Genomic DNA, 72,089 nt, shown 5'->3' on the forward strand with positions numbered 1-72,089 from the left:
TGCTGTAGGAGGAGGTTAATGGAGCTTGTTGCTGTAGGAGGGGGTTAATGGAGCTTGTTGCTGTGGGGGGGTTAATGGAGCTTGTTGCTGTAGGGGGGGTAATGGAGCTTGTTGCTGTAGGAAAGGGGGTAATGGAGCTTGTTGCTGTAAGAGGGAGGTGTTAATGGAGCTTGTTGCTGTAGGAGGGGGGTTAATGGAGCTTGTTGCTGTAGGAGGGGGGTTAATGGAGCTTGTTGCTGTAGGAGGGGGGTAATGGAGCTTGTTGCTGTAGGAGGGGGGGTTTAATGGAGCTTGTTGCTGTAGGGGGGGTAATGGAGCTTGTTGCTGTAGGAGGGGGTTAATGGAGCTTGTTGCTGTAAGAGGGAAGGTTAATGGAGCTTGTTGCTGTAAGAGGGGGGTTAATGGAGCTTGTTGCTGTAGGAAGGGGGGTTAATGGAGCTTGTTTCTGTAGGAGGGGGGTAATGGAGCTTGTTGCTGTAGGAGGGGGGGATTAATGGAGCTTGTTGCTGTAGGAGGGGGGGTAATGGAGCTTGTTGCTGTAGGAGGGGGTTAATGGAGCTTGTTGCTGTAGGAGGGAAGGTTAATGGAGCTTGTTGCTGTAGGAAAGGGGGTAATGGAGCTTGTTGCTGTAAGAGGGAGGGGTTAATAGAGCTTTTTGCTGTAAGAGGGGGGTTAATGGAGCTTGTTGCTGTAGGAGGGGGGTAATGGAGCTTGTTGCTGTAGGAGGGGGGGATTAATGGAGCTTGTTGCTGTAGGAGGGGGGGTAATGGAGCTTGTTGCTGTAGGAGGGGGTTAATGGAGCTTGTTGCTGTAGGAGGGAGGGGGTTAATGGAGCTTGTTGCTGTAGGAGGGGGGGTTAATGGAGCTTGTTGCTGTAGGGGGGGTAATGAAGCTTGTTGCTGTAGGAAAGGGGGTAATGGAGCTTGTTGCTGTAGGAGGGAGGGGTTAATGGAGCTTGTTGCTGTAGGAGGGGGGTTAATGGAGCTTGTTGCTGTAGGAGGGGGGTTAATGGAGCTTGTTGCTGTAGGAGGGGGATAATGGAGCTTGTTGCTGTATGAGGGGGGGTTTAATGAAGCTTGTTGCTGTAGGAGGGGGGGTATTGGAGCTTGTTGCTGTAGGAGGGGGTTAATGGAGCTTGTTGCTGTAAGAGGGAAGGTTAGTGGAGCTTGTTGCTGTAGGACGGGGGGTAAATGGAGCTTGTTGCTGTAGGAGGGGGGTTAATGGAGCTTGTTGCTGTAGGAGGGGGGGTTAATGGAGCTTGTTGCTGTAGGGGGCGGTAATGGAGCTTGTTGCTGTAGGAAAAGGGGTAATGGAGCTTGTTGCTGTAGGAGGGAGGGGTTAATGGAGCTTGTTGCTGTAGGAGGGGGGTTTATGGAGCTTGTTGCTGTAGGAGGGGGGTTAATGGAGCTTGTGGCTGTAGGAGGGGGGTAATGGAGCTTGTTGCTGTAGGAGGGGGGGTGTTTAATGGAGCTTGTTGCTGTAGGAGGGGGGGTAATGGAGCTTGTTGCTGTAGGAGGGGGTTAATGGAGCTTGTTGCTGTAGGAGAGAAGGTTAATGGAGCTTGTTGCTGTAGGAGGGGGGGTTAATGGAGCTTGTTGCTGTAGGAGGGGGGTTAATGGAGCTTGTGGCTGTAGGAGGGGGGTAATGGAGCTTGTTGCTGTAGGAGGGGGGGTTAATAGAGCTTGTTGCTGTAGGAGGGGGGTTAATGGAGCTTGTGGCTGTAGGAGGGGGGTAATGGAGCTTGATGCTGTAGGAGGGGGTTAATGGAGCTTGTTGCTGTAGGAGAGAAGGTTAATGGAGCTTGTTGCTGTAGGAGGGGGGGTTAATGGAGCTTGTTGCTGTAGGAGGAGGTTAATGGAGCTTGTTGCTGTAGGAGGGGGTTAATGGAGCTTGTTGCTGTGGGGGGGTTAATGGAGCTTGTTGCTGTAGGGGGGGTAATGGAGCTTGTTGCTGTAGGAAAGGGGGTAATGGAGCTTGTTGCTGTAAGAGGGAGGTGTTAATGGAGCTTGTTGCTGTAGGAGGGGGGTTAATGGAGCTTGTTGCTGTAGGAGGGGGGTTAATGGAGCTTGTTGCTGTAGGAGGGGGGTAATGGAGCTTGTTGCTGTAGGAGGGGGGGTTTAATGGAGCTTGTTGCTGTAGGGGGGGTAATGGAGCTTGTTGCTGTAGGAGGGGGTTAATGGAGCTTGTTGCTGTAGGAGGGAAGGTTAATGGAGCTTGTTGCTGTAGGAGGGGGGGTTAATGGAGCTTGTTGCTGTAGGAGGGGGGGTTAATGGAGCTTGTTGCTGTAGGAGGGGGTTAATAGAGCTTGTTGCTGTAGGAGGGGGGGTTAATGGACCTTGTTGCTGTAGGGGGCGGTAATGGAGCTTGTTGCTGTAGGAAAGGGGGTAATGGAGCTTGTTGCTGTAGGAGGGAGGGGTTAATGGAGCTTGTTGCTTTAGGAGGGGGGTTAAAGGAGCTTGTTGCTGTAGGAAGGGGGGTTAATGGAGCTTGTTGCTGTAGGAGGGGGGTAATGGAGTTTGTTGCTGTAGGAGGGGGGGATTAATGGAGCTTGTTGCTGTAGGAGGGGGGGTAATGGAGCTTGTTGCTGTAGGAGGGGGTTAATGGAGCTTGTTGCTGTAGGAGGGAAGGTTAATGGAGCTTGTTGCTGTAAGAGGGGGTTAATGGAGCTTGTTGCTGTAGGAAGGGGGGTTAATGGAGCTTGTTTCTGTAGGAGGGGGTAATGGAGCTTGTTGCTGTAGGAGATGGGGATTAATGGAGCTTGTTGCTGTAGGAGGGGGGGTAATGGAGCTTGTTGCTGTAGGAGGGGGTTAATGGAGCTTGTTGCTGTAGGAGGGAAGGTTAATGGAGCTTGTTGCTGTAGGGGGGGTAATGGAGCTTGTTGCTGTAGGAAAGGGGGTAATAGAGCTTGTTGCTGTAAGAGGGAGGGGTTAATAGAGCTTGTTGCTGTAAGAGGGGGGTTAATGGAGCTTGTTGCTGTAGGAGGGGGGGTAATGGAGCGTGTTGCTGTAGGAGGGGGGGATTAATGGAGCTTGTTGCTGTAGGAGGGGGGGTAATGGAGCTTGTTGCTGTAGGAGGGGGTTAATGGAGCTTGTTGCTGTAGGAGGGAAGGTTAATGGAGCTTGTTGCTGTAGGGGGGGTAATGGAGCTTGTTGCTGTAGGAAAGGGGGTAATGGAGCTTGTTGCTGTAAGAGGGAGGGGTTAATAGAGCTTGTTGCTGTAGGAGGGGGGGTTAATGGAGCTTGTTGCTGTATGGGGTGGTAATGGAGCTTGTTGCTGTAGGAAAGGGGGTAATGGTGCTTGTTGCTGTAGGAGGGAGGGGTTAATGGAGCTTGTTGCTGTAGGAGGGGGGTTAATGGAGCTTGTTGCTGTAGGAAGGGGGTTAATGGAGCTTGTTGCTGTAGGAGGGGGGTAATGGAGCTTGTTGCTGTAGGAGGGGGGGATTAATGGAGCTTGTTGCTGTAGGAGGGGGGTAATGGAGCTTGTTGCTGTAGGAGGGGGTTAATGGAGCTTGTTGCTGTAGGAGGGAAGGTTAATGGAGCTTGTTGCTGTAAGAGGGGGGGTTAATGGAGCTTGTTGCTGTAGTAGGGGGGTTAATGGAGCTTGTTGCTGTAGGAGGGGGTTAATGAAGCTTGTTGCTGTAGGAGGGGGGGTTAATGGAGCTTGTTGCTGTAGGGGGGTTAATGGAGTTTGTTGCTGTGGGGGGGGGTTAATGGAGCTTGTTGCTGTAGGGGGGGTAATGGAGCTTGTTGCTGTAGGAAAGGGGGTAATGGAGCTTGTTGCTGTAGGAGGGAGGGGTTAATGGAGCTTGTTGCTGTAGGAGGGGGGTTAATGGAGCTTGTTGCTGTAGGAGGGGGGGTTAATGGAGCTTGTTGCTGTAGGAGGGGGGTAATGGAGCTTGTTGCTGTAGGAGGGGGGGTTCAATGGAGCTTGTTGCTGTAGGAGGGGGGGTAATGGAGCTTGTTGCTGTAGGAGGGGGTTAATGGAGCTTGTTGCTGTAGGAGGGAAGGTTAATGGAGCTTGTTTCTGTAGGAGGGGGGGTTAATGGAGCTTGTTGCTGTAGGAGGGGGGTTAATGGAGCTTGTTGCTGTAGGAGGGGGGTTAATGGAGCTTGTTGCTGTACGGGGGTTAATGGAGCTTGTTGCTGTAGGAGGGGGGGTTAATGGAGCTTGTTGCTGTAGGAGGGGGGTTAATGGAGCTTGTTGCTGTAGGAGGGGGGTTAATGGAGCTTGTTGCTGTAGGAGGGGGGTTAATGGAGCCTGTTGCTGTAGGAGGGGAGTTAATGGAGCCTGTTGCTGTTGGGTGGGTTAATGGAGCCTGTTGCTGTTGGGGGGTTAATGGAGCCTGTTGCTGTTGGGGGGATAATGGAGCCTGTTGGGGGGGTAATGGAGCCTGTTGTTGTAGGAAGGGAGGAGGGGGGTTAATGGAGCCTGTTGCTGTTTGGGGGGGAATTAATGGAGCCTGTTGCTTTAGGAGAGGGGGTTTAGGGGGCCTTTTACTCTAGGTGGGGGGTTTAGGGGACCTTTTGCTCTAGGTGGGGGGTTTAGGGGACCTTTTGCTCTAGGTGGGGGGTTTAAGGGGCCTATTGCTGTAGGAAAGGGGTTTAGGGGGCCTATTGCTGTAGGAGGGGGGGTTTAGGGGGCCTATTGCTGTAGGAGGGTGGGTTTAGGGGGCCTATTGCTGTAGGAGGGGGGTTTAGGGGGCCTATTGCTGTAGGAGGGGGGGTTTAGGGGGCCTATTGCTGTAGGAGGGGGGTTTAGGGGGCCTATTGCTTTAGGGGGGCCTAATGCAGTAGATGGGACGGGGGGGTTTAGGGGGGCTTACAGAGTAAGGGATAGTGCAAGGGACAAAGTCGATGGGGGAAAAGTGTAAGGCTATGTGCTCACGTTGCGTAATTCCATGCTTTTACGCTGCGTTCTGCACCGCACCGTAAAAGCATGCATCCTGCGTCCCCAGCACAATCTTTGTAGATTGTGCAAATTCCATCCTCACGTTGCGTTTTAGAGCGCAGCTATTTGCATGCTGCCAAAACGCTGTGTTCTCAAAAGCAACATGTCACTTGTTTTGTGCATTCTGGATGCTTGCTCCACTCTGTCTATGGGAGAGGCAGCATCCAGAGTGCACGAATTCTGCAGTCTACAAAATTTCAGAAGGCAGCTTTTCAGCAGCGTTTTGAAACACACATGCAGTGACTTTACGCTGCGGTGCAGAGCGCACTCACATACGCACGAAGCCTAAGGACTCGGTATGTTGGGGGTCTCAGTATGGAGAGGGGTAGATGTAGACCCTTGGCACTCAAGATCAATGTGAACAGTGTTTTTTATTGTGAAGAACTTGTAGGACCAGCACAAGCGCAGATGTTTCGGTGAAAAGACCTTCATCAGTGCGTGCAGAGGGTCCTCAGAAAGTATAGTAGTGTGGCGAGTGGCGTAGCCCAGTATGACGTGGTGTCCTCCGCTGTCTATGTGGCAGTGCTGATAACAGAGAGTAATAAAACAGGGTATCCAAGCCGCGCCAATGACTACCAGATCATGAAGATTGAAGATTAATATAGCTTAATATATGCACTGGTCAACGCGTTTCGGGAGAGTCTGCTCCCTTCCTCAGGACAGACTGGCAAAGAACATTAAATCCGAAAAAAAGGATTTGATGTTCTTTGCCAGTCTGTCCTGATTAAGGGAGCAGAGTCTCCCGAAACGCGTTGACCAGTGCATATAATAAAGCTACATTAATCTTCAATCTTCATGATCTGGTAGTCATTGGCGCGTCTTGGATACCCTGTTCTACTACTCTCTGTTATCTGCCGATTTGGGGACCGCTGCCGTGACTCGGAGTTACATACATGCTGTTATAGGAGTTGTGACTTTCACAACCACTATAGGTGAGTAAAACCACCCCTCTCTAACCCCCCCTTCATACCGGGGTAAGACCCTATTGCGCTTCTTTTTCCACAGTTTTTTTTCTTCTATGTGGCAGTGCTGGGCTCGTGCTACTCCTACAAGCTCTTCACAATAAAAACCACTATTCACATTGATCTTGAGCGCCAAGTTTCTGCATCTACTTGAGGCGGTTTTGGACCCTACTTGTGCACCCCCCAGAAGTGCCGTGTATCAACTCACTAAGTAAGGAGAGGGGGAAGCATTGGGAGCTCATTATGGAAAAGGGGTAGCATGTGGGTTCAATATGGAGGGGTCATTATGGGGGGTTCAATATGGACAAGGGTAGTGTGAGGGCTCAGTATGGAAAGGGGGCACCATGGGTGGGCTCAGTATGGAGTGGAGCAATGTAGGGGACTCAGTATGAAATGTGAGGTAGTGTGGGAGGGGGCTCAGCATTAGGTGTGAGGTAGTGTGGGGGTCTCTGTATGCTAAGTGGGGCAGCATGGTGGTCTCTGTATGATGAGTGGGGCAGCATGGTGGTCTCTGTATGATAAGTGGGACAGCATGGTGGTCTCTGTATGATGAGTGGAGCAGCATGGTGCTCTCTGTATGATGAGTGGGGCAGCATGGTGGTCTCTGTATGATGAGTGGGGCAGCATGGTGGTCTCTGTATGATGAGTGAGGTAGCATGGTGGCCTCTGTATGATGAGTGGGGCAGCATGGTGGTCTCTGTATGATGAGTGGGGCAGCATGGTGGTCTCTGTATGATGAGTGAGGTAGCATGGTGGTCTCTGTATGATGAGTGGGGTAGCATGGTGGTCTCTGTATGATGAGCGGGGCAGCATCGTGGTCTCTGTATGATGAGTGGGGCAGCATGGTGGTCTCATTATGGAAAAGGGGCAGGCAGTATTTGGAGTACATTAAGAAGGGGCAGCATGGGAGGCCCAGTATGGAGAGGGGCAGTGTGAGGGCTCCGTATGGAGTGGGGCAGCATGGGACATTGTGAGGAGGGGGCAGCATGTTGTGAGGACAGTGTGCATATTTCATAATTGAGGAAGGTGTGGTGGGTATAGTATATAAGGGAGGACAGTGTGGTGTTTTAGTTTATTAGGGGACAGTGTGGCGGTCATAGTATATAAGTGGGGACGGTGTGGTGGGAATATTTTATAGGAGAGGATAGTGTAGAGGATGTACATTAAGAGGCATTGTGTGGAGTAATATTCTTTTGTGGGGAGCGCAGTGAGGAGCAGTTATTTTTTTAGTCCCCAGCATAGGGTTTATTTATAGCACAGCATTTGTGGTTATTGTTGTTCGGGAACATTATCATGACATTGTTATTTTTCAGGGAACCATGGTGAGATGTGCTGCAGAAGACCGGAGAAGAGGGAAGTCTACAGAGACGAGCCGTGGATGTGAAGTCATTATGGAGTCGGATACATCAGAAAGCAGCTATTGGTGAGTGAATTATCACAGACCGTAAACTGCACTAACATTTACACAGGTTTAGGGGTAGAAATGACCAAAGTGCTTCTTTAAAGGGAACCTGTCACCAGATTTGGTCACTATAAGCTGCAGCCACCACCAGTGGGCTCTTATATACAGTATTCTAACCTGCTGTATATAGGAGCCCAGGCTGCTGTGTAGAACATAAATATCACTTTATACTAACCTAAAGGGCGGTGCGGTGCAGACTAGTTGAATGGGTGTCTCCGTTCTCTAGTACCGCCGCTTCCTCTTTCGGCCATCTTTGTCGTTCTTCTTCTGAAGCTTGGGTGCATGACATGTTCTACGTCATCCACACTAGCCGACATTGAGGTCCTGCACAGGTGCACTACAATGCACTCAGGGCAGATCAAAGTGCGACTGCGCAGGACCACAATGCCGGCAAGTGTGGATGACGTAAAACGCGTCATGCACCCAGGCTTCAGAAGAAGGAGGACAAAGATGACCAAAGGAGGAGGCGCTGATACCGGAGAACGGAGACACCCATCCGACCAGTCTGCACCGCACCGCCCACTCATAATTCAGGTGAGTATTATAAAGGGATTTATATGTACGTCTTATATGTCTTATATACAGCATGTTAGAATGCCAGAAAAACTGGTGACAGGTTCCCTTTAATATTTTCAAAAAAATCTACTTGTATTTAATATGCAAATGAGGGTGTTTTGGTGCACCATTGGTGTGGTCTTTGTGTTGGTGCACCATTGGTGTGGTCTTTGCTTTGGTGCACCGTTGGAGTGGTCTTTGCTTTGGTGCATCGTTGGGGTGGTCTTTGCTTTGGTGCACAGTCGGGGTGGTCTTTGCTTTGGTGCACCGACAGGTTGGTCTTTGCTTTGGTGCACCGTTGGGGTGGTCTTTGCTTTGATGCACCGTTGGGGTGGTCTTTGCTTTGGTGCAGCGATGGGGTGGTATTTGCTTTGGTGCATTGTCGGGGTGGTCTTTGCTTTGGTGCACCGTTACGCCCTCATATTTGTATTTTAAAGTCTTTCGTTTTTATTGACAGCGCTCCAATAGTAAAAGTGAGTGCTGTCTAATATCAGCTTGTTTGTATGATTTTTTTTTTTTTTACTGCTCTTACTAAGTGAGCGCTGTCAATCAACACAAGGGACTGGCTTCATATACAAATATAAGAGTGCCCCAAGGCATAGGTCACGCCAAGGGTGCACCAAAGTCCTCTCATTTGCATTTTAAAAAATAGATTTTGAAGCAAATATTAAAGAGGTTGTCCAGTCTAGAATGACAAGTCTGCAGTCACACTGTGTCATTCTGTGTCATTCTGTGTCACTCTGTGTCACTCTGTGTCACTTTGTGTCACTCTGTGACTGCAGATTTGGGAATCCTCCCAGTGCACTCACTGTGTGCTAAGAGGATTCTCCGGTGTCTGTGTCGGGAACGGCGGTCAAGTATGCGATATGCAGAATCCCAGCTAGAACCCGTCTAGGGGACGCCACCTCGCTCAATACAAGTGCATTAAGCGAGGCCGTACTCACTAGACGAGTTCTCACTAGGAGTCTGCATATCACATACTTGACCATCGTGAGTGCGCTGGAGGATTCAAAGGTCTGCAAACATAAAGGGACACATAGACGGACTGCAGACTTGTCATTCTAGACCGGACAACCCCTTCTAAACTAAATTGTTTGTGATTTTTGTAGAGGAATCGTCCCTTATATAAATGTTTATTTATGTAAACGGAAAAATCACTTCACCTGACAAACAAACATTTTGCTTGTGCATCGGATGATGTGACAGCCAGTTTAGATAGATCAAACGGTTTCTGATTATTGGCTGCATTGTAAATGCACCTTAAAGAGGAACTAAACTTTTTGTTTTTTTTTATATTTTATGCCCAATAATTCTGAGCAGATTGGTGGGAAATCTGGTCCAGAGACCCCCCAACCACAGCTGAAAAGCTCTTTTAGAAGAGCGCGCGGAGCGGATGCTGTAGAAAGTAATTGTCCGGTCTCCTGAGCTGTGCACTTCTAAGGGGTCTTTTGAACAATTTACGGGGGTCTCCAGATCCAGACCCACACCAATGTGCTCAGAATTAATAGACCTAAAACATAGAAGATATCTCTCAAAAAATAAGGTATTTTTTAAATGTTTAATATCCGCATGTACAAAGTCCCGTGGGCACATAGCCTAAAGGGTACTTTACACGCTGCGACATCGCTAGCGATAGCACCCGCCCCCGTCGCTCGTGCGACATCTGGTGCTCGCTGCCATAGCGAACAATATCGCTACGGCAGCGTCACATGCACATACTTTGACAGCGACGTCGCTGTGACCGCCGAACAATCTCTCCCTCAAGGGGGAGGGGTATTCAGCGTCATAGCGACGTCACTAAGCGGCCGTCCAATAGCAGACGAGGGGCGGAGATGAGCGGCCGGAACATGCCGCCCACCTCCTTCCTTCCTCATTGCCAGTGGACGCAGGTAAGGAGATGTTCCTCTTTAAATCTGAAGCTGTTATAAGAAGCTAAATAAAACTGAACATTTGCGCAGCAAGTGCTCATCTTCATTCTTATAGCGTTTAGCACTTTTTCAAGTGTGTTACAGAGTAGATCCACATTAACTAGATGTTGTGTGCCCAAAATCATAGTTTTACTTTGTCAGTAATGGGCTTGACCACTTAAAGTGCCTAGGGCAGCATGAAGGCCAAATACAGCCCTGCCTACACCCCACAACTCTCAAGTCAGATTTTCTCCCGACAGTCCACTCAGACCACTCGATTGTATTGGTGAGCCTAAAACGTCTCAAACCCTACTCTACATACTGGACATGGAGTTTTAATGAATTAATCCTCACATCAGCAGACACTAAAGAGTGACTCCAGATAGCCCTCACTGTTTCATAAGTAATGAGTCCCTGGACATTAAGGCACCTATTCTATGGGAGGCCCATAAGGCATTAATTACGGGCAAAATTATTTCTAAAAAATAGTGATGAGCGAGTACTAAAAAGCTCGGGTGCTCGAAGCTCGGGCCGAGCCTCCCAAGATACTCGTGTACTCGGCCCGAGCACCGAGCCCAATGTTATCCTATGGGAGACCCGAGTATTTTTGTGAAATGACCCCCCGGCAGCATGGAGAAACCCTAAAAATGTCACAAAAGTCTCAAAAGAGTGCTCAAATGACATGGCATCAGCATGGGGAAGACCCCTTGAAGCATTTATCACTCAAAAGTCACAGCTGTGAACAATTTTGTCCAAGTTTTACGCCATTTTTACGGACTCACCAGAAAACCTTCCAAAATGACACCAAAATGAATTTTCATGGTGGAAATGTTAAGGGCACATACACAATAGTGAGATAGAGCTGGTGTATGTTACCTTTTGAGATTAATACATGAAAGATTTTACGTGAAAACCTTGTGTGGCACTCCGATGTCCAAAACGCATGTTTTGTGCTTTTTACTAACGATGTCGGTCATTTTTTTTTTCATTCTATCTCCCGTCGGTCTGTCTCTCTCTGTCTTGTCTGTCCCCCTCTCACAGTCTGTCGGTCAGTTCCCCCCCCTCTCTCTTACTTACCGTTCCCCGATCTCCGGCGCGGCGCTGCACGGCTGTTCAAACTCCGGTGGCTTTTCCTCTTTTGAAAAAGCCGGCCGCTCATTAATCAATCTCGTATTCTCTGCTTTCCTGCTTTTCTGCGCCTATGATTGGTTGCAGTGAGACACGCTCCCACACTGAGTGACAGCTGTCTCACTGCACCCAATCACAGCAGCCGGTGTGTGTATACTGTGCAGTGAAATAAATAATTAAATAATTAAAAAAAACGGCGTGCGGTCCCCCCAATTTTAATACCAGCCAGATAAAGCCATACGGCTGAAGGCTGGTATTCTCAGGATGGGGAGCTCCACGTTATGGGGAGCCCCCCACCCTAACAATATCAGTCAGCAGCCGCCCAGAATTGCCGCATACATTATATGCGACAGTTCTGGGACTGTACCCGGCTCTTCCCGATTTACCCTAGTGCGTTGGCAAATCGGGGTAATAAGGAGTTAATGGCAGCCCATAGCTGCCACTAAATCCTAGATTAATCATGTCAGGTGTCTCCCCGAGATTCCTTCCATGATTAATCTGTAAATTACAGTTAAAAAACACACACACCCGAAAAATCCTTTATTAGAAATAAAAAACACTAACAAAGTCCCTCATTACCAATTTATTAACCCCGACAAACCCTCCATGTCCGGCGTACTCCACAGTCCTCCAGCGTCGCGTCCAGCTCTGCTGCATGGAAGTGACAGGAGCTGCAGAATACACCGCCGCTCCGGTCACCTCCACGCAGCTAATGAGATGAGTATAGCGATCAGCTGAGCTGTCACTGAGGTTACCTGGATCCAGCGGTGGATGCAGCGGTGGCCGCGGGTAACCTCAGTGACAGCTCAGCTGATCGCGCTACTCACCGCCGCTCCAGTCAGCTCCATGCACCAACTGAGGTGAGTATAGCGATCAGCTGCTGTCACTGAGGTTAATCGCGGCACCGCTGGATCCAGCGGTGGCCGGGAGTTACCTGACTGACAGCAGCTGATCGCGCTATTCCCTTCATTAGCTGCGTGGAGGTGACCGGAGCGGCGGTGTCTTCTGCAGCTCCTGTCACTTCCATGCAGCAGAGCTGGACGCGACGCCGGAGTCCGTGGAGTACGCCGGACATGGAGGGTTTGTCGGGGTTAATAAATTGGTAATGAGGGACTTTGTTAGTGTTTTTTATTTCTAATAAAGGATTTTTCGGGTGTGTGTGTTTTTTAACTGTAATTTACAGATTAATCATGGAAGGAATCTCGGGGAGACGCCTGACATGATTAATCTAGGATTTAGTGGCAGCTATGGGCTGCCATTAACTCCTTATTACCCCGATTTTCCAACGCACTAGGGTAAATCGGGAAGAGCCGGGTACAGTCCCAGAACTGTCGCATATAATGTATGCGGCAATTCTGGGCGGCTGTTGGCTGATATTGTTAGGGTGGGGGGCTCCCCATAACGTGGAGCTCCCCATCCTGAGAATACCAGCCTTCAGCCGTATGGCTTTATCTGGCTGGTTTTAAAAATGGGGGGAACCGCACGCCGTTTTTTTTAATTATTTAATAAATAATAATAAATAATTATTTAATAAATAATTAAAAAAAACGGCGTGCGGTTCCCCCCATTTTTAAAACCAGCCAGATAAAGCCATACGGCTGAAGGCTGGTATTCTCAGGATGGGGAGCTCCACGTTATGGGGAGCCCCCCACCCTAACAATATCAGTTAACAGCCGCCCAGAATTGCCGCATACATTATATGCGACAGTTCTGCGACTGTACCCGGCTCTTCCCGATTTGCCCTGGTGCGTTGGCAAATCGGGGTAATAAGGAGTTATTGGCAGCCCATAGCTGCCAATAAGTCCTAGATTAATCATGTCAGGCGTCTATGAGACACCCTCCATGATTAATCTGTAAGTTACAGTAAATAAACGCACACACCAGAAAAAATCCTTTATTAGAAATAAAAACACACACATATACCCTGGTTCACCACTTTAATCAGCCCGAAAAAGCCCTCCTTGTCCGGCGTAATCCAGGATGATCCAGCGTCGCATCCAGCGCTGCTGCATGGAGGTGACCGGAGCCGCAGCACACACAGCTGCTCCAGTTACCTCCACACAGCAAATGAACACAGCCGCGCGATCAGCTGCTGTCACTGAGGTTACCCGCGGCCACCGGTGGATGCAGCGGTGGCCGCGGGTAACCTCAGTGACAGCAGCTGATCGCGCGGCTGTGTTCATTTGCTGTGTGGAGGTGACCGGAGCGGCTGTGTGTGCTGCGGCTCCGGTCACCTCCATGCAGCAGCGCTGGATGCGACGCTGGATCATCCTGGATTACGCCGGACAAGGAGGGCTTTTTCGGGCTGATTAAAGTGGTGAACCAGGGTATATGTGTGTGTTTTTATTTCTAATAAAGGATTTTTTCTGGTGTGTGTGTTTATTTACTGTAACTTACAGATTAATCATGGAGGGTGTCTCATAGACGCCTGACATGATTAATCTAGGACTTATTGGCAGCTATGGGCTGCCAATAACTCCTTATTACCCCGATTTGCCAACGCACCAGGGCAAATCGGGAAGAGCCGGGTACAGTCCCAGAACTGTCGCATATAATGTATGCGGCAATTCTGGCCAGCTGCTGACTGATATTGTTAGGGTGGGGGGCTCCCCATAACGTGGGGCTCCCCATCCTGAGAATACCAGCCTTCAGCTGTATGGCTTTATCTGGCTGGTATTAAAATTGGGGGGACCGCACGCCGGTTTTTTTAATTATTTATTTATTTATTTTACTGCACAGTATAGACAAGCCCACCGGCTGCTGTGATTGGGTGCAGTGTGACACCTGTCACTCAGCGTGGGGGCGTGTCTCACTGCAACCAATCATAGGCGCCTGTGGGCGTGGAAAGCAGGGAATATGAGATGACTGTGTACAGAGCACAGCGCGCCGGCCGGTATAAAGGCTCGGTCACGCTGTGCGGGCCGGCCAATCACTGCAATTCCACAACTAACAGGGCTGTGGCATTGCAGTGGTCTGCCAGCCAATCCCTGCATGAGGGCTGGCTCTCAAAAGAGCGCCAACATGCAGGGATGACGACCACGAGTAAAGCACGAGTATTGCAAAATTACTCGGTACCCGCCGAGTAGCCCGAGTACAGTGATACTCGTGCGAGTACCGAGTAGTTACAAGCATGCTCGCTCATCACTACTAAAAAATATTCTCCAGATATAGCCATCTTGTAACTCCAGCATAAGAAATCTTAGTTGCAAACAGTGTTAGAGGCCTTAATTACCAATTACCAATTACCAAAAGATTTGCTTAATAAGCAATCTGCAAAGGCATACCTCTGCTGTAAAAACAAGATGTAAGTACAGTACATGTCGAGAAAGCATCAAAACTGATGATCTCCTTAATTATAAAACACAAGGCTCGTACATTGTCAATTCTTTAACAACTTCAAAAGGCCAACGCACCTTAGATTGCTCTTAGATTTCTGCTGAGTTCCTGAAATACTACTCTGATATTAACAATTGCGAATGTCTAATATAACTACAAATAAGGAGGAAAGGCAGTTAAAAATTCAATTTTTCTTAGCTAAACTCCACCGTCCCATATCATCAGTAGAACAAAAAACAGAACTATCCAAACCATTCACACTACAGGAGCTCCGATCCACTCTGTCAAAGAGCCCAAGGGAGAAAGCACCCGGCCCAGATGGGCTACAGATTACTCATTACTGTGGCTATTGATCGACGAACATAGGTCCCCTGTGTCACTCCAGGCATTGCTGTATGCCCCGCCTGACACAAACTTTAAAAGGGGAATCCCTAACCAGTTAATGTGAGCCGTCAATTGTTGGAAGGCACTGGTCAACACTTTTGCTCCACCTCTCTCCCCATTGACTTATGTAGAAGATATATTAAACTTACTCTTGGAAATACAATTCCCAGGAAACTCAAATCAACTCGCTAAACTACGTATACCAATTGACCGATTACTGATACATGGCTCTTTGATGTCCTGGCAAGAAATGTGCACATTACCTTTGCTAGCAAACCTCACCTTTCTATGCTATAATACAATTAAAGAATCCATACTTCGACGCATTATCCTGAACCAAACTCACAGACCTATAACAGCGCTCGAAGCATTGGGATCACAAATAAAGACCCCAAAAAAGTACTCTCCTTCCTTTATGACACAATAATCATCCACAAATAGCCCCAAAAAAACAAGCTTGTGTGAACAGCCGGAAGAAAGATCTGAATAGTATGCTCTCAGATCTCCAAATCAATCAATTTACAGTTTTTCTCATGGCCCATTACACTGCATTAGAGTCCAAGAAAACTCTTAAAAAATAGTTACACGATAGTATAAGATGCAAGTTCAAGAACACCAATGGTTTCCTTCCTCTTCGGACCAATGTTAGAGATGCAGCAACATCTTAGGCTCCTATCTTCATATATTGTGGGCATGCTCGAAATTCTAACTGTTCTGGAAAGAAATCTCTCAACTTATAATGGACATACTACACCAACGTGTAACAGTGACACCCAAAGAAGTTTTATGGAACTTTCCCATCTGGCCAAAAAACATACCTATATCTAAACTCGCCACATTTATAATAATGGAAGGTTAACTGTTATTCCCCTTCCTGTGACAGACTACTGATATTCCTACTAGAAAGCAACTATCAATTAAGGTGGACCAACTATACCACATTGAGGAGCTAGTGGCAGTCACTCTCAATAGCCTAACATCTGGAAGCCATGGGATGCATTCAGAGTTCTCCCAAATATATCTCAATCATCTCTAAAACTAATTGACTATTTTAAGTAGGACCACACTTAAGTCAGACGAATCAATACATGAATGTTGCTAAAGAAGATAAAGATGTAGCAAGAAGAGGCATCCGATCCACAATACCCACTACCCTTCCTACACCCTTCTTTTTGTCTTTCACCCCTCTATGTCCTTTATTATTGTTTCGATCCTATTACAAAAAGTGCCACATATGTTACTAACTGTCTAATAGCTATTCATCGCATCACTTTGGAACATTATTGGCCTTCTCATTGTTGTTAGAATGTTGTTTTGATAGACAGCCCTGTTCCTTTATGATTTGGAAAGCTATCTATATACCTACATCTACTGCTGTAACACTGTTTACTACTTTTGAGATAATGTAGCCTTGCTTTTATTAAGTCTGAAAATTAAATAAGACATTGAAAAGAAAGAGGATAAAGGTAAATGATAATTGCCAAACTATAGATATTGGTAATGTTGAATGGATCTAAAGAAAAGTGAAAATAGCTCCATATTGCAGAAAGCAATTTTTTTACTCCTAACTTCAATTCTTTATCAGACTGGATTAGTAGAATGGGTTATGTTTCTACAATGAGCTTTTGGTGAGTTTTTGATGTTGCCGATTTTATGCAGCATTTCTGCACCTACTATGTAAAATAGTTTACTTGTATTTTTTACATTTGTTTTTGTGCCCATTTTTTAAAATGTGTTTTTATTGATTTTTTGATGCAGCATCAAAATCTTAGGAAAAATCTATCATGTACAAACAGCTTAATAGTTCTCATGGTAAGGTTGCCTTGTCATGTCTATTATTTGAATCTTTTTTTCATTTCTCAAAAAAGCTGCTCTTCCCGCTTGTCTTTTGAATTGATTTCAAGGGAAAAAATGACTTGTGAACAACGTTATATGCATTTAGTACTGGAATAGCTCCAGCCAAAAGTCCATAAGCTTAACAATGTCCTCTATACGATATGGACCAAGAAACACAGAGCCCAGAGCCCCAGATGCACACCTCCACTTTATGATTTTTGTGGACACCCAAATGTAGTCATTCACGCACATGTCCAGACCTCAATGTTTATTACCACGTATGCATTTGTTGGAAACAGGTAACCTTTCAAAACTTCCAACAACAAAGGAATTTCCACTAGACTGCACAACCTTACACTCAGGGATAATGTCTATGCCGCTCCAACCACCTCTCCAGGAGGGATAACAAGGCCTAGTATAAACCTGACCAGTAGGAATGTTAACACTGCTTTCCTTCGATTGAACCTTAGAGACTTTGGTATAAAAAGTGGGGTGGGTGTTACAGAGGAAGTCTACACACCCAGGTAACCTTCTTCCACATGGCCTGAGGAGGGCAGTTTTTCAGATGGAATAACATGTTGGGGTACACATGGAAAAAACAACTTCATAACCTTACATTCTGGTAAAGGTATGGGGGAAAATCAAGAACTAGCATTATCCTGAAGAGAGAAAAGGGTATCCCCTCTGTCCCAGAAAACCTTAGCTGGAAAAGAGGGGAAAACTGAGGAAATGCACACATCTAGGTTGCCATCCTCCACACAACATGGATGCGGCTTTTTTCAAGATGTTGCATGTTTGGGGATAATTGGACAAACCCCAATATAATGACCCTTGTGACCACAGTAGAAACAGTTTCCTATCCAATGGGGAACCACAAGCAAAGTAGTATAAGGGGAGACCTCCCCAATAGCATGGGTTTGTCCACATGCACCAGTGGGACCTATTCCTGTGGTAGAACTACAGGGGAACAGGTCATGGTTGGTCTTTCCCTGAGTCATCTATCCACCCTAATGGCAGGGGCCACGGTGGCCTCCAGTGACTTTGGAGTAGCATATTGAACCAGAAAATCCTTCAGCCTATCAGACAGGCCCTGACAGAACTGACTCCTGAGAGCAGAATCATTCCATTGGGTGGTCCATCTCTGGAACTCAAAGTAATACTACTCAGCCGGCTGCGACACCTATTGGAGCCTACGGAGTTTATATTCTGCAAGTTAGATGTCATCATGATCAACATAGACCAGGGTCAAGGCCGCAAAAAACTCATCCAACGACTATAGCAATAGAGAATTGATTGGCATAGAGAAGGTCCAGGACTAGGGATCTCCTCACAATGGGGAGACTAAAGTCTCCACTCCCTGTTCCATACTCCCCAAGGAATAAGGGCGGAGCTTGAAGTAAAACTTGCAAGCTTCCCTGAAAATAAAGAACTTATATCTCCATCCAAAAAACCTGTCTGGGAGGGCAATCTTGGGTTCTGGCTTAGTCTGGGTGTGACCTGAGACCAGAAACTCTGCAATTTGTTGTAGCTGCTACACCATCTGAGAATGCAAATCTGCCAGGTGCAGTGGTAATTGGGGTAATTATACTTGAGGCTAATGTTAGCTGTGTAATGTCACTTGGCATCAAGCCCTGGTATTAGTTAAGAAGAGATATCTACCAGCCAGCCACAATACTAACTTAGTAAGTTAAAAAAAAAGTACAAAAAAAATTTTGCTTTAAAAAACACACTTCGACTCCTGCCGTGGTATACCAATTTATATAAAAAAAGAAGATCTGAGGTAGTCCAAACATGATCCACAAATGGAAAACTGAAAGATATTAAAAGAAAGACAAGATACTGTCGCTCACTCACCAATTTATTATTCAAACATAATTCTCGCAGCTCCGTCTTAGTCCTGTCACGTCCCCACCGGAGTCCCCTCCTGCGACTTCTGCTCCAATCGCCAGACGACCCCATGTTCCCACCATGGATACTGCTGGTGATGGGAGAGGAGTCGGTGCCTGTGGCTCTGCGGAGCACAGGCTCCGCTCATCCACTAGGCTGGGTTTCCCTGGAAACTGCAGTACCACTGGCTGACTGTAGGTGGCGTGTGTCTTTCAGCTAAAGTTGCCAACATTCAACTGCAGCAATGGGAAGACACCACACCCTTCTTATTCTCCCTTCTGTCACATGACCACTGCCAGAGATAGTTCTGTACTCCTGGCTCATGTGCTGTTTGTATTTTGATTCCTGTGCGCTGACCTTTGCTTGTTGTTTGACTACCCTCCTGCCTGTCATTTTTGTACCATGCTGCCAGTTCCGGATTTGACCTCTGCTTTGTCTCCTCACTACGCCCTTGCCTGCCGATTCTGTTCCTATTTAGCATCTCCTGGTTTTTGACCCAGCCTGATGACCACGGACTACAGCCTACCACAGGTAGTGATCTCTGGGGCTCTGTGTAATTCCAAATCCCTGTATAGGGGTTAAAGGGTTGCAGAGTTCTTGGGGTCCTGCTTTGTGAGCGGCCTTTCTCTAGACTCCCCTTACAGCCAGTCTGAGTCTGTGGCTCCAATTAGGCATTACAATGACAATTTTCATTTTTTTCTTCCACATTACCTTAATTCCTTTAATTGTTTTAATTAACACATTTCTTGAAAATGGTTTTAAGCACTTTCAGGAGTGCAGATTTTAAAATAGTGTCAATTTTTGGTATTTTCTACCACTCAAATACACTTCAACTGTGATGTGGTCCCTGAAGAAAATGGTTTTGTACATTTTTCTTGGAAAAATTAGAAATTACTTATAAACTATTTACCCTTCTAACTTCTAAAAGGATGGTGATATAAAGCAGACTTGTGACACATGTTAGTTATTAACTATTTTGTTTGATATAACTATCTGGTTTAAGGTTATAAACCTTAAAAGTTTGCTATTTCCAACAGAAACATTGAAAATGAATGAAACAATTCTATTACATAGACCAGGGGTGGGGAACCTTTTTTCTGTCGGGGGCCATTTGGAAATTTCTACCAACCTTCGGGGGCCGCACAAAATTATCAATGTTTAAATGACCCTGCTATATTGGGTGAAGCAATTAATTAACTGGGGGCATGGGGCTGGGGGCACAGACACCACAAGCGGTTCTGGGGGCACAGACACCACAAGCGGTTCTGGGGGCACAGACACCACAAGCGGTTCTGGGGGCACAGATACCACAAGCGGTTCTGGGGGCACAGACACCACAAGCGGGGCTGGGGGCACAGACACCACAAGCGAGGCTGGGGGCACAGACACCACAAGCGGGGCTGGGGGCACAGACACCACAAGCGGGGCTGGGAGCACAGACACCACAAGCGGGGCTGGGGGCACAGACACCACAAGCGGGGCTGGGGGCACAGACACCACTGGAGGATAGGCTGCACACAGGACTGGGGGATGGGCTGCACACAGGACTGGGGGATGGGCTGCACACAGGACTGGGGGATGGGCTGCACACAGGACTGGGGGATGGGCTGCACACAGGACTGGGGGATGGGCTGCACACAGGACTGGGGGATGGGCTGCACACAGGACTGGGGGATGGGCTGCACAGAAGACTGGGGGATGGGCTGCACACAGGACTGGGGGATGGGCTGCACACAGGACTGGGGGATGGGCTGCACACAGGACTGGGGGGGCTTCACACAGGACTGGGGGAGGAGGGCACACAGGATTGGGGGGGTGCACACAGGACTGGGTGATGGGCTGCACATAGGACTGGGGGAGCTGCACTTAGGATTATGTGGGGGTGCACACAGGACATTGGGGGGCTGCACACAGGAATGGGGGAGGAGTGCACACAGGACATTGGGGGGCACACTGCGCTGAGAGTTTCATGCAACTCTGGGGGAGAAGGTTTACAGAACTGGGGTGGGGAGGCACAAAGCATTGGGCAAGGCACATAGCAGCAGAGGGTCGGCGCTGGACTCACAGCAGCATTGCATTCACATCACCGGAGTGCAGGAGCCGGACACACAGCATCAGAAGGAAAAGGCAGGCACTGATCTCCGGAGGGCAGGGGGCGGACACACAACGCTGGAAGCTGTGAGGCTGCTGTGACCCGCCCACAATTGGCACTGGCCGACAGGAGAACACATTGCAGCACAAACAGCAATGGGTGTATTTAAAGGGCCGGCGGCAGCAAGACCGCAGTGACAGCACGAGCACTGCCTCCCCCGGGAATCTGCCCGGGGGCCACATAAAAGGTCATGGCGGGCCGCATGCGGCCCGCGGGTCGGAGGTTCCCCACCCCTGACATAGACAAATAACTTTTTTTCTGAATAACTGTTTAAAGCATAAACATCAGTTTAATGTTTATTTCATAAATCAATAGCACACATGAAAATAAGCATCTTTGTAATATTTAACAACTTTGTTATTGAATTATGTCTTCGTCAGACTCAACATATGCCTCTTGTACTTAAACACTATGTCTCCATTTTCACACGCATAATACCTGAGTGTACGAAGTAACTTGTCTTGTAGGATACTCAAATATAACTCAAAATTGAAAGCACTATCGATCCAGTTCATCAGGCTTCCTCCTCCAATGTTGACAGTTCCTTCAATTTCTCGATCTGTCAGCCACTTTTCCCTAGCTTCTTCCAAACCAATTGTACCCATCCAAGTCTTTTGTATGATTGCTCCAAATCATTTTTCATACTTTTTTGAAAACTTAAGTTGATGCTTCTTATGACAATATTGAAGCCGATGCTTCTTCTCCTTTTTTGCACCACCATTGCAGACTTGTGTACCATGCATTGATCGGTGCTTAGATGGATGTCTATGATCTCATTATTATGAAGCATATGAGCTTTAGAGACACAAGAATCAGTAGGTGCTCTCATCCATTAGATTGGCTGTCTTTAGAAAGACAGAACAGACCAAGTCTTATCCCACTGAACACTCGTAGTCCTTTTCCCTGGGCAGAATACTTCACAAACAACACAGTGTAGAGATACTACACTTCAATAAGACTTTATTGGGTCACGGACAGTCATCAGCATATAGTACATTCCGAGCAAGAATACAAAATGGTTAAAGTGACAGTCTCACCTTTCCTGCCTGCCATTGATCAGAATGTTTGTGATTTAAGAGCAGACCTCCACCTGCCCCTCATGCATGTTTTCATTATTAAAATTAAAATGCTAGGCCACAACCTGTGTGTTGCATGGACCATACCCCCAGCTCTTTTAACCCCTTCAGCCCCCGGGCACTTTCCGTTTTTGCGTTTTTGTTTTTTGATCCTTTTCTTCCGAGAGCCGTAACTTTTTTATTATTCCGTCAATCTTGCCATATGAGGGCTTGTTTTTTGCGGGACGAGTTGTACTTTTAAATGAAACCATACGTTTTACCATATATTGTACTGGAAAACAGCAAAAAAATTCCAAGTGTGGAAAAACTGCAAAAAAAGTGTGATCGCACAATAGTTTTTGGGATGTTTTATTCACCGTGTTCAGTATATGATAAAACTGATGTATCTATGTGATGCCTCAGGTCGGTGCGAGTTTGTAGACACCAAACATGTATAGGTTTACTTGTATCTAAGGGGTTAAAAAAAATTCACAAGTTTGTCCAATAAAAGTGGCGCACGTTTTGCGCCATTTTCCGAAACACGTAGCGTTCTTATTTTTTGGGATCTATGGCTCAGTGATGGCTTATTTTTTGTGTCTCAAGCTGACGTTTATAATGGTATCATTTTTGCGCAGATGCTACATTTTGATCGCCTGTTATTGCATTTTGCGTAAAACTTGCGGCGACCAAAAAACGTAATTTTGGCGTTTGGAATTTTTTTGCCACTACGCCGTTTACCAATCAGATTAATTGATTTTATATTTTGATAGATCGGGCATTTCTGAACGCGGCGATACCAAATATGTGTATATTTATTTATTTTTTAACCCTTTAATTTTCAATGGGGGGAAAGGGGGGTGATTTGAACTTTTAGGGTTTTTGTTTTTTTTTTATTTTTTAAAACTTTTTTTTTTACTTTTTTTTTTATTTTACTAGTCCCCCTAGGGGGCTATAGCGATCAGCAATCCGATCGCTATTATCTATCTGCTGATCACAGCAATACAGCTGTAAACAGCAGATTCACTCACTTTGGTTTTCCCTCTGCTCTCGGCCGAGGGAAAACGAAAGTGAAAGATCATAGCAGCAGGCGTCATCACATGACCCTGTGCTATGATGGCAACCACCGATAGTCACGTGATAACACACGTGACTTCCGGTGGGGGCGGTGGTAAGTAAGAAACATGGCCGCGTGCATTTAAATCTTGCTGCCAGACTTTGGCAGCAAGATTTAAGGGGTTAATGGCCGCGGGTGGAAGCGATTCCACCCGCGGCTAGCAGGCACACATGTCAGCTGTTGAAAACAGCTGATATGTGTGCCGATCCACGCCGCCTGCCCGCGGCAGGGGGCGGGGCTTAACGGGACACGATCCTGGACGGATAGATCCGTCCAAGGTCGTGAAGGGGTTAATGCCCTATGGGCAGGGGCAATTGATGCTACTGTACTGCTGTCTGCCTGAAAGGATTTTGAATGTTGTGACTCCAAGATGGGTTTCAAAGTTGTGCCTTGTTGGTAGTGTCAGGTTTCTGAGAGGAACAGGCCTACATCTGCCTCTCATGTATGTCTTCATTTTTAAAATTAAATTGCTAGGCCACAGCCTGTGTGTTGCATGGACCGTACCTCCCTGCTCTGCAAAGACACTATGGGGAGGGGGGCAATTGATGCTACTGTAGTGTCTGCCTGAAAGAATTTTGAATGTTGCGACTCCAAGATGGCTCTCAAAGTTGTCTCTTGTCTGTACTGGCAGGGGTGTGGGAGCACCAACACCTGTCTCACATCAACCACTATATTTCATATATCAATAGACTAGGAAGCTAATGGCTATGCGAAAACAGTGGTGCTATACTGTAAAACATAGTTTTGCTGTTTTAGAAGCTACCTAAAGGTGTTTTCTCTGCCTTATATTTGGTCTCCCATTGAATTCAATGAGGTTCAAAAAGGTTCGATAAAGGTTCGAAGATTGGTTTGATAAAGGTTCGATGAACGTACCACTTGATCAGTTGGGCTCAGCCAATCAAACCTTGAGAGGTTCGGTCATCTCTAGTAATCACACATGGCTTTGCAATGAAATAAGTGAGAGCAGGGCTGTCTGTGATTACATGTTTCATATAGGAGAAATGTTGTATTAAGCTATTACAGTGGAATCTTTTTTTTCCCTGATTTTTCCCCCATACTGCTGTGCCGCCCCCACGTCAGCAATCAGGCTGACTCAGATCCGGATCCGCAGTGGCTCGAGGGGTTTCCGGACCCGGGGGTCACGCGGACACTCAAATAAAAAGGGACGTATATGTACGGGGATTGCTGTAGATACTTCGTGATGCCACCCAACGTTGTTATGGTAAGGTGGAGTACCACCGCTGCTATTATGGAGCACCCAGTGTGATGGAACTACAGCTGGTTGTTAACCCCTCCGTGGGTAAGGGTGGATGCCCCGGGGCTCAGTGTCCAGGATACGGGGAGTGACAGGGGTGGGATCCAGCCGGTTCTGTCCGGTTCTGGAGAACCGGTTGTTAAAATAGCAGCCGGTTCCCAGAACCGGCAAGAAACAGCTCTGGCGATCCGGTTCCCTGCTGTATTCATTTGTGTTAGTGTCTCTTTAAGACACTAGCACAAATGAATCTGCATACCTCCGTGCCGCACTTCCTGGTTCAGTGAAGCCTCGGCTCTCTGACCCGGCGTGCAGTAATGCGATGACGCTGCAGACACAGGTCACGGCAGTGAGAGGAGGGAGCTTCTCCTCCTGCCGTCTGTCAGCGTCACTGCAGAGAGCTGCGGAGGAGGACGGGAGACACAGGAGAGGCCGGTGCTTGGATCAGGTAAGCCGCTCAGTGAGCCGAAGCTGCAGGGAGAGGGGCCGCATAAGATAGGAACGCTTACTATGTGTGGCTATATGGGGATGGGATCTGCAGGGGAGAAAGGGGCCATAATAGGATGGGATCTGCAGGGAGAAAGGGGCCATAATAGGATGGGATCTGCAGGGGGAAAGGGGCCATAATAGGATGGAATCTGCAGGGGGAAAGGGGCCATAATAGGATGGGATCTGCAGGGGGAAAGGGGCCATAATAGGATGGGATCTGCAGGGGTGGAGAGACCACATGGGATGGGATCTTGTTGGGGAAAGAGGCCATAATGGGATGGGATCTGCAGGGGAAAAGGGGCCATAATAGGATGGGATCTGCAGGGGGAAAGAGGCCATAATGGTATGGGATCTGCAGGGGGGAAAGAGGCCATAATGGGATGGGATCTGCAGGGGAAAGAGGCCATGATGGGATGGGATCTGCAGGGGAAAAGGGGCCATAATGGGATTGGATCTGCAGGGGAAAGGGGCCATAATGGGATGGGATCTGCAGGGGGAAAGGGGCCATAATGGGATGGGATCTGCAGGGGAAAAGAGGCCATAATGGGATGGGATCTGCAGGCGGGGAGAGACCACATGGGATTGGATCTGTATGGGGTAGGTCGCCTGTTCCAATTTAGCAATAATTTTTAGTAATTTTTAAAAACTGTAGAAAAATCATTTAATACAATATGACTGACAGTGCCTGGAACAACTGATGCTGGACAGGAGAGTGACGGTGGAGGAGGGGAAGAAGGGGAAAGAGATTATACTTTAAATTACATGTATTTTTGATTGAGGAAAGTGCGTGAAAATGGGTGTGGCTAACAAAGTGGGTGTGGTTACAGAATGGGTGTGGTTTTCAAATGGGCGGGGTTTACAGAGAACCTGTTATTAAAAATTTGAATCCCACCCCTGGGGAGTGAGGTAGGCCGGAGATGGCACGCTGGGCCGGACCAGGGAGTATTAGTGTACTCACTGTTGAATAATTGCACACAAGTCCGTTGGTAAACCAAGGTGTCAGTGGCCGGCTGCCGTGTCCTGGTGTATTTGGGTCCCACACCCGGCTGGTGTACCGATATCCCTTCCTCCGGCACTCTGCAGTTTTTCTTACTTCTGGACAACACCGTATGGAATGGGGAAGTCCGCTCCCGATGTATTCTGGTTGGGAGACGTGCCCGCGAAAACTGACCCTTGAGATTTCAGTGGGTGGACTGCCGTTTCGCTCTATCTAGGCTAACACTTTTGGAACAGTGTCTGGAACTCTGCTCCCGGCCTGGTGAATTAGAGAAGGGGCTTGCAACCGTCTTCTAACTAGGGTCCAGGTACCCAGCCTGTACACGGTTTTTGGACCAGATCTCTGCGGTCGGTACCGGCGGGCTCCAACCCTGTCCCGGTCCACTCTGGATCTCCCGCGACCGTACTCCCGTCGCCTTTGGACATGGTCCACCGCTTGCCACCTAGCCAGTAGACCAGGGACACTACACTGGCTACCTGCACTAGGCACAGACTTGACATTCTGCCACAGCCTGTCACTGTCACAGACTACTCTTCTCCTTTTCACTTTCCACTCCTCAATTCTACTCCTCAACTTCACTCCTCCACTTTACTAACTTGTTCCCTCCCCCAGATCCTCAAGACCCCTAGGTGGGCACTCCCAATCCGCCTGGTCCCGCCCACTGGTGTGTCCTTTTTACCCTGAGGGGGGTGGCTAGGATTTTGTGGCTCATGGAACCCGGTGTAGGACGGTGTTATGTGGGGTGCTGTGTGTCTCTGTCACCACCTGGCAGCGCCAGGGCATCACACTGCCTGTTCATGATTGATCAATATCATACATGTGAGAAACTACATACTCCCAGAAAAAAAATCTCAGTGAATGCTTGTTGGGCCTGTCATAAATTATAACCTAAGCTTTACAAGGTAACATCTCTGAGGCCTGGAACATTTCAACGCAAGTGCCACAAGCTCACAGAACATATTGAAACATCATGGCGATATGACCTTATGTGTGTTTACATAGAAACATCCCAAGCCTCAGCAGAGTCGGAAGTCCCAGTCCAGCGGAAAGAGACCAGACAGAAAAACAGATATGGGATGAAAAGTGCCAAGGGACAGGGGAGGTGAGTGGTAAATAAAAAATGTTTTCTACATTTGACATGTATTATCTTCTGGAATCTGGGAAGACCCCAGAACATATTATGGGACATTCAATTCATTGAGAATAACTTTGCTGCAAAACATATTTCTCATGAGAATCCATGTCATTTTTGTTGAATTTGAAATTTACCAGATCCGCTCAGCAGTTGCTGACTAACTGATTGTGTGAGTGTGTGTCGCCTTGCTCCCCGATGTCAAGATCCTCCCCCCCTGGGTTCCTGAACTAGGGAGCAGAGGGTCCAATACATTAGTGATGGCCACCCCCCCAAGTCTCTACCCTAGCCCAGTCTCGGTGAGAGGGCAACTAACTGTATGATTCAGTGAATTGTGGTGGTTTACCGGCAATGACCTCCTCCTTATCCGGGCTGAATACTGCACCTCTGGTGGGGTGCAGTACCCTGTGGCGACGGAAGCCTTAGGGGTGCCATATACTCGTTTTCTCTCATACTCTAAAACGAGTTGACAATAGAATTGAGGGTAAAACTGCCTGCCCTGGGTGTGAAGAAAAAGGTGAACAATATCTTAGAATGTAATTTATTTAATGCATTTCTGCGTAAAATTATTTTATTAGGACAATCACAATAGAATTGAAGAAAGTTTATGAAGGAGTCACAATATGAAGGAGTTTCACTCCAAACTGTGTTGGATAAATCACATTCCAGGATACGTTTCATGTCTTTCTTAATATAGGCAGTCTTACCTTCATTTCCATTGTCACCTGTCTACGTACACCTGGGTCTGCAGAGCCATTTCCATGCTCTTCTAGTGTCTGTGTCTCACACAACCTAACCAGGTGAGCAAATACCTGTATGCAATATCTTCATCATTTCACAGTTAAGACTCTATTGTGATATTGTCTCTCCTGATTCAACTCTAAAACTTAGGCTACATTCACATGACGTTCCGTTTTTGCGGTCCGCAAAAAAACAGTCCGTTTTTTTCACAGATTCATCCGTGTGGCACCCATATGATATCCATTCCATTCCGTATACAGTCCGTGTGCCATTCGTGTGTCATCCGTGCGCCTTCCGTTTTTTTTGCGGACCGCGAAAAACGGAAGCCGCTACAAAGACAAATAGATGGGTAGATATAGAAATGGATAGATAGATATAGAGACAGAGAGATAGAGGGATCGAAGGGAATGAGGGAATGAATGAATGAATAGAGGGATAGATAGATAGATAGATAGAAAATAGAGGAGAAAGACATATAATGTCCTACCCCCCTTCATATTCTAAGGTGGCAACCTTTAGTGAATTTCATGTGGCACTAAAGGGTGCTTAGCCTTGTATTTAGCCCCTTATCTTTGGATGGTTGCAGCTTTCAGACCACAGCTGGCAGCTTCACCTTGGCTGGTATTCCAAAACAGAGGGCACCCCACGCTGTTATTTTACATTAAATAAATAATTTAAAGCAAAAAAACGTGGGGTCCCCCCCAAATTGAATCACCAGCCAAGGTAAAGCGGACAGCTGTGGTCTGGTATTCTCAGACTAGGGAGGTCCCCCGTTATTGGACACTTCCCAGCCTAAAAATAGCAGGCCACAACAGCCACAGAAGTGGCGCATCCATTAGATGTGCCAATCCTGGTGCTGTACCCCAACTCATCCGTTGCCCTGGTGCGGTGGCAAATGGGGTAATATATGGGGTTGTTGCCAGATGTGTATTGTCACCTGGCATCAAGCCCTGGGGTTCATGATGTCATGTGCCTGCTTTACACGTATCAATTTGTTGTGCGATCGCATTTGCGATCGCACCCGCCCCCATCGTTTGTGCGGCACGGGCAATTTGTTACCCGTGTCGCACAAAGTCGTAAACCCCCGTCACATATACTTACCTCCCGAACGACCTCGCTGTGGGCGGTGAACATCCTCTTCCTGAAGGGGGAGGGACGTTCAACGTCACAGTGACATCACATAGCGGTTGGCCAATAGTAGGGAAGGGGTGGAGATGAGCGAGACGTAAACATCCCTCCCACCTCCTTACTTCCGCATTGCCGGAAGGACGCAGGTAAGCTGCAGTTCATCTTTCCCGGGGTGTCACACGGAGCGATGTGTGCTGCCCAGGGAACGATGAAGAACCGGCATGCAGAAGGACGTTCAATTTTTAGAAAATGAGCGACGTGTCAACGAGCAACGATAAGGTGAGTATTTTTGCTCGTTCACATTCGCTCGCAGTTGCCACACGCTCCAATACATCAAACGATGCCAGATGTGCATCACTAACGACGTGACCCCGACGACATATTATTAGATATATCGTAGCATGTAAAGCGGCCTTTACCCGACATCACCAACCTAGTCAGTAATAAAAAAAATAGACAATAAAAAAGTTTTATTTGAAAAAACACTCCCCAAAACATTTCCTCTTTCACCAATTTTTTGAAAAGAACAAACAAATCTGGGTCCAGCGTAATCCAATAAGGGGGTCTCATGACGATCCATACTCACTGTCCCAGTCAATGAAGAACAGAATGTTCCCCATTGGCTGGGAGAGTAGTGCAGTGACCTGAGCTAACATCAATAGGTCAGCCCAGGTCATTGAAGGGGATGACGAGCGCTGCTGTCAGGAGGTTGGATGAGATCATTACCTGCTGTGACGATCTCCTGCACTCCTAACGTCAGCGCGGTCACTGACTTCTATGCCCGCCACGTTCTCAGCAGTAGCGCGGGAGCCCGTGACGTCACTGCTAGTGACAGTCTTGGGCCGCTCGCGAGACATGATGTGAGAACGCGGCGGGCATAGAAGGCAGTGACAGCGCTGATGTCAGGAGTACAGGAGATCGTCACAGCAGGTAATGATCTCATCTAACCTCCTGATAGCAGCGCTTGTCATCCCCGCACTGCAGTGTGAAAAGCAGCTGATAATGCAGTACGGGCAGATGTGGGGCAGGCTCTAGAGCAGGACACAGAATGCACAGGCACCCGACGGAGGTCACACGGAAGTGCTTCCATACGGCTTCCAGGGATTTTGCGGGCCCATTGACTTGTATTGAGTCACGGTCCATTATTACGGAACAGAATAGGACATGTTCCATAATAACGGAACAGACATACGGCATCCGATGTGTTTTTTGTAGGATCAGATACACACGGAAGTGCAACCGTGTGTCATCCGATCCTACACAAAAGATATTGAAAAGATAGTCCTGTCCGTGGGTCCACAAAAAAACAGGAACTGACCAGGACAAACAGAATGGTCATGTGAATGAGCTCTTATGAAGATGTTCTTGGGCCTCATTTAGATGTCTGTGTTTCATGTGTTTGTTCTATACGTGTTTTTTCCAGACAGAAGGCTTGCCCATTAAAGTCAACAGGTAGGTGCACATGTCTGGGTTTGTTTTGTGGACTAAGTATCTGCAAAAAAGAAAACAAAAGCTTCACACGTCCCATTAATATTTGACTTGTGGTTTACAGTCGCCCATTAAAGCCAATGGGTTTGTGAAAAATTGGACAGTACATGGATGCAATATTGGTGCAGTTCACATTTTGACTAATGGGTGAAAAAAAAGACTTTAACTAACAGTTTCTTTTATATAAATATATATATATATATATATATATATATATATATATATATATTAGCTGTAGTACTGATAGTAACTGTCTCTCTGTCTCTTTCCCAGTCTCTGTATGTGTGTCGCTGTCTGTCTGTCTCTCTGTCTGTCTCTTTCCTTGTCTGTCTGTGTCTGTTTCTATCTCTCTGTCTGTATTTGTATCAGTCTATCTGTCTTCATCTCTGTATCTGTCTCCATCTCTGTGTCTGTCTGTATCTCTGTGTCTGTCTCTATGTGTGTGTCTGTCTGTCTCTCTCTTTCCCCATCTGACTCTTTCCCCGTCTGTCTCTTTCCCCATCTGTCTCTTTCCCCGTCTGTCTCTTTCCAGGTCTGTCTATTTCCCGGTCGGTCTTTTTCCTCGTCTGTCTCTTTCCCCGTCTGTCTTTTTCCTCGTCTGTCTCTTTCCCCGTCTGTCTCTTTCCCCATCTGTCTCTTTCCCCGTCTGTCTCTTTCCTTGTCTGTCTCTTTCCTCGTCTGTCTTTTTTCTCATCTGTCTCTTAACCGGTCTGTCTTTCCCGGTCTGTCTCTTTCACGGCCTGTCTCTTTCCTTGTCTGTCTCTTTACAGGTCTGTCTCTTTGCCCGTCTATCTCTTTGCCCATCTGCCTCTTTGCCCGGCTGTCTCTTTGCCTGTCTGTCTCTTTCTAGGTCTGTCTCTTTGCCTGTCTGTCTCTTTGCCCGTCTGTCTCTTTGCCCGGCTGTCTCTTTGCCCAGCTGTCTCTTTGCCCGTCTCTGTCTGTCTCTTTCCCCGTCTGTCTCTTTCCCCATCTGTCTCTTTCTTTGCCTGTCTCTTTCCAGGTCTGTCTCTTTGCCCGTCTGTCTCTTTGCCCATCTGTCTCTTTGAACATCTGTCTCTTTCCAGGGCTGTCTCATTGCCCATCTGTCTCTTTGCCCATCTGTCTCTTTGCCCATCTGTCTCTTTGAACATCTGTCTCTTTCCAGGGCTGTCTCTTTGCCCGTCTGTGTATGTGCCCGTCTGTCTCTTTGCCCGTCTGTCTCTGTCTGTCTCTTTCCCCGTCTGTCTCTTTCCCTGTCTGTCTCTTTCTTTGTCTCTTTTTAGGTCTGTCGCTTTGCCGGTCTGTCTCTTTCCAGGTCTGTCTCTTTGCCCTTCTGTCTCTTTGCCGGTCTGTCTCTTTCCAGGGCTGTCTCTTTCCAGGTCTGTCTCTTTTAAGGGTTGTCTCTTTTCCCGGCTGTCTCTTTGCCCAGCTGTTTCTTTCCTAGGGCTGTCTCTTTCCAGGTCTGTCTCTTTTACCAGCTGTCTCTTTGCCCGTCTGTCTCTGTCTGTCTCTTTCCACATCTGTCTCTGTCTGTCTCTCTGTCTGTCTCTTTCTCTGTCTCTTTCCCCGTCTGTCTCTGTCTGTCTCTTTCCATGTCTCCCTCTCTCTGTCTCTCTCTGTCTGTCTGTCTTTCTCTTTCTGTCTCTCTCTATCCGTCTCCCCACTGAAATCACATTACCTCACACATAAGCTTCTTATACTAACAGTTTATTTTGTTCCTATAGCAACCACTGACAGTTGCTATTAATAACCTATAGCTCCCACCTCCATTCAGTTTAATAGAGGCAGGATTTTTGAAGAGTAACTGTAAAGTGCAGGGTTAAATTTTCCCTCCCAAACATAGTCTATGACGTTCCCTGAGTCACATGGGGCGTATGTGCAAAATTTCTTGATTGTACATGCGACGGTGCAGATTCCTTTAGCGGACATTCATACATACATACACACGTACACATATACACTCAGCTTTATATAATATATATATATATATATATATATATATATATATATATATTATATATATAATATATATATATATATATATATATATATATATATATATATATATATATATACAGACAGACACAAAGACCATAAATCCTAATAGCGATTAGCTTAACAATGATCAAAATAAATTCATATTTATTGGAAGGCTAAATAAAACAGATGTGTGAATGAGCCTTTAGTGTTTGTGAATTTCTGACCTGGGCCAGTCTGTGAAGCCCCGCTGAAGATAGTGATTGATTTCATTGATGTCAATGTATGTATAGCACGGCAGGATATATTAGTGCTCTACTTTATTACCTGCTTACTAATTACTGAAAATATACAAAATAATTCATATTCACATTTGTATTTTTAAATATTAGTTATTCTATTCATATTTTTTAATTCATTTAATCTGGAAGAATGCTAACTGGCAGTGGCAATCTTTTTGGTTTCAAAACCACACCAGTCTCATGTATTTTATCCAAGAAAAAAATATGCTCATTTTTAATTAATTAAACAGAAAATTTGAATATTAGAAAATTTAAAACACATGAACAGTATGCTTAATCATAGACAGCCATGGATCTTATTATAGTATAAGTGCAAAAATAAGAATGAAAAAATAAAGTGACAGATTTATATTTTAAGAACTATAAAATTAACACTTAACATGAAAAGTTGTGGCTCAAATAAATCTTTAAAATTTCAGTGCAGGCATGGTTCATGTGTACTATCAATTATAAAACATGTAAAACACACACACATGTTATAATTTTGAAAGTAGAAAAAGAAAGTAATACTAACCTCCTAAAGTCTTCAATCTCTGTAACTAAAATAGCAGCGAATGTTCAGACTAGTTTTACAATGAGAACATAGTGTAGTTACATACACAGGTTAAAGAAAAATACTTTTTTTTAATCTCTCTCCACCAATTAAACGTTCTCTGTCACTAGATTATCTGTAACCCACAATGACATGTGGCTGAGGATATCATCTAACCCTTTTCTAAATGCTGTTACAGTGTCTGCCATTACTGCCCGTGGCGCACAACATCGCTAACACCCGTCACACTACACTTACCTGAACTTCAAACATAACTGCCCGTGTGAATATTCCCCCTTTTTTCAGAGCGGCCGCGCGACCCCGGCCCTCGGGTCCGGAGATCCCTCGCTCCACCGCCGATCCGGATCCGAGCAGCCTGGCTGCTGACGTGGGGGCGGCACACCCTGGAAACTTTGGTGTCACGAATAGGATTTGAGCAGGACCCAGTTACTTGGGTGACGTAAACCGCGAGTCAAAATTCCTTTTCCCTCCAATTCCGCCATTTTCCGCCATCTTTTCGCGCCAAAACGCCGTCTTCCCCATTAGAGCGCGCAAAGCGGAAGTCCCGCCCTTCGTCTTGCATGTGAGGCCGGAACCAGAAGTTCCCAGAGGGCCACAGCTCGTGAAGCTGTGCTGAGTGAAAACTGAGGGGGCGTGCCAAAATGTAACTACAGCGGAAGAGAAGGAGGGAGGCCAGGACTCTGCCATATTGTTCCTGGACGATGCAGAGGCAAGATGGCGGAACGGGACTGGTCACCGGAACGTGCTGTTCCCGCGACCACGACTTGGATTGAGGAGGAGACAGAGAAGCTGTGCAGAAGAATTCTGATGCAGTTCCTGTTAATCTTGAACTACTGGAGGGAAGAGATGAGGAGCCTGGCGATGGCGGTGCGAGCCCGTAGATTGAGATCCCACGTGAAGAGAGGGTAAGCGGTTACTCAGTCCCTACTGATTGCCCAAATCCGGCCACAGCGGCTGAGGGATCTGGATCGCCCCCGCTCGCGGTGAGCACTCCACCATCACCTACCCCATCCTCGGCGGACGCCGAGCTGCCCATTACTATCCCGGCAGCGGAACCTTCGGTGCTTTTAAGTAAAGCTCCAGCTGCAGAAACAACGGTGCTGTCCCTCATCCCCGTTATGACAGCAGTCATCCGGACCCCGGCCAGACCAGACTCGGCCACATCACTGGGCCCATCCTCAGAGGCGGAGAACCCAGACCCTGCAACCCTGACTGCGGAGCAGTCAGTCATCCTATCTGCATATGCGGAAGTGGAACCTAAAGATCTCCTCACTGCTGCACGGCATCCCGACAGCTGTTGGGGCCGCAAGAGGCCACATAAAACCAGAGCCAGCTAGGGAGCTGAAGCCGGACGTTGACGTTCCCTACTGGGTATGACACCACCAGTGAAAGCTGACACCAGCGATAGCAACTTCAGATCAGTGGCAGCAGGAGATCATTGCCCGTTCACGGAGGGAGAAAGAGAATTTGAGGAAAGCCACCTTTTGTGTTCGAGGGCCGCAACAAAGTGGCCTCGTGAAGCGCTTCGACCCTGAAAAGGGGTGGCGTTTCCTCTGGGAAGCAAGTCTCCCCGATGAAGTGTTTGTAGCTCAAAGGGATATATCGAGCAGCATTTCCCGAGGGATCACCCGGGCCGTAACCTGGAGCCAGGGGAGGTGGTCACTTACACGCGGCACTGGAGCGAGCGGGGCTCGTATGCTCTAGATGTGAAATGGCTCGCTATGGTGAATGAGCAAGTTGTGCCAGCTGCCTCTGTCGACTACCAGCCTCCATGGAGGTACAGAGAAGAGTGTTGAAAAATGTTGAAAATACCAGGGGTTTAACAATGCCATAGAACTGTTAGGTATCGGTGCTTTTGTTTATTGTTTTTCATAGTTTGTTATTTTTATGTAGACAATGTTAGCAAAATAGGTGCATAATCAACCAATTTTAATGAAAAGAGTGAATGTTACCAGATTTGCGAGAAGATTGCTAAAATGTGTACACCCGGTACATGGACAAGTTTTTATATTTAGTAAAAATGGACCACGGTCACAGGACTGGCGTGACCAACACAAACTTGTGTATTGTATATAATTGCACCTCCTGTGCCCACCAGAGTCATCTAACACAACGCAAGGGACCTTAACCTGGTCACGGAGCCACCATAGGTATGCAGTGGGTCAGGTTGTTCGGGTGGCGGGTTAACGGGATACGGGACATTGGGACTGGACTGTCGTGGGTAGAGGCTGTAATGGAGCAGGTTGAGTCTCCGCTACCACTGAAACCGGTAACGTCCCACCATTGAGGAGATGAACTCTTTACAATGTTAGTAATATTTAAGTGACAAGCCTCCCTGATGGGGGATGAAAGTGTGAATAAAAATGTTAACCTTTTCTTACCCTTTTTTTTACAGTTTTAAACAAATAAACCTCTGATGTCCTGTAGCTCGGGGACGAGCTAATTTTAACCAAGGGGGAATGTGACGCCCTGGCCTATCAGGTCATCACAGGGTATTTTGCAATCTGCCCTTCTGCACAGTATCCACCTCCTCCTTAGTAGAGTTGAGCGCGGTTCGTGGTTCGTGGTTCTCCAGTTCTAGGCTCGAGTGATTTTGGGGCCTGTTCTAGATCGAACTAGAACTCGAGCTTTTTGCAAAAGCTCGATAGTTCTAGAAACGTTCGAGAACGGTTCTAGCAGCAAAAAACCAGCTAAATCCTAGCTTGGTTTCTGCTGTAATAGTGTAAGTCACTCTGTGAATCACACTATTATGACATTTCAGTGTATAGTGTGCGTGAACAGCGCCTTCAGATCACTGCTGTTTCTATAATGGCGATCGCCATTTTTTTTTTTTTTTCTTGTCTTCCTTCCCTAAGCGCGCGCGTCTTGTGGGGCGGGCCAGCATGTCAGCCAATCCCAGACACACACACAGCTAAGTGGACTTTGAGCCAGAGAAGCAACGGCATGTGTGATAGGATGTCCATGTCACATGTCCCTGCATTATAAAACCGGACATTTTCTTCCAGGACGCCATTATCTGCCTTCTGCGTCTTTGGTGTCAGACATCACTGTCGCAGCTCCGTCCTCCTGAGTCCTATCGCCGATACAGCTGTATGCGCTGCATACACAGCGTTAGACAGCTTAGGGAGAGCACTTTATAGCAGTCCTTTTAAGGGCTCAAACCGGCAGGGTCAGAGTTAAGGTGACAGGTCCTGAAAACAGCGCCAGCGTCTGTGTAGCCAAGGTCAGGGATTTCCTCCCTGCATTTCCCTATTAGGAGGGATAGAAAGGCAGGCTTCCATTCCTCTACCCAGAGCCCCAAAATCCTGGCACTGTACCCTCCTGTCCTCTGCACACACCAACTCATTATAACTAAGCCATTATACTAGCAAACACTCAGTGTACCTAGTGGCATCCTATCTGTGGCTATTGGACTTTGCTATAGTCCCACTAGTGCAAAGACATTTGCAGAGCGCATCTGCCTGCATTGCACACTCCAACTCATAACTAAGCCATTATACTAGCAAACACTCAGTGTACCTAGTGGCATCCTATCTGTGGCTATTGGACTTTGCTATAGTCCCACTAGTGCAAAGACATTTGCAGAGCGCATCTGCCTGCATTGCACACTCCAACTCATAACTAAGCCATTATACTAGCAAACACTCAGTGTACCTAGTGGCATCCTATACGTGGCTATTGGACTTTGCTATAGTCCCACTAGTGCAAAGACATTTGCAGAGCGCATCTGCCTGCATTGCACACTCCAACTCATAACTAAGCCATTATACTAGCAAACACTCAGTGTACCTAGTGGCATCCTATACGTGGCTATTGGACTTTGCTATAGTCCCACTAGTGCAAAGACATTTGCAGAGCGCATCTGCCTGCATTGCACACTCCAACTCATAACTAAGCCATTATACTAGCAAACACTCAGTGTACCTAGTGGCATCCTATACGTGGCTATTGGACTTTGCTATAGTCCCACAAGTGCAAAGACATTTGCAGAGCGCATCTGCCTGCATTGCACACTCCAACTCATAACTAAGCCATTATACTAGCAAACACTCAGTGTACCTAGTGGCATCCTATACGTGGCTATTGGACTTTGCTATAGTCCCACTAGTGCAAAGACATTTGCAGAGCGCATCTGCCTGCGTTGCACACTCCAACTCATATAACTAAGCCATTATACTAGCAAACACTCAGTGTACCTAGTGGCATCCTATACGTGGCTATTGGACTTTGCTATAGTCCCACTAGTGCAAAGACATTTGCAGAGCGCATCTGCCTGCGTTGCACACTCCAACTCATATAACTAAGCCATTATACTAGCAAACACTCAGTGTACCTAGTGGCATCCTATACGTGGCTATTGGACTTTGCTATAGTCCCACTAGTGCAAAGACATTTGCAGAGCGCATCTGCCTGCATTGCACACTCCAACTCATAACTAAGCCATTATACTAGCAAACACTCAGTGTACCTAGTGGCATCCTATCTGTGGCTATTGGACTTTGCTATAGTCCCACTAGTGCAAAGACATTTGCAGAGCGCATCTGCCTGCGTTGCACACTCCAACTCATATAACTAAGCCATTATACTAGCAAACACTCAGTGTACCTAGTGGCATCCTATACGTGGCTATTGGACTTTGCTATAGTCCCACAAGTGCAAAGACATTTGCAGAGCGCATCTGCCTGCATTGCACACTCCAACTCATAACTAAGCCATTATACTAGCAAACACTCAGTGTACCTAGTGGCATCCTATACGTGGCTATTGGACTTTGCTATAGTCCCACTAGTGCAAAGACATTTGCAGAGCGCATCTGCCTGCGTTGCACACTCCAACTCATATAACTAAGCCATTATACTAGCAAACACTCAGTGTACCTAGTGGCATCCTATACGTGGCTATTGGACTTTGCTATAGTCCCAGTAGTGCAAAGAAATTTTCAGAGCGCATCTGCCTGCGTTGCACACTCCAACTCATATAACTAAGCCATTACACTAGCAAACACTCAGTGTACCTAGTGGCATCCTATACGTGGCTATTGGACTTTGCTATAGTCCCACAAGTGCAAAGACATTTGCAGAGCGCATCTGCCTGCATTGCACACTCCAACTCATAACTAAGCCATTATACTAGCAAACACTCAGTGTACCTAGTGGCATCCAATCTGTGGCTATTGGACTTTGCTATAGTCCCACTAGTGCAAAGACATTTGCAGAGCGCATCTGCCTGCGTTGCACACTCCAACTCATATAACTAAGCCATTATACTAGCAAACACTCAGTGTACCTAGTGGCATCCTATACGTGGCTATTGGACTTTGCTATAGTCCCACAAGTGCAAAGACATTTGCAGAGCGCATCTGCCTGCATTGCACACTCCAACTCATAACTAAGCCATTATACTAGCAAACACTCAGTGTACCTAGTGGCATCCTATACGTGGCTATTGGACTTTGCTATAGTCCCACTAGTGCAAAGACATTTGCAGAGCGCATCTGCCTGCGTTGCACACTCCAACTCATATAACTAAGCCATTATACTAGCAAACACTCAGTGTACCTAGTGGCATCCTATACGTGGCTATTGGACTTTGCTATAGTCCCACTAGTGCAAAGACATTTGCAGAGCGCATCTGCCTGCATTGCACACTCCAACTCATAACTAAGCCATTATACTAGCAAACACTCAGTGTACCTAGTGGCATCCTATCTGTGGCTATTGGACTTTGCTATAGTCCCACTAGTGCAAAGACATTTGCAGAGCGCATCTGCCTGCGTTGCACACTCCAACTCATATAACTAAGCCATTATACTAGCAAACACTCAGTGTACCTAGTGGCATCCTATACGTGGCTATTGGACTTTGCTATAGTCCCACAAGTGCAAAGACATTTGCAGAGCGCATCTGCCTGCATTGCACACTCCAACTCATAACTAAGCCATTATACTAGCAAACACTCAGTGTACCTAGTGGCATCCTATACGTGGCTATTGGACTTTGCTATAGTCCCACTAGTGCAAAGACATTTGCAGAGCGCATCTGCCTGCGTTGCCCACTCCAACTCATATAACTAAGCCATTATACTAGCAAACACTCAGTGTACCTAGTGGCATCCTATACGTGGCTATTGGACTTTGCTATAGTCCCACTAGTGCAAAGACATTTGCAGAGCGCATCTGCCTGCGTTGCACACTCCAACTCATATAACTAAGCCATTATACTAGCAAACACTCAGTGTACCTAGTGGCATCCTATACGTGGCTATTGGACTTTGCTATAGTCCCACTAGTGCAAAGACATTTGCAGAGCGCATCTGCCTGCATTGCACACTCCAACTCATAACTAAGCCATTATACTAGCAAACACTCAGTGTACCTAGTGGCATCCTATCTGTGGCTATTGGACTTTGCTATAGTCCCACTAGTGCAAAGACATTTGCAGAGCGCATCTGCCTGCGTTGCACACTCCAACTCATATAACTAAGCCATTATACTAGCAAACACTCAGTGTACCTAGTGGCATCCTATACGTGGCTATTGGACTTTGCTATAGTCCCACAAGTGCAAAGACATTTACAGAGCGCATCTGCCTGCATTGCACACTCCAACTCATAACTAAGCCATTATACTAGCAAACACTCAGTGTACCTAGTGGCATCCTATACGTGGCTATTGGACTTTGCTATAGTCCCACTAGTGCAAAGACATTTGCAGAGCGCATCTGCCTGCATGGCACACTCCAACTCATATAACTAAGCCATTATACTAGCAAACACTCAGTGTACCTAGTGGCATCCTATACGTGGCTTTTTTTACTTTGCTATAGTCCCACTAGTGCAAAGACATTTGCAGAGCGCATCTGCCTGCGTTGCACACTCCAACTCATATAACTAAGCCATTATACTAGCAAACACTCAGTGTACCTAGTGGCATCCTATACGTGGCTATTGGACTTTGCTATAGTCCCACAAGTGCAAAGACATTTGCAGAGCACATCTGCCTGCATTGCACACTCCAACTCATAACTAAGCCATTATACTAGCAAACACTCAGTGTACCTAGTGGCATCCAATCTGTGGCTATTGGACTTTGCTATAGTCCCACTAGTGCAAAGACATTTGCAGAGCGCATCTGCCTGCGTTGCACACTCAAACTCATATAACTAAGCCATTATACTAGCAAACACTCAGTGTACCTAGTGGCATCCTATACGTGGCTATTGGACTTTGCTATAGTCCCACTAGTGCAAAGACATTTGCAGAGCGCATCTGCCTGCGTTGCACACTCCAACTCATATAACTAAGCCATTATACTAGCAAACACTCAGTGTACCTAGTGGCATCCTATACGTGGCTATTGGACTTTGCTATAGTCCCACTAGTGCAAAGACATTTGCAGAGCGCATTTGCCTGCATTGCACACTCCAACTCATAACTAAGCCATTATACTAGCAAACACTCAGTGTACCTAGTGGCATCCAATCTGTGGCTATTGGACTTTGCTATAGTCCCACTAGTGCAAAGACATTTGCAGAGCGCATCTGCCTGCGTTGCACACTCCAACTCATATAACTAAGCCATTATACTAGCAAACACTCAGTGTACCTAGTGGCATCCTATACGTGGCTATTGGACTTTGCTATAGTCCCACAAGTGCAAAGACATTTGCAGAGCGCATCTGCCTGCATTGCACACTCCAACTCATAACTAAGCCATTATACTAGCAAACACTCAGTGTACCTAGTGGCATCCTATACGTGGCTATTGGACTTTGCTATAGTCCCACTAGTGCAAAGACATTTGCAGAGCGCATCTGCCTGCGTTGCACACTCCAACTCATATAACTAAGCCATTATACTAGCAAACACTCAGTGTACCTAGTGGCATCCTATACGTGGCTATTGGACTTTGCTATAGTCCCAGTAGTGCAAAGACATTTTCAGAGCGCATCTGCCTGCGTTGCACACTCCAACTCATATAACTAAGCCATTACACTAGCAAACACTCAGTGTACCTAGTGGCATCCTATACGTGGCTATTGGACTTTGCTATAGTCCCACAAGTGCAAAGACATTTGCAGAGCGCATCTGCCTGCATTGCACACTCCAACTCATAACTAAGCCATTATACTAGCAAACACTCAGTGTACCTAGTGGCATCCAATCTGTGGCTATTGGACTTTGCTATAGTCCCACTAGTGCAAAGACATTTGCAGAGCGCATCTGCCTGCGTTGCACACTCCAACTCATATAACTAAGCCATTATACTAGCAAACACTCAGTGTACCTAGTGGCATCCTATACGTGGCTATTGGACTTTGCTATAGTCCCACAAGTGCAAAGACATTTGCAGAGCGCATCTGCCTGCATTGCACACTCCAACTCATAACTAAGCCATTATACTAGCAAACACTCAGTGTACCTAGTGGCATCCTATACGTGGCTATTGGACTTTGCTATAGTCCCACTAGTGCAAAGACATTTGCAGAGCGCATCTGCCTGCGTTGCACACTCCAACTCATATAACTAAGCCATTATACTAGCAAACACTCAGTGTACCTAGTGGCATCCTATACGTGGCTATTGGACTTTGCTATAGTCCCACTTGTGCAAAGACATTTGCAGAGCGCATCTGCCTGCATTGCACACTCCAACTCATAACTAAGCCATTGTACTAGCAAACACTCAGTGTACCTAGTGGCATCCTATCTGTGGCTATTGGACTTTGCTATAGTCCCACTAGTGCAAAGACATTTGCAGAGCGCATCTGCCTGCGTTGCACACTCCAACTCATATAACTAAGCCATTATACTAGCAAACACTCAGTGTACCTAGTGGCATCCTATACGTGGCTATTGGACTTTGCTATAGTCCCACAAGTGCAAAGACATTTGCAGAGCGCATCTGCCTGCATTGCACACTCCAACTCATAACTAAGCCATTATACTAGCAAACACTCAGTGTACCTAGTGGCATCCTATACGTGGCTATTGGACTTTGCTATAGTCCCACTAGTGCAAAGACATTTGCAGAGCGCATCTGCCTGCGTTGCACACTCCAACTCATATAACTAAGCCATTATACTAGCAAACACTCAGTGTACCTAGTGGCATCCTATACGTGGCTATTGGACTTTGCTATAGTCCCACTAGTGCAAAGACATTTGCAGAGCGCATCTGCCTGCGTTGCACACTCCAACTCATATAACTAAGCCATTATACTAGCAAACACTCAGTGTACCTAGTGGCATCCTATACGTGGCTATTGGACTTTGCTATAGTCCCACTAGTGCAAAGACATTTGCAGAGCGCATCTGCCTGCATTGCACACTGCAACTCATAACTAAGCCATTATACTAGCAAACACTCAGTGTACCTAGTGGCATCCTATCTGTGGCTATTGGACTTTGCTATAGTCCCACTAGTGCAAAGACATTTGCAGAGCGCATCTGCCTGCGTTGCACACTCCAACTCATATAACTAAGCCATTATACTAGCAAACACTCAGTGTACCTAGTGGCATCCTATACGTGGCTATTGGACTTTGCTATAGTCCCACAAGTGCAAAGACATTTACAGAGCGCATCTGCCTGCATTGCACACTCCAACTCATAACTAAGCCATTATACTAGCAAACACTCAGTGTACCTAGTGGCATCCTATACGTGGCTATTGGACTTTGCTATAGTCCCACTAGTGCAAAGACATTTGCAGAGCGCATCTGCCTGCGTGGCACACTCCAACTCATATAACTAAGCCATTATACTAGCAAACACTCAGTGTACCTAGTGGCATCCTATACGTGGCTATTGGACTTTGCTATAGTCCCACTAGTGCAAAGACATTTGCAGAGCGCATCTGCCTGCGTTGCACACTCCAACTCATATAACTAAGCCATTATACTAGCAAACACTCAGTGTACCTAGTGGCATCCTATACGTGGCTATTGGACTTTGCTATAGTCCCACAAGTGCAAAGACATTTGCAGAGCACATCTGCCTGCATTGCACACTCCAACTCATAACTAAGCCATTATACTAGCAAACACTCAGTGTACCTAGTGGCATCCAATCTGTGGATATTGGACTTTGCTATAGTCCCACTAGTGCAAAGACATTTGCAGAGCGCATCTGCCTGCGTTGCACACTCAAACTCATATAACTAAGCCATTATACTAGCAAACACTCAGTGTACCTAGTGGCATCCTATACGTGGCTATTGGACTTTGCTATAGTCCCACAAGTGCAAAGACATTTGCAGAACGCATCTGCCTGCATTGCACACTCCAACTCATAACTAAGCCATTATACTAGCAAACACTCAGTGTACCTAGTGGCATCCTATACGTGGCTATTGGACTTTGCTATAGTCCCACTAGTGCAAAGACATTTGCAGAGCGCATCTGCCTGCGTTGCACACTCCAACTCATATAACTAAGCCATTATACTAGCAAACACTCAGTGTACCTAGTGGCATCCTATACGTGGCTATTGGACTTTGCTATAGTCCCACTAGTGCAAAGACATTTGCAGAGCGCATCTGCCTGCGTTGCACACTCCAACTCATATAACTAAGCCATTATACTAGCAAACACTCGTTGTACCTAGTGGCATCCTATACGTGGCTATTGGACTTTGCTATAGTCCCACTAGTGCAAAGACATTTGCAGAGCGCATCTGCCTGCGTTGCACACTCCAACTCATATAACTAAGCCATTATACTAGCAAACACTCAGTGTACCTAGTGGCATCCTATACGTGGCTATTGGACTTTGCTATAGTCCCACTAGTGCAAAGACATTTGCAGAGCGCATCTGCCTGCGTTGCACACTCCAACTCATATAACTAAGCCATTATACTAGCAAACACTCAGTGTACCTAGTGGCATCCTATACGTGGCTATTGGACTTTGCTATAGTCCCACTAGTGCAAAGACATTTGCAGAGCGCATCTGCCTGCGTTGCACACTCCAACTCATATAACTAAGCCATTATACTAGCAAACACTCAGTGTACCTAGTGGCATCCTATACGTGGCTATTGGACTTTGCTATAGTCCCACTAGTGCAAAGACATTTGCAGAGCGCATCTGCCTGCATTGCACACTCCAACTCATAACTAAGCCATTATACTAGCAAACACTCAGTGTACCTAGTGGCATCCTATCTGTGGCTATTGGACTTTGCTATAGTCCCACTAGTGCAAAGACATTTGCAGAGCGCATCTGCCTGCGTTGCACACTCTAACTCATAACTAAGCCATTATACTAGCAAACACTCAGTGTACCTAGTGGCATCCTATACGTGGCTATTGGACTTTGCTATAGTCCCACTAGTGCAAAGACATTTGCAGAGCGCATCTGCCTGCGTTGCACACTCCAACTCATATAACTAAGCCATTATACTAGCAAACACTCAGTGTACCTAGTGGCATCCTATACGTGGCTATTGGACTTTGCTATAGTCCCACTAGTGCAAAGACATTTGCAGAGCGCATCTGCCTGCATTGCACACTCCAACTCATAACTAAGCCATTATACTAGCAAACACTCAGTGTACCTAGTGGCATCCTATCTGTGGCTATTGGACTTTGCTATAGTCCCACTAGTGCAAAGACATTTGCAGAGCGCATCTGCCTGCATTGCACACTCCAACTCATAACTAAGCCATTATACTAGCAAACACTCAGTGTACCTAGTGGCATCCTATCTGTGGCTATTGGACTTTGCTATAGTCCCACTAGTGCAAAGACATTTGCAGAGCGCATCTGCCTGCGTTGCACACTCCAACTCATATAACTAAGCCATTATACTAGCAAACACTCAGTGTACCTAGTGGCATCCTATACGTGGCTATTGGACTTTGCTATAGTCCCACTAGTGCAAAGACATTTGCAGAGCGCATCTGCCTGCATTGCACACTCCAACTCATAACTAAGCCATTATACTAGCAAACACTCAGTGTACCTAGTGGCATCCAATCTGTGGCTATTGGACTTTGCTATAGTCCCACTAGTGCAAAGACATTTGCAGAGCGCATCTGCCTGCGTTGCACACTCAAACTCATATAACTAAGCCATTATACTAGCAAACACTCAGTGTACCTAGTGGCATCCTATACGTGGCTATTGGACTTTGCTATAATCCCACAAGTGCAAAGACATTTGCAGAGCGCATCTGCCTGCATTGCACACTCCAACTCATAACTAAGCCATTATACTAGCAAACACTTAGTGTACCTAGTGGCATCCTATACGTGGCTATTGGACTTTGCTATAGTCCCACTAGTGCAAAGACATTTGCAGAGCGCATCTGCCTGCGTTGCACACTCCAACTCATATAACTAAGCCATTATACTAGCAAACACTCAGTGTACCTAGTGGCATCCTATACGTGGCTATTGGACTTTGCTATAGTCCCACTAGTGCAAAGACATTTGCAGAGCGCATCTGCCTGCGTTGCACACTCCAACTCATATAACTAAGCCATTATACTAGCAAACACTCGGTGTACCTAGTGGCATCCTATACGTGGCTATTGGACTTTGCTATAGTCCCACTAGTGCAAAGACATTTGCAGAGCGCATCTGCCTGCGTTGCACACTCCAACTCATATAACTAAGCCATTATACTAGCAAACACTCAGTGTACCTAGTGGCATCCTATACGTGGCTATTGGACTTTGCTATAGTCCCACTAGTGCAAAGACATTTGCAGAGCGCATCTGCCTGCGTTGCACACTCCAACTCATATAACTAAGCCATTATACTAGCAAACACTCAGTGTACCTAGTGGCATCCTATACGAGGCTATTGGACTTTGCTATAGTCCCACTAGTGCAAAGACATTTGCAGAGCGCATCTGCCTGCGTTGCACACTCCAACTCATATAACTAAGCCATTATACTAGCAAACACTCAGTGTACCTAGTGGCATCCTATACGTGGCTATTGGACTTTGCTATAGTCCCACTAGTGCAAAGACATTTGCAGAGCGCATCTGCCTGCGTTGCACACTCTAACTCATAACTAAGCCATTATACTAGCAAACACTCAGTGTACCTAGTGGCATCCTATACGTGGCTATTGGACTTTGCTATAGTCCCACTAGTGCAAAGACATTTGCAGAGCGCATCTGCCTGCGTTGCACACTCCAACTCATATAACTAAGCCATTATACTAGCAAACACTCAGTGTACCTAGTGTCATCCTATACGTGGCTATTGGACTTTGCTATAGTCCCACTAGTGCAAAGACATTTGCAGAGCGCATCTGCCTGCATTGCACACTCCAACTCATAACTAAGCCATTATACTAGCAAACACTCAGTGTACCTAGTGGCATCCTATCTGTGGCTATTGGACTTTGCTATAGTCCCACTAGTGCAAAGACATTTGCAGAGCGCATCTGCCTGCATTGCACACTCCAACTCATAACTAAGCCATTATACTAGCAAACACTCAGTGTACCTAGTGGCATCCTATCTGTGGCTATTGGACTTTGCTATAGTCCCACTAGTGCAAAGACATTTGCAGAGCGCATCTGCCTGCGTTGCACACTCCAACTCATATAACTAAGCCATTATACTAGCAAACACTCAGTGTACCTAGTGGCATCCTATCTGTGGCTATTGGACTTTGCTATAGTCCCACTAGTGCAAAGACATTTGCAGAGCGCATCTGCCTGCGTTGCACACTCCAACTCATATAACTAAGCCATTATACTAGCAAACACTCAGTGTACCTAGTGGCATCCTATACGTAGCTATTGGACTTTGCTATAGTCCCACAAGTGCAAAGACATTTGCAGAGCGCATCTGCCTGCATTGCACACTCCAACTCATAACTAAGCCATTATACTAGCAAACACTCAGTGTACCTAGTGGCATCCAATCTGTGGCTATTGGACTTTGCTATAGTCCCACTAGTGCAAAGACATTTGCAGAGCGCATCTGCCTGCGTTGCACACTCCAACTCATATAACTAAGCCATTATACTAGCAATTTTTGCTGCCAGTTTAAGGGCCGTAGTTGCATTGTCAGGGATATTTATTCTTTATTATTCTGCTGTTAATAAAGCTAGACCACCGCTGCAATCTTCACCACCTCTCAATTTTTACTACCACATTTTCAGTCCACAATCTTGTCGCAATCAACATGAGTGGCAAAATGACAGATGCTGGTGGAAAGGGGAAGAGGCGTGGTGGAAAAGGCAAAAAAGGTTTTGTCTGTGGGGAAGGTGGCAAAGCTCCATTATCATCTGCTGAAGATAGACCATCTACCAGCAAAAGTAAGATGTCTACTACTTACCGTGGACAATCCGATGTGCTCCCTTTTTTACGGACACGAACAACAGGAAGAAAGGTAGATGATGGGCAAAAAAGGAAAATGCTTGAATGGATCTCAAGTGGTCCAACTAGTGCCCTCTCAGCCACTTCAAGTACCGCATCCAAAAAACACCAGTCCTCTGAGTTGTCATCCCAATCACACTTGATTTCTCCCAGCTCTGAAGTCTCCATCAGCCCTGCACAGTATGGTGGAACTGAGATGGCTGAGTCTGCAGAGCTGTTCAGTCACACTATAGCCTGGGAATCAGAGGTCTGCTCCCAAGCTACAGTGAGTACAGAACAGGAAATGGTCTGCAGTGATGCCCAGAACCTTTGTGACTCTGATTCAGGCCGTGAGGACCAAGTTTCTGAGCATAATGTTGACCCTTTGTCACAAACTGTAACACCTGTGGTTATAGACAATGAGGAACATACTGATGAAGATGAGACGCAGATACCCGATTGGAATGACAACTTAAATATTCGGTCAGGGCAAGAAGAGGCTCGGTCTGAGGGGGAGGGGAGTGCAAACACAACAATTGATGATGAAGTTCTAGATCCCACCTACTGTCAACCCCCAGTCAGGCACTCGAGGAGGTCAACAGAGGCGGTGGAGGAGGATGCAACCGACGACGAAGTTACCTTGCGCCTTCCTGGACAGAGTCGGAGCACTGGTAGCACGTCTACAACTGCATCCTCAGCCACCACTCTGCCTATGAGCATTATTCGGGGTGGATCAAAAAGTCGCATGGCCTCTAAGCCTTGCCTAGCCTGGTCCTTTTTTGACATAGAAAAAGATCGCCCAAATTATGTGATCTATAAACTTTGTCATGATTCTCTTAGTAGAGGTCAAAACCTCAGCAGTTTGACAACTTCTTCCATGAATCGTCACATGAATAAATATCATAGGTCCCGGTGGGAAGCTCACTGTGCTGCAATGCGGCCTAGCGGAGCGAACCATCCACCGCCTGCCCCTTCCAGTGCATCCGCGCGCTCTTCATCTTCTAGGACTGTGGGGACAGCTGTCACACCTGTTTTTCCACGCAAAACTTCCACCACTGTAACCGCAACAGGCAGTTTGCTTGGTAGGTCGTCAGTTGGTTTGGAAGGGGAAACAAGTGAGTGTGTACAGCTCTCTCAGACATCGATAGCACCAACGTTGGATGAAGGCAACATCATGTCTCCGCCTGCACTTTCCTCACAAACCTGCATTTTTCCAGGGACACCCTACTCAACACCGTCTACACACAGCAGCCAGATCTCTGTCCCTCAGATGTGGTCAAATAAAAGGCCACTTCCTCCGACCCATGACAAAGCTAAGAGGTTGACTCTATCCCTCTGTAAGCTGTTGGCTACCGAAATGCTGCCTTTCCGCCTAGTGGACACACAGGATTTTAGAGACCTTATGTCTGTCGCTGTGCCCCAGTACCAGATGCCTAGTCGCCACTACTTCTCTAAGAAAGGTGTGCCCGCGCTACACCAGCATGTCGCACACAACATCACCGCTTCCTTGAGAAACTCTGTGTGTGAACGGGTGCATTTCACCACCGATACTTGGACAAGTAAGCATGGACAGGGACGTTACATGTCGCTGACTGGGCACTGGGTAACTATGGTGATAGATGGTGAAGGGTCTGCTGCACAAGTCTTGCCGTCCCCACGACTTGTGTGTCAATCCTCTGTCTGTCCTAGTTCCGCCACTGCTTCTGCATCCTCCACCTCATCTGGGTCCTCCACCTCCGCCCCAAGCCTGCCTGGTCAGGCCACCAGCGTTCTCACTGCGCAGAAGGAATCACGCACCCCTCATTACTATGCTGGCAGCAGAGCGCAACGGCATCAGGCGGTCTTTAGCTTGACATGTCTTGGGAATAAGAGTCACACAGCTGAGGAGTTGTGGTCAGCTCTGCGGTCCGAGTTTAATAAATGGTTGTCTCCACTCAACCTGCAGCCTGGTAAGGCCGTGTGCGACAATGCTGCAAACCTGGGTGCGGCCCTTCGCCTGGGCAAGGTGACACACGTACCTTGTATGGCTCACGTGTTGAACCTTGTCGTCCAGCAATTTTTAACACACTATCCCGGCCTAGATGGCCTTCTGAACAGGGCACGAAAACTGTCTGCTCACTTCCGCCGTTCAAGCGCCGCAGCAGAGCGACTTGCATCGCTCCAGAAGTCTTTCGGCCTGCCGGTTCATCGCCTGAAATGCGATGTGGCGACACGCTGGAATTCAACTCTCCACATGTTACAGCGACTGTGGCAGCACCGCAGAGCCCTGGTGCAATACGTCATGACGTATAGCCTGGGCCAACGAGATGCAGAGGTGGGGCAGATCACCCTGATGGAGTGGTCTCAGATCAAGGACCTATGCACCCTTCTGCACAGTTTCGACATGGCGACGAATATGTTTAGCGCTGACAATGCCATTATCAGCATGACGATTCCAGTCATTTACATGCTGGAGCACACGCTAAACACTATTCGGAGTCAGGGGGTGGGACAACATGAAGGGGAGGAACTACAGGAGGATTCATATGCGCAAGGGACAACAACATCACCAAGGTCCAGACGTTCATCATCACCAACGCAGCAGGCATGGGACCATGGGGGACAGGGATCGACAAGGGCGCATAGTAGCAGGCGAAATGTTGAGCAAGGTGCAGGAGAACATGAAGAAATGGAGGACGAACTGTCCATGGACATGGAAGACTCAGCGGATGAGGGAGACCTTGGTCAAATTTCAGTTGAAAGAGGTTGGGGGGAGATGTCAGAGGAAGAAAGAACGGGTAGCACCTCTATGCCACAAACACAGCGTGGACTTGGTCCGCATGGCTGCGCAAGACACATGAGTGCCTTTTTGTTGCACTACCTCCAACATGACAGTCGTATTGTCAAAATTAGAAGTGATGATGACTACTGGATTGCCACACTATTAGATCCCCGGTACAAGTCCAAATTTTGTGACATAATTCCAGCCATAGAAAGGGACGCACGTATGCAAGAGTATCAGCAGAAGCTGTTACTCGATCTTAGCTTGGCTTTTCCACCAAACAACCGTGCAGGTGCAGGGAGGGAATCTCCCAGTTGTAACTTGACAAACATGGGACGGTCTCGTCATCTTCAACAGTCTACGCGTACCAGTAGGACCGTATCTGGTGCTGGTAACAGCAATTTTATGGAATCTTTTCATAATTTTTTTAGACCCTCTTTTGCAAGGCCACCAGAGACAACAAGTCTGACACATAGTCAACGGCTGGAGAGGATGATACAGGAGTATCTCCAAATGAACATCGATGCCATGACTGTGCAACTGGAGCCTTGCTCCTTTTGGGCTTCAAACCTAGAAAAATGGCCAGAGCTCGCAACTTACGCCTTGGAGATTTTGTCGTGTCCAGCTGCCAGCGTTGTCTCTTAACGTGTCTTCAGTGCTGCTGGGTGTGTGCTGACAGATAAGCGCACGCGTCTGTCCAGTGACAATGTGGACAGACTGACGTTCATCAAAATGAACAAGTCATGGATCCAAGAGGAATTTACTTCCCCTGTGTCATCCTGGGGAGAGTAAATGCTTGTGTATTTGGAATGTGCTTGATGCAAATCAAAACATCCTGTTTGCAACTAGGGCCCAAGTGCTGCCACTGATGGGGTGGGTGTGTGTGGGGCCCAATTTTTGGAAAAAAGGGAGACTCCGCTTGGAGTAACCCTTGCTTACATTGTTTTTAAAAGAAGACAAGATGAACAGAGCTGGGATCAGGAAAGACTTTGCTACCTACCCCGGTGTCATCCTGGGGACGGATAAGAATGGCGTATTTTTGAATGTGCTTGATGCAAATGTAGCTGTGAAGTGTCCAACTGGGGCACAACTGCTGCCACTGAAGGGGTGGGTGTGTGTTGGGCCCAATTTTTTGAAAAAAGGGAGACTCCGCTTGGAGTAACCCTTGCTTACATTGTTTTTAAAAGAAGACAAGATGAACAGAGCTGGGATCAGGAAAGACTTTGCTACCTACCCCGGTGTCATCCTGGGGACGGATAAGAATGGCGTATTTTTGAATGTGCTTGATGCAAATGTAGCTGTGAAGTGTCCAACTGGGGCACAACTGCTGCCACTGAAGGGGTGGGTGTGTGTGGGGCCCAATTTTTGGAAAAAAGGGAGACTCCGCTTGGAGTAACCCTTGCTTACATTGTTTTTAAAAGAAGACAAGATGAACAGAGCTGGGATCAGGAAAGACTTTGCTACCTACCCCGGTGTCATCCTGGGGACAGTTAATTATGGCGTATTTTTGAATGTGCTTGATGCAAATGTAGCTGTGAAGTGTCCAACTGGGGCACAACTGCTGCCACTGAAGGGGTGGGTGTGTGTGGGGCCCAATTTTTGGAAAAAAGGGAGACTCCGCTTGGAGTAACCCTTGCTTACATTGTTTTTAAAAGAAGACAAGATGAACAGAGCTGGGATCAGGAAAGACTTTGCTACCTACCCCGGTGTCATCCTGGGGACGGTTAATTATGGCGTATTTTTGAATGTGCTTGATGCAAATCTAGCTGTGAAGTGTCCAACTGGGGCACAACTGCTGCCACTGAAGGGGTGGGTGTGTGTGGGGCCCAATTTTTGGAAAAAAGGGAGACTCCGCTTGGAGTAACCCTTGCTTACATTGTTTTTAAAAGAAGCCAAGATGAACAGAGCTGGGATCAGGAAAGACTTTGCTACCTACCCCGGTGTCATCCTGGGGACGGATAAGAATGGCGTATTTTTGAATGTGCTTGATGCAAATGTAGCTGTGAAGTGTCCAACTGGGGCACAACTGCTGCCACTGAAGGGGTGGGTGTGTGTGGGGCCCAATTTTTGGAAAAAAGGGAGACTCCGCTTGGAGTAACCCTTGCTTACATTGTTTTTAAAAGAAGACAAGATGAACAGAGCTGGGATCAGGAAAGACTTTGCTACCTACCCCGGTGTCATCCTGGGGACGGTTAATTATGGCGTATTTTTGAATGTGCTTGATGCAAATCTAGCTGTGAATTGTACAACTGGGGCACAACTGCTGCCACTGAATGGGTGGGTGTGTGTGGGGCCCAATTTTTGGAAAAAAGGGAGACTCCGCTTGGAGTAACCCTTGCTAACATTGTTTTTAAAAGAAGACAAGATGAACAGAGCTGGGATCAGGAAAGACTTTGCTACCTACCCCGGTGTCATCCTGGGGACGGATAAGAATGGCGTATTTTTGAATGTGCTTGATGCAAATGTAGCTGTGAAGTGTCCAACTGGGGCACAACTGCTGCCACTGAAGGGGTGGGTGTGTGTGGGGCCCAATTTTTGGAAAAAAGGGAGACTCCGCTTGGAGTAACCCTTGCTTACATTGTTTTTAAAAGAAGACAAGATGAACAGAGCTGGGATCAGGAAAGACTTTGCTACCTACCCCGGTGTCATCCTGGGGACGGTTAATTATGGCGTATTTTTGAATGTGCTTGATGCAAATGTAGCTGTGAAGTGTCCAACTGGGGCACAATTGCTGCCACTGAAGGGGTGGGTGTGTGTGGGGCCCAATTTTTGGAAAAAAGGGAGACTCCGCTTGGAGTAACCCTTGCTTACATTGTTTTTAAAAGAAGACAAGATGAACAGAGCTGGGATCAGGAAAGACTTTGCTACCTACCCCGGTGTCATCCTGGGGACGGTTAATTATGGCGTATTTTTGAATGTGCTTGATGCAAATCTAGCTGTGAAGTGTCCAACTGGGGCACAACTGCTGCCACTGAAGGGGTGAGTGTGTGTGGGGCCCAATTTTTGGAAAAAAGGGAGACTCCGCTTGGAGTAACCCTTGCTTACATTGTTTTTAAAAGAAGACAAGATGAACAGAGCTGGGATCAGGAAAGACTTTGCTACCTACCCCGGTGTCATCCTGGGGACGGTTAATTATGGCGTATTTTTGAATGTGCTTGATGCAAATCTAGCTGTGAAGTGTCCAACTGGGGCACAACTGCTGCCACTGAAGGGGTGGGTGTGTGCGGGGCCCAATTTTTGGAAAAAAGGGAGACTCCGCTTGGAGTAACCCTTGCTTACATTGTTTTTAAAAGAAGCCAAGATGAACAGAGCTGGGATCAGGAAAGACTTTGCTACCTACCCCGGTGTCATCCTGGGGACGGATTAGAATGGCGTATTTTTGAATGTGCTTGATGCAAATGTAGCTGTGAAGTGTCCAACTGGGGCACAACTGCTGCCACTGAAGGGGTGGGTGTGTGTGGGGCCCAATTTTTGGAAAAAAGGGAGACTCCGCTTGGAGTAACCCTTGCTTACATTGTTTTTAAAAGAAGACAAGATGAACAGAGCTGGGATCAGGAAAGACTTTGCTACCTACCCCGGTGTCATCCTGGGGACGGTTAATTATGGCGTATTTTTGAATGTGCTTGATGCAAATGTAGCTGTGAAGTGTCCAACTGGGGCACAACTGCTGCCACTGAAGGGGTGGGTGTGTGTGGGGCCCAATTTTTGGAAAAAAGGGAGACTCCGCTTGGAGTAACCCTTGCTTACATTGTTTTTAAAAGAAGACAAGATGAACAGAGCTGGGATCAGGAAAGACTTTGCTACCTACCCCGGTGTCATCCTGGGGACGGTTAATTATGGCGTATTTTTGAATGTGCTTGATGCAAATCTAGCTGTGAAGTGTCCAACTGGGGCACAACTGCTGCCACTGAAGGGGTGGGTGTGTGTGGGGCCCAATTTTTGGAAAAAAGGGAGACTCCGCTTGGAGTAACCCTTGCTTACATTGTTTTTAAAAGAAGACAAGATGAACAGAGCTGGGATCAGGAAAGACTTTGCTACCTACCCCGGTGTCATCCTGGGGACGGATAAGAATGGCGTATTTTTGAATGTGCTTGATGCAAATGTAGCTGTGAAGTGTCCAACTGGGGCACAACTGCTGCCACTGAAGGGGTGGGTGTGTGTGGGGCCCAATTTTTGGAAAAAAGGGAGACTCCGCTTGGAGTAACCCTTGCTTACATTGTTTTTAAAAGAAGACAAGATGAACAGAGCTGGGATCAGGAAAGACTTTGCTACCTACCCCGGTGTCATCCTGGGGACGGATAAGAATGGCGTATTTTTGAATGTGCTTGATGCAAATGTAGCTGTGAAGTGTCCAACTGGGGCACAACTGCTGCCACTGAAGGGGTGGGTGTGTGTGGGGCCCAATTTTTGGAAAAAAGGGAGACTCCGCTTGGAGTAACCCTTGCTTACTTTTTTTTTAAAAGAAGACAAGATGAACAGAGCTGGGATCAGGAAAGACTTTGCTACCTACCCCGGTGTCATCCTGGGGACGGTTAATTATGGCGTATTTTTGAATGTGCTTGATGCAAATCTAGCTGTGAATTGTACAACTGGGGCACAACTGCTGCCACTGAATGGGTGGGTGTGTGTGGGGCCCAATTTTTGGAAAAAAGGGAGACTCCGCTTGGAGTAACCCTTGCTTACATTGTTTTTAAAAGAAGACAAGATGAACAGAGCTGGGATCAGGAAAGACTTTGCTACCTACCCCGGTGTCATCCTGGGGACGGATAAGAATGGCGTATTTTTGAATGTGCTTGATGCAAATGTAGCTGTGAAGTGTCCAACTGGGGCACAACTGCTGCCACTGAAGGGGTGGGTGTGTGTGGGGCCCAATTTTTGGAAAAAAGGGAGACTCCGCTTGGAGTAACCCTTGCTTACATTGTTTTTAAAAGAAGACAAGATGAACAGAGCTGGGATCAGGAAAGACTTTGCTACCTACCCCGGTGTCATCCTGGGGACGGTTAATTATGGCGTATTTTTGAATGTGCTTGATGCAAATCTAGCTGTGAATTGTACAACTGGGGCACAACTGCTGCCACTGAATGGGTGGGTGTGTGTGGGGCCCAATTTTTGGAAAAAAGGGAGACTCCGCTTGGAGTAACCCTTGCTTACATTGTTTTTAAAAGAAGACAAGATGAACAGAGCTGGGATCAGGAAAGACTTTGCTACCTACCCCGGTGTCATCCTGGGGACGGATAAGAATGGCGTATTTTTGAATGTGCTTGATGCAAATGTAGCTGTGAAGTGTCCAACTGGGGCACAACTGCTGCCACTGAAGGGGTGGGTGTGTGTGGGGCCCAATTTTTGGAAAAAAGGGAGACTCCGCTTGGAGTAACCCTTGCTTACATTGTTTTTAAAAGAAGACAAGATGAACAGAGCTGGGATCAGGAAAGACTTTGCTACATACCCCGGTGTCATCCTGGGGACGGTTAATTATGGCGTATTTTTGAATGTGCTTGATGCAAATGTAGCTGTGAAGTGTCCAACTGGGGCACAACTGCTGCCACTGAAGGGGTGGGTGTGTGTGGGGCCCAATTTTTGGAAAAAAGGGAGACTCCGCTTGGAGTAACCCTTGCTTACATTGTTTTTAAAAGAAGACAAGATGAACAGAGCTGGGATCAGGAAAGACTTTGCTACCTACCCCGGTGTCATCCTGGGGACGGTTAATTATGGCGTATTTTTGAATGTGCTTGATGCAAATGTAGCTGTGAAGTGTCCAATTGGGGCACAACTGCTGCCACTGAAGGGGTGGGTGTGTGTGGGGCCCAATTTTTGGAAAAAAGGGAGACTCCGCTTGGCGTAACCCTTGCTTACATTGTTTTTAAAAGAAGACAAGATGAACAGAGCTGGGATCAGGAAAGACTTTGCTACCTACCCCGGTGTCATCCTGGGGACGGTTTATTATGGCGTATTTTTGAATGTGCTTGATGCAAATCTAGCTGTGAAGTGTCCAACTGGGGCACAACTGCTGCCACTGAAGGGGTGGGTGTGTGTGGGGCCCAATTTTTGGAAAAAAGGGAGACTCCGCTTGGAGTAACCCTTGCTTACATTGTTTTTAAAAGAAGCCAAGATGAACAGAGCTGGGATCAGGAAAGACTTTGCTACCTACCCCGGTGTCATCCTGGGGACGGATAAGAATGGCGTATTTTTGAATGTGCTTGATGCAAATGTAGCTGTGAAGTGTCCAACTGGGGCACAACTGCTGCCACTGAAGGGGTGGGTGTGTGTGGGGCCCAATTTTTGTAAAAAAGGGAGACTCCGCTTGGAGTAACCCTTGCTTACATTGTTTTTAAAAGAAGACAAGATGAACAGAGCTGGGATCAGGAAAGACTTTGCTACCTACCCCGGTGTCATCCTGGGGACGGTTAATTATGGCGTATTTTTGAATGTGCTTGATGCAAATCTAGCTGTGAATTGTACAACTGGGGCACAACTGCTGCCACTGAATGGGTGGGTGTGTGTGGGGCCCAATTTTTGGAAAAAAGGGAGACTCCGCTTGGAGTAACCCTTGCTTACATTGTTTTTAAAAGAAGACAAGATGAACAGAGCTGGGATCAGGAAAGACTTTGCTACCTACCCCGGTGTCATCCTGGGGACGGATAAGAATGGCGTATTTTTGAATGTGCTTGATGCAAATGTAGCTGTGAAGTGTCCAACTGGGGCACAACTGCTGCCATTGAAGGGGTGGGTGTGTGTGGGGCCCAATTTTTGGAAAAAAGGGAGACTCCGCTTGGAGTAACCCTTGCTTACATTGTTTTTAAAAGAAGACAAGATGAACATAGCTGGGATCAGGAAAGACTTTGCTACCTACCCCTGTGTCATCCTGCGGACGGTTAATTATGGCGTATTTTTGAATGTGCTTGATGCAAATGTAGCTGTGAAGTGTCCAACTGGGGCACAACTGCTGCCACTGAAGGGGTGGGTGTGTGTGGGGCCCAATTTTTGGAAAAAAGGGAGACTCCGCTTGGAGTAACCCTTGCTTACATTGTTTTTAAAAGAAGACAAGATGAACAGAGCTGGGATCAGGAAAGACTTTGCTACCTACCCCGGTGTCATCCTGGGGACGGATAAGAATGGCGTATTTTTGAATGTGCTTGATGCAAATGTAGCTGTGAAGTGTCCAACTGGGGCACAACTGCTGCCACTGAAGGGGTGGGTGTGTGTGGGGCCCAATTTTTGTAAAAAAGGGAGACTCCGCTTGGAGTAACCCTTGCTTACATTGTTTTTAAAAGAAGACAAGATGAACAGAGCTGGGATCAGGAAAGACTTTGCTACCTACCCCGGTGTCATCCTGGGGACGGTTAATTATGGCGTATTTTTGAATGTGCTTGATGCAAATCTAGCTGTGAATTGTACAACTGGGGCACAACTGCTGCCACTGAATGGGTGGGTGTGTGTGGGGCCCAATTTTTGGAAAAAAAGGGAGACTACGCTTGGAGTCACCTTGCGGTGTTTTACATGATTTTAGAAGGGCGTGCCATGCCTATATCTGTGTGTCCTCCTCTTTTTCCTTGTCCAGCTGTTTTGTTTTCGCATGAGTATATGTCCTTGTCACTTTCCCATGTGTTGTGAGTTGTTTGTCATCTTTTGGACACCTTTGAGGGTGTTTTCTAGGTGTTTTTCTGTGTTTGTGATTGCCTGCCATTGTTTCCTATGCAGTTCGAGTTCGGTTCGTCGAACGTTCGACGAGCCGAACTCGAACGGGACCTCCGTTCGGCGAACCGACCTCGAGCCGAACCGGGACCGGTTCGCTCATCTCTACTCCTTAGTTACGGATCCCTGACCTTTGGTGTTGCCAAGAACTAGCTAATCAAAATCCTAGGAACACTCTGCACCACACTTACCAGACACACCAGTGGATGGCCTGAGAGGAATAGGGTCACCCACTTAGGCGGTTGGTTAATGGGAGGTCAGGATTGTCAGGAGCAGAGCACTGTAGTGTTGGAGGTGAAAGTGAGAGGAGGTCAGGAGCTGGGCTCCTTGAAACTACTAGGTGGCAGACGTTGGTCTGGGCCTGGTAGGAGCTGGACCCTGGTCGCAGGAGATCGTGGCAAGGGGCACGGACTGTTGACGAGGACAGCTGGCGGCTTTGTGCCATCACTGGGCAGGGGCCAGGGCACGACGGGGTACATGGATCCTAGGTCAGGAAGGAGCTTCAGGCGTCCTGGCAATTTAGCCGACGAGGACGGAGCCTTCAAGATCCATTCTCCAGATGCTCCAAAATCGGTGTACTAGCAGAACGAGGGGGATAGGACTTTCCACTCACATGTTCCAGAAAATCCCAAGCATGAACCCTGGGAGCAAGCTCACCCAGTTAGCCATACTGGTGAGTGGGACCCGATTAGTTTCACACTAAAGGGACCAAATAGAAGATAAGGTGCCAAGGCAAAGGTCACAGACTAAAAGCAACTCCAATGGGCATGGGATCAATGCGTGCTTCCCCCAGCGGCAGCGGTGTCAAGAAGTTTGGTTTACCACAGTTGTCGGTGTTAGCGTTATTGGACTGAGTGAGTACACAAGTGACCCTTAGCATCCTAACGGCACCTCACCGTCTACCTCACCAAGTCCCGGGGCATCCCCCTACCCATGGAGGGCCTAAACACCTGGCTGCCCACACCACCGCCACCGGGTATTCCCAACTGCAGCGGTGGTACTTCACCTTACCACACACCACGGATGGTGTCACGAACTTGAAACATAACTCCCTGTGTAAATATTCCCCTTTTATTCCGAGTGGCTGCGCGACCCCGGCCCCCGGGTCCGGAGATCCCTTGAGCCACCGCGGATCCAGGTCCATGCAGCCTGGCTGCTGAAGTAGGGGCGGCACAAAAGCAAGGAGCCCTATCCTGGCCGAGGGTCACTGACTCCCCTGCTCCTGCAATTGTATGTGTCTGTGTTGTGCACCCGATGGGATGTGCGACACTTACAACAATGTCCACAGTGTTCTTCGTCTCGGATTCCAATCCTTGTCACTGCTGTGGAGGGTGACACAATCACACACAAGCCCTTTTTATGAACAACTCAGGAGCTGACTTTATTATGATACACCAGGTCTTTCTTACTTTGGACAGACGGTTCAGGAATCAGACCAGAACTACATGGAATGACCTGATCAATGACCTGAAAAGAGCTGGGACCACAGTCTCAAAGGTTATCCTTAGAAACACACCACGCTATCATGGATTAAAATCCTAGAGGGCATGTAAGTTCTCCCTGCTCACGCCATCATATGTCTAGGCCCATTTGAAGTTTGCGAATGACCATCTGATGACCCACAGAAGGCAGGGGAAACAGTCATGTGGTCAGGTGAGACCAAAATAGAACTTTTTGGTATGAAGTCCACTGTGTTTAGATGAAGGAGAATAATGAGTACTACCCAAGAATACTGTCCCAACTATAAAGCATGGGGGTAGAAAAGTCATGCTTTGCTTTTTTTCTGCAAAGCAGACAGGGCAACTGCACCATATTGAAGGGAGAATGGATGGGGTCATGTATCAAAAATTTTGGCCAACAACCTCCTTCTTTCAGTGAGATCATTGAAGATGGGTCATGTCTGCGTCTTCCAGTATGGCAATGACCCGAAACACAAAGTCAGGGTAACTAAGCAGCAACAACGAAAGAAGCATTTCAAGGTCCTGGAGTAGCCTATCCAGACTGAAAAAAAAAGTTCAATCCTGGAACCTAACTTGACCCTAGACAACGAACCCCTTACAAGTCAATGGAGGCTAGAAGACCTGTGCTGTAAAATTGTCATGCTGCCATGTCCCACACTCTGGCAATCTGACAAGCCGGTAGCAGGTTCACAGGCTGTCACACTTGGTACTGTGGGAGTTCCTGGCTGTGACCTCCAGTGAACTGAGTGATATCACGTCTTCTCACAGCTGGGTTCCCCGCTGCCCTCAGTGTGTCCCAGAGTTTGCAGTGATCTGTTACATTTTCTATCACTGCAGACTCTGAATGTAGCAGAGCTGAGATTGTTGTATGGCTAGTAATGGGTGTGTTTCATAGATGCCTGCCCATTACTAACTTAGGTCTTGATGGTAGCTATGATTTTTGAGAAATCACAGCTGTTATCAACCTCATATATTAACCCAATTACCACTGCACCAGGGCAATCGGAATTTACTGGGTAAAGCTCCAGAATAGGAGCATCTAATGTTTATTCATAATGGTTTCTTTTTATTTCTAAAAAAATGTATCAGGAACAGAGGTGGACATATAGCCAGTGCTTCTTAAAACTAAAGGAGGGCCATGCACTTTAATACATTTTGTATATTTCCGGGGTCCGGTTGACTCACCAAAAAGCTGGGTAGTCCTGATGAGCCCCAAACCAATTACGGTAGATGACCTACCTATGAAAAGCTCTCCTGCAGCTCTAAAGTACACTCCGCCCCTCCCCCAGCTGAAGGAGAACGTAGGGGAGAAAATGCCGTGACTCACTGCTTAGGAGGATGGAGACTGAAGCCAATGAGGACCTGATTCCTGCAGAAGTAGAGGGCAGAGCTGAGAGCTAGCAAGAAGATGGAGGTCACACAGCTCCACATCCACAGCAGGAGAGGAAAACTCCACGGGGTCATCAGCAACTAGGAAATAAACAGAGAAGTGAGTAAACTTGTGGGATCTGTCTGTTACTGTATATATGATATGTGTATATAGTATATGCACCTTGGCTTAACTAGTATATGTGTTTTTGTATATATAGTATAGGTGTCTATCTATAAATTGAATATGTGCTCCCATGTATATATAGTATATATGTGTATATATATATATATAGTATAAGTATCTCTGTGCATAAATAATATATATGCTTATGTGTATATATAGTATATGTACCTATGTATATACAGTATATGTGCCCATGTATATATAGTATATGTTAGTATGTGGAAGTGCGGCACTCCAACAAAATGGATGGTACCTGGATAGGGTCCAACCCCTGTATCAAAGAATCCAAAAATCCAGCACTCAAATATAGTTTAAAAAATACATGCATGATACAGGCACCACGGACCCGGAGAGGCAGTTCTCTTTCCAAATCTCATTGATTTCCACTATTTTCATAACGTTGTGTAATCTGATGAAGGTCAATTGACCGAAATATTATTTATACACAACTGCTTGTTCCAATAAATCATTTCTTCTATTTTTCAAACTATATTTGAGTGCTGTATATAGTATATGTGCCTGTGTATATATAGTATATGTTTCTCCGTCCATAAATAGTATGTGCCTGTGTATATATAGCATATGGGCCTGTGTGTATTTCTAGTACCTTTTATTTCTGTGCATAAATAGTATATATGCCTGTGCATAAATAGTATATATGCCTATGTGTTTGTATATAGTATATGTGCTCATGTAGAGATAGTATATATGCTTGTGTATATATAGTACAGTTTCTCTGTACATAAATTGTATATATGACTGTGTATATATAAAATATGTGTCGTGTGTGTATATATAGTAGAGTTGAGCGCGGTTCGCGGTTCGAGGTTCTCCAGTTCGCGGCTCAAGTGATTTTGGGGGCTGTTCTAGATCGAACTAGAACTCGAGCTTTTTGCTAAAGCTCGATAGTTCTAGATAAGTTCGAGAACGGTTCTAGCAACAAAAAGACAAGCTAATTACTAGCTGCCTTTCCGCTGTAAGGGCTGCTTCTCACTTGCGAGTTTCTCGCAGTAGAGCAATGCGAGAAAATCTCGCATTGGAATCGGACACGTTAGTGAATGATTCAGCTCTCATCTGCGATTTTTTTCTCAGTCCGAATCGGACTGAGAAAAAAATCGCAGCATGCTGCTTTTTTGCGAGTTTCTACTGCGAGTTTCTCCAATGCAAGTCTATGGGAGCGTGTAAAAAATCGGCTGTCACGGGACGGCACTCACACCATCCTAGTGACATCCGATTTTCTAAATACATTTCTCGCATGTTTCCTAAAACACTGGAAACGAGCGATGTCTCCCAATGTCTGTCAATCACTATTCTCTGTCAGTCGGTCTCTCCCTCTCGGTCTCTATTCTCTCTCTGTCGGTCCGTCACTATCTCTGTCCCTCTCTCACAGTCTGTCGGTCATTTTCCCCTCCTCTCTCATACTCACCGTTCCCCGATCCCCGGCGCGGCGTTGCACGGCTTTCTCACTGCTGCAGCGGCTTTACTATTTTGAAAAAGCCGGCCGCTCATTAAACAATCTCGTATTCCCTGCTTTCCCCGCCCACAGGCGCCTATGATTGGTTGCAGTGAGACACGCCCCCACTCTGAGTGACAGGTGTCTCACTGCACCCAATCACAGCAGCCGGTGGGCGGGTCTATACTGTGCAGTGAAATAAATAAATAAATAATTTAAAAAAATGGCGTGCGGTCCCCCCCAATTTTAATACCAGCCAGATAAAGCCATACGGCTGAAGGCTGGTATTCTCAGGATGGGGAGCTCCACGTTATGGGGAGCCCCCCAGCCTAACAATATCAGTCAGCAGCCGCCCAGAATTGCCGCATACATTATATGCGACAGTTCTGGGACTGTACCCGGCTCTTCCCGATTTGCCCTGGTGCGTTGGCAAATCGGGGTAATAAGGAGTTAATGGCAGCCCATAGCTGCCACTAAATCCTAGATTAATCATGTCAAGCGTCTATGAGACACCCTCCATGATTAATCTGTAAGTTACAGTAAATAAACACACACACATGAAAAATCCTTTATTAGAAATAAAAAACACAAACACATTCCCTCATTACCAATTTAATAAACCCCAAAAAGCCCTCCATGTCCGGCGTACTCCACGGACCTCCAGCGTCGCTTCCAGCATGAAGGTGACAGGAGCTGCAGAAGACACTGCCGCTCCGGTCACCTCCAAGCAGCAACTGAGGTGAGTAGCGTGATCGGCTGAGCTGTCACTGTTGGAGGATCCAGCGGTGGCCGCGATTAACCTCAGTGACAGCTCAGCTGATCGCGCTACTCACCTCAGTTGCTGCGTGGAGGTGACCGGAGCGGCGGTGTCTGCACTTAGTGGCATCCTAAAAGTGGCTGTTGGACTTCGTTAGTGTCCCACTGGTGCAAATCTATGTGCAGCACCTCTGCATTGCACACTCAAACTCATTGTTACTAAGCTATTATACTAGCAAACACTGAGTAAACTTAGTGGCATCCTAAAAGTGGCTGTTGGACTTCATTAGTGTCCCACTGGTGGAAAAACCAAACAGAAAAAATACTCCTAAAATAAATGTTTATTAAGGTAAAATATTAAAAATGCTCAAAGATACAGAGCATAATAACTCTTATATTGTCAAAAGTAGTTTACTGGTCACGTGAAGTGAGTGGGAGGACAAGAAGGGTACAAAACCAGCTAGTGAGGGAAGGGGCACTCGTTATCTCAATGTTTATAGGTGAGCCCTAGGTAGCATGGCTCCAGTTCTTTTAATTGAAAATGTGAATAGCCTATTGTCCTTAGGGATATATCGGGGATGATCTCTCCCTCCCTTATAGCTACCTACCAGCGGAGGTGCACCTTAAGGTATTGGGTACCCCCCGCTCCTCGTCGGCTGTCCCTAAGCTGTCCCTTTGACCCGCAAGTCGCAAAAAGACCCACCACCAAGAGTGGAAGTGCAGAATAGTCAATAGGTCATTATCAAAAAATGGTTACCTAGAAAAATTGGTAACCGTGATACAGCTTATCCTTAAATAAGGAAAGAAAAAAGCAAGGCAAACTACTATGTAGTATATTTTTGCATCAAATTTGGGAATCCATACACAGTTTTTTCGTATGCTCCTCATGCAGTAATAGCCAATTCTCACTGTACATATGTATATTCATGCACAGTTAAATAAGATGAAATTAAGATACCAATGTACCGATGATGTATAATAATAACAACATATAATCCCAGCAGGGAACTTATCTGCTGAGGTCACTGGTGACAATCCAACATCCCGACGCGTTTCCCCCCTAAAATTTTTATCTTAGGGGTTCATCAGGGGAAGAAGAACCAAGGATTTCATTATATCCGAATACATCAATTTCATCAGTTTTTATATCTGGACAGAAAAAGAGATCGATTTCCCAAATTAGGACATACAATGACATCCACAGAATAAACATACATTCTCCATAAGACAATACGTAAAGGATTATCAATTTAAATACCTTGGTGAATTTGGCTTTCGTAATGTAAGCAGACCGACATCAGTGGCCTAAGATGAAGGGCAAGTCGTCTGGCAGATATTCCCAGTTCATACTCTAGGTACAGTGACCATGGTGTACTGAGACGCAAAGCAGTGCAGCCATCTCTATAGTGTCTTTTTATGTATGAAAGCCAGCTACCACTTCAGAGGTACTTCCTGTCCTCGCGGCAGATAACCGGAAGTGGCCGCTATGCAGAAAATACGTCATTACCAAAACCGCGTGGCCAAACCGGAAGTGACAACGGAGGCGTGAGACATCACTTCCGCTCCTGCGCGGAGAGGTATCGGCGAACTGATGCCCATATTTTCGCGGTCAATCCCGCTATTTGCACCTGTGGTAGGCGGACCGCGCGGCCACACCAGAAGTGACATCGGCAGCATCAGACGTCACCTCCGCTCCTGCGCGGAAAGGCATCGGCCAAACCGGAAGTGACATCGGAAATATCAGACGTCACTTCCGCTCCTGCGCGGAAAGAAAAACGGCGAACCGATCCCAATATTTACACGGTCAATACCGCTATCTGTACCATAGTAGGCAGAACCGGAAATCGCATAAGCAAACCACTTATCTGACCTGCTCGCATGCGCAGTGATTCTATATGGCTGGTAATCCCAATACCGGCCTAATGCAAAACAATATTGGAGACACGTAGCCATCTATTAAAGATAATAATAATGGCATACATCAAAACATGTCTCATACCTGCCATAGAGATTATTGTTAAAATATGGGGCTTAAAGAGAGGAAAAAATAGCAAAAGCCAATATAAATAACAACACCAGTCGCCATAAGTATTAAATAAGAAATGGAATCAAAGGAGAATGCATGTTGACTATATGACAGCACAAGGAATGAACTTAAAAGAGTAAATACTCCAAAAGTGCTCAAATAGAACCTGGCTATATAAATAATTAAATACCTCTCAGGAAAAAGCAGAGGCTAGAGCAACCTGAGTGTCCCACTGGTGCAAAGATTTGTGCAGCACCTCTGCATTGCACACTCAAACTCATTGTTAGTAAGCCATTATACTAGCAAACACTGAGTAAACTTAGTGGCATCCTAAAAGTGGCTTTTGGTCTTCCATTAGTGCCCCACTGGTGCAAATCTATGTGCAGCACCTCTGCATTGCACACTCAAACTCATTGTTAAAAAGCCATTATAATACCAAACACTGAGTAAACTTAGTGGCATCCTAAAAGTGGCTGTTGGACTTCATTAGTGTCCCACTAGTGCAAAGATATTTGCAGCACCTCTGCATTGAACACTCAAGCTCATTGTTACAAAGCCATTATAATACCAAACACTGAGGAAACATAGTGGCATCCTAAAAGTGGCTGTTGGACTTCATTAGTGCCCCACTGGTGCAAATCTATGTGCAGCACCTCTGCATTGCACACTCAAACTCATTGTTACAAAGCCATTATAATACCAAACGCTGAGTAAACTTAGTGGCATCCTAAAAGTGGCTGTTGGACTTCATTAGTGTCCCACTAGTGCAAAGATATTTGCAGCACCTCTGCATAGCACACTCAAACTCATTGTTACTAAGCCATTATACTAGCAAACATTGAGTAAACTTAGTGGCATCCTAAAAGTGGCTGTTGGTCTTCCATTAGTGTCCCACTGGTGCAAATCTATGTGCAGCACCTCTGCATTGCACACTCAAACTCATTGTTACTAAGCCATTATACTAGCAAACACTGAGTAAACTTTGTGGCATCCAAAAAGTGGCTGTTGGACTTCATTAGTGCCCCACTAATGCAAAGATATTTGCAGCACCTCTGCATTGAACACTCAAGCTCATTGTTACAAAGCCATTATAATACCAAACACTGAGTAAACTTAGTGGCATCCTAAAAGTGGCTGTTGTACTTCATTAGTGTCCCACTAGTGCAAAGATATTTGCAGCACCTCTGCATTGCACACTCAAACTCATTGTTACTAAGCCATTATACTAGCAAACACTGAGTAAACTTAGTGGCATCCTAAAAGTGGCTGTTGGACTTCATTAGTGTCCCACTAGTGCAAAGATATTTGCAGCACCTCTGCATTGAACACTCAAACTCATTGTTACAAAGCCATTATAATACCAAACACTGAGGAAACTTAGTGGCATCCTAAAAGTGGCTGTTAGACTTTATTAGTGTCCCACTTGTGCAAATCTATGTGCAGCACCTCTGCATTGCACACTCAAACTCATTGTTACTAAGCCATTATACTAGCAAACTATGCTGCCAGTTTAAGGGCCGTAGTTGCATTGTCAGGGATAGTTATTGTTGTTTATTCTGCTGTTAATAAAGATAGACCACCGCTGCAATCTACACCACCTCTCAATTTTTACTACCACATTTTAAGTGCACAGTCTTGTCGCAATCAAAATGAGTGGCAACATGACAGATGCTGGTGGAAAGGGGAAGTGGCGTTTTGGAAAAGGAAAAAAAGGGTTTGTCCGTGGGGAAGGTGGAAAAGCTCCATTAACATCTGCTGAAGATAGACCATCTTCCATTAAAAGTAAGATGTCTACTAATTACCGTGGACAATCCGATGTGCTCCCTTTTTTATGGACACGAACAACAGGAACAAAGGTAGATGATGGCCAAAAAAGGAAAATGCTTGAATGGATCTCAAGTGGTCCAACAAGTGCCCTCTCCTCCACCTCAACTACTGCATCCAAAAAACACCAGTCCTCTGAGTTGTCATCCCAATCACACTTGCTTTCTCCCAGCTCTGATGTCTCCATCCGCCCTGCACAGTATGGTGGAACTGAAATGGCTGAGTCTGCAGAGCTGTTCAGTCACACTATAGCCTGGGAATTAGAGGTCTGCTCCCAGGCTACAGTGAGTACAGACCAGGAAATGGTCTGCAGTGATGCCCAGAACCTTTGTGACTCAGATTCAGGCCGTGATGACCAAGTTTCTGAGCATAATGTTGACCCTTATTCACAAATTGAAACACCTATTGTAATAGACAATGAGGAACATACTGATGACGATGAGACGCAGATACCAGATTGGGATGACAACTTAAATATTCGGTCAGGGCAAGAAGAGGCTCGGTCTGAGGGTGAGGGGAGTGCAAACGCAACAATTGATGAGGAAGTTCTAGATCCCACCTACTGTCAACCCACAGTCAGGCACTCGAGGAGGTCAACAGAGGTGGTGGAGGAGGATGCAACTGACGATGAAGTTACCTTGCGCCTTCCTGGGCAGAGTCGGAGTACTGGTAGCACGTCTACAACTGAATCCTCAGCCACCACTGTGCCTCTGAGCACTAGTCGGGGTGGATCAGCAGGTCGCATGCCCTCTAAGCCTTGCCTAGCCTGGTCCTTTTTTGACATAGCAAAAGATCGCCCAAATTATGTGATCTGTAAAATTTGTTGTGATTCTGTTAGTAAAGGGCAAAACCTCAGCAGTTTGACAACTTCTTCCATGAATCGTCATATGAATAAATATCATATGTCACAGTGGGAAGCTCACCGTGCTGCAATGCGGCCTAGCGGAGCGAACCAACCACCGCCTGCCCCTTCCAGTGCATCCGTGCGCTCTTCCTCTTCTAGGACTGTGGGGACAGCTGTCACACCTGGTTTTCTATGCACAACTTCCACCACTGTAACCGCAACAGGCAGTTTGCTTGGTAGGTCGTCAGTTGGTTTGGAAGGGGAAACAAGTGCGTGTGTACAGCTCTCTCAGACATCAATAGCACCAACGTTGGATGAAGGCAACATCATGTCTACGCCTACACTTTCCTCACAAACCTGCATTTTTCCAGGGACACCCTACTCAACACCGTCTACACACAGCAGCCAGATCTCTGTCCCTCAGATGTGGACAAATAAAAGGCCATTTCCTGCGACCCATGACAAAGCTAAGAGGTTGACTTTATCCCTCTGTAAGCTCTTGGCTACCGAAATACTGCCTTTCCGCTTGGTGGACACACGGGATTTTAGAGACCTTATGTCTGTCGCTGTGCCCCAGTACCAGATGCCCAGTCGCCACTTCTTCTCTAAGAAAGGTGTGCCCGCGCTACACCAGCATGTCGCACACAACATCACCGCTTCCTTGAGAAACTCTGTGTGTGAACGGGTGCATTTCCCCACCGATACTTGGACCAGTAAGCATGGAAAGGGACGTTACATGTCGCTGACTGGGCACTGGGTAACTATGGTGATAGATGGTGAAGGGTCTGCTGCACAAGTCTTGCCGTCCCCACGACTTGTGTGTCAATCCTCTGTCTGTCCATGTTCCGCCACTGCTTCTGCCTCCTCCACCTCATCTGGGTCCTCCACCTCCGCCCCAAGCCTGCCTGGTCAGGCCACCAGCGTTCTCACTGCGCAGAAAGAATCACGCACCCCTCATTACTATGCTGGCAGCAGAGCGCAACGGCATCAGGCGGTCTTTAGCTTGACATGTCTTGGAAATAGGAGTCACACAGCGGCTGAGTTGTGGGCCGCTCTGGAGACTGAGTTTAATAAATGGTTGCCTTCACTCAACCTGCAGCCTGGTAAGGCCATGTGCGACAATGCTGCAAACCTGGGTGCGGCCCTTCGCCTGGGCAAGGTGACACACGTGCCTTGTATGGCTCACGTGTTGAACCTTGTTGTCCAGCAATTTTTAACACACTATCCCGGCCTAGATGGCCTTCTGAAGAGGGCACGAAAACTGTCTGCTCACTTCCGCCATTCAACTGCCGCAACTTGCATCGCTCCAGAAGCCTTTCGGCCTGCCGGGCATCGCCTGAAATGCGATGTGGCGACATGCTGGAATTCGACTCTCCACATGTTACAGCGACTGTGGCAGCACCGCCGAGCCCTGGTGCAATACGTCATGACGTTTAGCCTGGGCCAACGAGATGCAGAGTTGGGGCAGATCACCCTGATGGAGTGGTCTCAGATCAAGGACCTATGCACCCTTCTGCACAGTTTCGACATGGCGACGAAAATGTTTAGCGCTGACAATGCCATTATCAGCATGACAATTCCAGTCATTTACATGCTGGAGCACACGCTAAACACTATTCGGAGTCAGGGGGTGGGACAACAGGGAGGGGAGGAACTACAGGAGGATTCATATGCGCAAGACACAACAACATCACCAAGGTCCAGATGTTCATCATCACCAACGCGGCAGGCATGGGACCATGGGGGATAGGGATCAACAAGGGCGCATGGTAGCAGGCGAAATGTTGAGGAAGGTGCAGGAGAACATGAAGAAATGGAGGACGAACTGTCCATGGACATGGAAGACTCAGCGGATGAGGGAGACCTTGGTCAAATTTTAGTTGAAAGAGGTTGGGGGGAGATTTCAGAGGAAGAAAGAACGGTTAGCGCCTCTATGCCACAAACACAGCGTGGACTTGGTCCGCATGGCTGCGCAAGACACATGAGTGCCTTCTTGCTGCACTACCTCCAACATGACCCTCGTATTGTCAAAATTAGAAGTGATGATGACTACTGGCTTGCCACACTATTAGATCCCCGGTACAAGTCCAAATTTTGTGACATAATTCCAGCCATAGAAAGGGACGCACGTATGCAGGAGTGTCAGCAGAAGCTGTTACTCGATCTTAGCTCGGCTTTTCCACCAAACAACCATGCAGGTGCAGGGAGTGAATCTCCCAGTTGTAACTTGACAAACATGGGACGGTCTCGTCATCTTCAACAGTCTACCTGTACCAGTAGCACCATATCTGGTGCTGGTAACAGCAATTTTATTGAATATTTTCATAATTTTTTTAGACCCTCCCTTGCAAGGCTACCAGAGACAACAAGTCTGACACATAGTCAACGGCTGGAGAGGATGATACAGGAGTATCTCCAAATGAACATCGATGCCATTACTTTGCAAATTGAGCCTTGCTCATTTTGGGCTTCAAATCTTGAAAAATGGCCAGAGCTCTCCACTTATGCCTTGGAGATTTTGTCGTGTCCAGCTGCCAGCATTGTCTCTGAACGTGTCTTCAGTGCTGCTGGGTGTGTGCTGACAGATAAGCGCACGCGTACAACTGGGGCACATGTGCTGCCACTGAAGGGGTGGGTGTGTGTGTTGCCTCTGCTTGGAGTAACCCTTACTTACATTGTTTTTAAAAATGATCCAAGATGAACAGAGCTGGGATCAGGAAAGACTTAGCTACCTACCCCGGTGTGATCCTGGTGACGGTTAAATATGGCGTATTTTTGAATGTGCTTGATGCAAATCTAGCTGTGAAGTGTACAACTGGGGAACAAGTGCTGCCACTGAAGGGGTGGGTGTGTGTGGCCCAATTTTTGGAAAAAAGGGAGACTCCGCTTGGAGTCACCTTGCGGTGTTTTACATGATTTTAGAAAGGCGTGCCATGCCTATATCTGTGTCTCCTCCTCTTTTTCCTTGTCCAGCTCTATTGTTTTCGCATGAGTATATGTCCTTGTCACTTTCCCATGTGTTTGTGTTGTGTTGTGAGTTGTTTGTCACCTTTTGGACACCTTTGAGGGTGTTTTCTAGGTGTTTTTATGTGTTTGTGATTGCCTGCCATTGTTTCCTATGGGGTTCGAGTGGTTCGCCGAACCGGTTCGCTGAACCGAACTCGAACGAGACCTCTGTTCGGCGAACCGAACTCGAGCCGAACCGCCACCGGTTCGCTCATCTCTAATATATAGCACATGTTTCTCTGTGAATAAATAGTATATGTGCCTGTGTTTATATAATATATACAGTATGTGTATATGTGCCTTTGTTTATATAGTACATATGTGTATATATGCCTGTGTATATATAGTGGATGTCCCTATGTGTGTTTATATAATATATGTGTGTTTGTTCCTGTGGATAGAATATATAATGTGTGTATATAGTACATGTGCCTCTGTGCATAGATAGTACATGTGACTATGTATATATAGCATATGTGTGCATGTGCATGTTGCATGTGCCTGTATATATTTATTTGTGCCTGTGTGTATATAGTATATGCATATCTGTACATACATAGCATTTATTGTCTATGTATGATCCTGTATATGTGTCTGTGTGTATATATAGCGTATGTGCTTGTGTGTATATATAATATACTAGCTGTAGTACCTGAGCGTTGCCGGGATAGTAACTGTCTCTTTGTCTCTCTCCCAGTCTGTCTGTCTGTGTCTGTCTGTCTATCTCTTTCTGTCTGTCTGTCTCTGTGTGTGTGGTTCTGTCTGTGTGTCTGCCTCTTTCCCTGTCTGTTTGTGTGTCAGTCTCTATCCATGTCTGTCTGTGTATATCTCTGTCTGTCTGTCTGTCTCTGTATCAGTCTCTCTGTCTGTCTCTCTATCTCTGTGTTTGTCCCTCTTTTTACCCCCTCTGTCTCTTTTCCCCCCTCTGTCTCTTTTCCCCCTCTGTCTCTTTCCCCCCTCTGTCTCTTTTCCCCCTCTGTCTCTTTCTCCCTCTCTCTCATTTCCCCTCTGTCTCTTTTTCCTCCTCTGTCTCTTTTCCCCCTCTGTCTCTTCTCCCCCTCTGTCTCTTTTCCCCCTCTGTCTCTTTTCCCCCTCTGTCTCTTTTCCCCCTCTGTCCCTTTCCCCCCTCTATCTCTGTCTCTTTGACTGTCTCTCTCTCTCTGTCTCTTTCCCTGTCTGTCAGTCTCTGTCTGTCTTTGCCTGTCTGTCTCTTTCTGTCTCTCTCTATCCGTCTCCCTACCGACATCTTATTACCTCACACATAAGCTTCTTATACTAACAATTTATTTTGTTCCTATAACAACCAATCGCAGCTCCTATTAATAAGCTGTAGCTCCTATCTCCATTGACTTTAATTGAGACAGGATTTTTGGAGAGTAACTGTGATGTGCGGGGTTAAATTTTCCTGCCAAAACATAGTCTATGACGTTCCCTGAGTCACATGGGGTGTCTGTGCAAAATTTTGTAATTGTAAGTGCGACGGTGCAGATTCCTTTAGCGGACACACACATACATACATACATACATACATACACACACACACACACACACACACACACATATATACACTCAGCTTTATATATTATATGTATATCCTTACAGTATGTGTATATAGTATATGGGTATATGTGCTT

This window comes from Anomaloglossus baeobatrachus, chromosome 1, assembly GCF_048569485.1.
Source record: "Anomaloglossus baeobatrachus isolate aAnoBae1 chromosome 1, aAnoBae1.hap1, whole genome shotgun sequence".
In the NCBI taxonomy this organism is placed as follows: domain Eukaryota; kingdom Metazoa; phylum Chordata; class Amphibia; order Anura; family Aromobatidae; genus Anomaloglossus; species Anomaloglossus baeobatrachus.